Source organism: Pezoporus occidentalis, unplaced genomic scaffold (assembly GCF_034315485.1).
Source record: "Pezoporus occidentalis ecotype Australia unplaced genomic scaffold, CSIRO_AGI_Poc_V1 ctg54, whole genome shotgun sequence".
NCBI classification, from domain to species: Eukaryota; Metazoa; Chordata; class Aves; order Psittaciformes; family Psittacidae; genus Pezoporus; species Pezoporus occidentalis.
The window spans coordinates 2,195,846-2,267,934 of record NW_026915877.1 but is presented as its reverse complement, the minus strand read 5'-3'; the positions used below and the strand labels follow the sequence as shown (position 1 = coordinate 2,267,934).

General features: G+C 38.8%; 1 long non-coding RNA gene across 1 annotated transcript; it reads left to right on the top strand.

Moving 5' to 3' along the window:
- The first annotated feature begins 43,880 nt into the window (after nucleotides 1-43,880).
- LOC134173595 (uncharacterized) lies at nucleotides 43,881-61,369 on the top strand. The gene is made up of 3 exons (XR_009968311.1): nucleotides 43,881-44,044; nucleotides 60,808-60,916; nucleotides 61,002-61,369. It is a non-coding gene; the product is annotated as an uncharacterized LOC134173595 (long non-coding RNA).
- Nucleotides 61,370-72,089: the final 10,720 nt, after the last annotated feature.

Below are 72,089 nucleotides of genomic sequence, written 5' to 3'. Positions count from 1 at the left end.
TGCAGACAGACCTTAGGTGCTACATCTCACACTGCAGTATCATATTTGAGCTATTTTGGCTGTTTTGTACTATTTTTGAGTTACAGTACAACGCCCTCAGCTTTAAAACAGGAAGGAAAGAAAACAAGTCTTATTTTTTTCATCTAAATTGAAGAAGGGAATGGGTTCTGGAAGACATGGTTAGAGGTCACAAACAGATGGAAAATATTGTCCAAAGTCTCCCAATGGTAGGTTTTGGCTCAGTTGTAAAGATGTATATATTTAATGGGCTTCCCACTATCTTCTCAGAGAAGCTAAGAAGTCTGGAGCTCACATGTTGTGGCATTGACTGCAGAATGAGCAGGTCAGAGCCCTGTGTTTTCCACACTCGTGGTGACATATCTGGGCAAGGAGTGTGGTGCGGCAGTGGAAAACAAAGGAATTGAAAGAAAAAACCTATTAATGTTGGCTGCTCTAATGAAAAAACAGATTTCATTTTTTGACTTCTGTTTTCTACTTTAATTATATAGAATCAAAGATACTTTAAAGATTATAGAATCATAGAATAGTTGGGTTGGAAAGGACCTTAAGATCATCTAATTCCAGCCCCCCTGCCATGGGCAGGGACACCTCACACTAAACCATGCCACCCAAGGCTCTGTCCAGCCTGGCTTTGAACACTGCCAGGGATGGAGCATTCACAACTTGTTTGGGCAACCCATTCTAGTGCCTCACCACCCTTACAATAAAAAAACTTTTTCCTTATATCTAAACAAAACTTTCCCCATTTAAGTTTTAACTCATTGCCCCTTGTCCTGTCACTACAATCCCTAGTGAAGAGTCCCTCCCCAGCATCCCTATAGGCCCCCTTCAAATACTGGAAGGCTGCTATGAGGTCTCCATGCAGCCTTCTTTTCTCCAGGCTGAACAGCACCAACTTTCTGAGCCTGTCTTCATACGGGAGGTGCTCCAGCCCCCTGATCATCCTCGTGGCCCTCCTCTGGACTTGTTCCAACAGTTCTATGTCCTCTTTATGTTGAGGACACCAGAACTGCACACAATACTCCAGGTGAGGTCTCACGAGAGCAGAGTAGAGGGGCAAGGATCACCTCCTTCAACCTGCTGGTTACACTTCTTTTGATGCAGCCCAGGATGCGGTTGGCTTTCTAGGCTGTGAGTGCACACTGAAGCCAGCTCATGTTAAGTTTCTCATCAACCAACGCCCCCAAGTCCTTCTCTGCAGGGCTGCTCTGAATCTCTTCTCTGCCTAACCTGTAGCTGTGCCTGGGATTGCTCTAACCCAGGTGTAGGACCTTGCACTTGGCATGTTTAAACTTCATAAGGTTGGCATCGACCCACCTCACAAGCGTGTCGAGGTCCCTCTGGATGGCATTCCTTCCCTCCAGAGCATCAACCGAACCACACAGCTGGTGTCAATGGCAGACTTCCTGAGGGCGCACTCAATCCCTCTGTCCATGTCACTGACAAAGTTGTTGAACAAGACCGGTCCCAGCACCGATCCCTGAGGGACACCACTCATTACCGGTCTCCAGACAGACATTGAGCCTTTGACCACAACTCTTTGTGTGCAGCCATCCAGCCAGTTCTTTATCCACCGAGTGGTCCATCCATCAAATTGATGTCGCTCCAGTTTAGAGACAAGGATGTAGTGTGGGACTGTGTTGAATGCTTTGCACAAGTCCAGGTAGATGACATCAACTGCTCTACCCCTGTCCATCAGTTCCGTAGCCCCACCATAGAAGGCCACCAAATTGGTCAGGCAGGATTTCCCCTTAGTGAAGCCATGCTGGCTGTCATCAAGTACCTGGTTGTTTTTCATGTGCCTTAGCATGCCTTCCAGGAGAATCTGCTCCAAGATTTTGCCAATCACAGAGGTGGGACTGACTGGTCTGTAATTCCCTGGGTCATCCATTTTCCCCTTCTTGAAAATGGGGGTTATATTTCCTTTTTCCAGTCTTTGGGAACTTCACCTGACTGCCATGATTTTTCAAATATGAAATAAGAGCTGAGAAGCCAGTTATTTCTTGTTCATATTTTAAAGCAAATTTATCTTTGAATTGTCACCTGTTAAAATTCCTGAATATAAAACCACAAATGAGTACAATATGAACATGATTTTCCATGCCAGCCCAATTCAAATAAGAGATTGAAAGATTTATTTTAGGTTCCTTTGAACACTTCAGTTGAGCACAAAGTGAGACCAGTTCCATGTAAGTAAGCCATGGGTCATTCTCCAAGTTTACAGTGTGTATGTGCACATATGCATACGCACATACAAAACTAATACTAAGCTTAGTCATGCATTGGCAGCATATATTCATTAAGTCCTCAAGTAAACAGATTCTGAAACCTTGAAATATTCTGCAAAACGGAAAAGCTATGGAAACACAGGAAAGAGTTAAAAAATGCTTTCTTGGAACTAACACAGAGGAGGCTCCTGAATGCTTCTTTCCTTTATGGTAATGGTCTACCATTTAATGTCCTGGCAACAAAACTTGAAATTTTGTTTCATATTTTGGATTTCTAAAAAGAGCTATTGTTGTATTGTATTAAAATAAGGGGGGGATGAGAGATCTACTTTATGTGAAATTTTATAACCAAACCTTATTTTGCCTTCTTGTACACGGGGTAAGCAAATTTTTGCCCTTTATTGTAGTTTTTTAATGTTTATTTAGCACCTATCACTTTTTAATATAATATTTCCATTTGGTTTTATAGGTCCTCTCCCTAGAAATCATTAGACATTATTAGTTGGATTTCTGAACTTGGGCTTACTGGCAAGATACCTAGCATCTGTTTTGTTATTGCTGGTAGTTTTTCTGCATTTTGCTTTGTAGTTAGGGGATGCACTTCTCTGTCGAAGCTCTCCAAGCTCTTTTCTTGTCCTGGTCATCACATGTTAGAACCTATCAAGTCCAGGCTGTCGTATGTAGACAAGCCCTGTCTTCTGGAGATGCTTGTTTGGTCTTCTGAGCACTCTTTGGAAATTCCATCCTTACAGCTGGTTACTTAACTGGAAACTCAGCAGATACTTTAGTTAAGAGCAGGCATGTTTGCCTTCACGTGCTATTCACTTTGTTTTTCTGAAGTGGTTTGGAGCAGCAGTTGGTGGTATCTGTTTAACTTCAGGTTTATCATGACCAGGCTTTGACTATAAATACAATCAGAAGTCACTTCTGCTATACAAATAATAAATAATATCTGTATCAAATATCTATCTTTTAATAATACTTTTTGTGTTAATAAAGTAAACTTAGAAGTGCCTTAGCTGGCCAAAGATCCTCAAACATAGGCTCAGTATCCTGGAGCCTTGTTAGCCTCAGCCAGAAAGTTTTTCCACCTGCTTTAACCTAAGTCTGTGCAGTAACGCAATCATGTATATCTTCTCCAAGGATACTGTGCTTTTTTTTTTTCAGGCAACTAAAAAGACTTTTCCTCTGTGAGAACAGAATGACTGCAACTGTAAAGTAAATCCTAGTTCTTCCTTTGTAGATTATATATTTGGCATCTAAATTATGCAAAAAAAAATTTCCTTTTTGGAGGTCTGGTGAAAGATTATGACTGTGATATAAAGAGGAAGGAATATAATAAAAATAAGTATCTATCACTTTGCAATTTACATACCAAGTTTTGCTCAGCTGTGATTTAAAACAGCACATAAAGCCCCTAAATTGACCTTTGAACAACAAAGTTGAGCTTAACTGCAGCAATGCCATAAGCATTGTTAGGATATATTAGAACAAAAGAACTTAGCATTAATTCCTGAGCTCTCTTGAAACTTATTAACTTCTGGTACTAAGAAATGTAATTTGATGTCACTGACTGTTGCAGTCTATTTTTGCATGAACTCTGATGAACTGAGTCATCTGTATGTGTCTCCAGAGGGTTACAGTGACAACTTAGTGCTTTGATTAAGCGTTGTGTTTATTTAGTCACTTTTATTGTGCTTGGGAATTTCTCCTGCTAAATATATTTACTCGAAGCCAGAACCCACACTCGCAGGACTCTGCAGCTAAGCAACCTTCTGGGACAAAACTCAGTTCCTGAAAGCTTAAGCCCAATATACCACAGTGCAATTATGAATTGAGTAGGGAAAGGAAATTGGAAGGAGCAACCTAAGATATTTTACTCTTATGAATTAGTACACAAATACAGATTTATAGTCTTCATATGTGTTTTGTTTTTACTGATAGCTGTAACTAAGGACACCTGTAAGTCCAGGGGAAAGAATGAAAAATAAAGGGAAGAAAAATGTAATAATATGCAGTATTTCAGAACTGACTTGGAATCTGCTATGTGAGACTTAAAAACTCGTGCTTCTTTTCCTGGAAAACCTGTATCATTTAGCTGGTGTGCCTCAGTGTTAAGTATTAAATATAATGATTTTTAAAAAGATTCTTTCGGCATTTCCAACGGAAATGTTGAGCTAAGTGTAGAATTTGTGGGATCAGTTAGCTTATAAATAATGATCCTTTATGCTGGCATTGGGAAATCCATGTTCCCACAGCTAGTACAGTAAAGCAATTAATATCAATGAATGCTGAAGAAAGCAAATCTCTGTTCACTTTTTGTCTGGATTAGCTAACCTAAGAAAAACCCATCCCTCTACTGTAGTATTTAACCTTCTTCTAGGAAGATGTGCTAATGAAAGGTAAATAAAGTGTGCAGCTTGACATGTGTTTGCCATTCATCCCTGTTCCCCATATCACACACTTTCCCTCTTACAAAGTGATTAGCATTTTTCTCTGGAAATCTTTGCTGTGGATCTTTTGTTTCTTGCATCCCCCTGTGCCAAACCTGTCCTGTCATTAGCCCTCGGTGTTCCAGCTGGTGTTCCTAAGCTAGTTCCTGCTCAGCTGAATGTCATTATGGAGGGACTTCACCTCCAAAACTCACAGATAATGTGTCTTAAGCACACACAGTGCTGAAGTAAGCTGCATAAAAAATCCTGATTTGGCATTGCATTCAATCCAAGGGCAAGTGTTTCTCGTCTGAAAGGGCATATTTCTGTAGCCCACGTAAAGTTGTCTACTAAAGGAAGAGGAAGGTCTGTCCAGGGAATGGGTGTGGTTTCACTGACCTCATCCAACAGGGATAAATTTATGCATTCAGGTTTTGTAGATCAAAATTTTTGATAAAAGGGAGTCATAAAACAGCCCTGAACTTTCCCTGCATTTGGCTGTGTTATCTGAGATTTCACATACAAGCAGAGAAAAAGCTTAAAAGGTTTTTATTTCATAGCAGCCAAGAAGTGTAGTAATAAGGTAAAGGTTGAGAAGCATTGTTGGCATAAGAAATCCCCTGCTTACACTGGATTTATAACACACCCAGTTTAGTAAGAATTGGCACTGCTGAGCATTTTCTGACAGTATTGGGATAATATATTGCAAAGACAGAGCAGCCAAGTCTCACACCTGAGAAGTAAGACACACTTCATTCTGTCGATGGAGAAACCTAAATCAAACTTCAGCATTACTATGCAATTACTCCTCTCTTAGGAGCTCCAACTGTACAGAGTTGAGGTATAAAACTTGTGATTGTGGTATACTGTAAGAGTTTATTAACCCCTTAAGTATTTGTATGTACTCTGCATTTGGAAGGATAGCCTTTTAAAGTTTATTAGGCACGTTTCAAAGGAAAGTAATAGTTTCTGGTGTGTGATACCATGGGTGTAAGGCCAAAGCTGGTTTTCAATTAAGTTTAATTTTTTTTTAAGTAAATAAAACAATATGTGGAGCTTTGGATTGCATTTCCTATCAGTTTATGCTGTGAGACCTCCCCTATGCTTTAATAAGAAATGTTGTTTGATGAGAGAATGGACTTTTAGTGTTTGAGAGATTCTGTGGAAGTTTGATACAGCTTTTTTACATTCCTTTATTTCATTCGTGAAACTCCATATCTTGCCACATTCACTTCTTTCTTCTTGCAGTTAAATTAATAAAAAAATCATATTGTTATAATGGAGTTATGCTAAAGCTATACAAATAGAATGGGGGAAAACAAATGGAAGAAAATGTTCTGTAAATTTTGTCTATGCAGATGTGCCAGTTGCACTGAAAAGGAGAGTTCAATATGAACACATGCATGCCTATACTTTTGTATGCTATTTATTTTCTTCATATATATTCTTTCTTCTCTAAAAGATCAGATTTCACAGTTTTTCTCTCTAGTTCTTATAATGATTTTACTTAGCTCACTTTCTTCCATATCCAGTATTACTTTTCTCACGTAGGCTGTTTTTTACCTCCACTGTTTTCTAAGCAGAAAAAAAAAAAAACAAACCTCAGAGACATTGAGTATTATGACTGTGGGAAGTTTAACTTGAAAAAGCAAATTTATAGGTAGATAAGAAATAGAAACAGACAAAATAAGGCTTTTTTTTCTTTTTTTTTTTTTTTAAGCATTAATACTGCTGGATAGGGAACACAAGATTAAAAAAAATACACTATTTTGTTTCTGGTTTGGTTAAATTTCATAAAAATTTCAGTCTGACGTTAAGCATAGAAATACTTAATTCATATCAGCTTGACAGTCATGTGTGTTGGCTTATGTTGATACTCTTACAGTCTTGTAGCCAAAGTTCCCCAGCCTTTCCTTCTCTGGTAAATGCTAAAGTATGATGTTGGGTTATAACTTTTTATGATCGTCAGCCCAGCGGAGTTATTTTAATGTATAATGGAGATTCTGTTATTTTAGGGCAACTTAGAAGTTGCCAGCTGACATGTTGGTCTCCAGGAAAAAGCTGGGTCATGAAACTGACATCAGATTTGCAGCTTTGCCCTCCTGACACTTCCAGGGAGAGAAAACATGTGACTTCAACTTCCCTACTCTGAACAGGATTAAGTATAAAGCTTTCTAATATGGACAAGGAAGCATGGCATGTCCTCTTTGATATGTCCAGTTGACTAACGTCATCCATTCAAAATGGATGATGTTATATCTGTAACTACATGTTGTTGAAGAGCTGGGCAAAGTTACAGTTTATGAACTGCTGAATTATTTGCATCTTTTGAACCACATCCAAAGGTACTGAGGAATTAGAGGAACTGCGCTGAGCAAAAATGCCCCAGGTATTGGATAGGTCTTGAGATTCAACTTTTGTAAAGTGGTGGTAACCTCCTTAATATTTTGTAAGACAGTGAATCATATGAATATAGCACATAGTTTGCCAGTTCTCTACTAGGGCCATGTTACTGAAAAAGAGGTGTTCTTTTTTTGTGGTGCATTTCCAACACTGCTGAAAATCAGGGAACAGGTTTGGCTTAAGCACAGACAGAAACAATACAGCAATGTACCATTTCTCCTTGCCCTATAAAAGCACTGTTGAAAACTGCAGCTACTGCCTGATTCAATGATTTTGCTCTCAAACAGAAAAGAACTTTAAAAATTGCCTAATACTATAAGAAAGTATACTGCTGTACTAAATATATAGTTAAGTGTTTATTTATGCTGATTTTAGGTAAAATCTGACAGTAGAAGTAAACTAACCTCATTCAGATAATACAGGTAGCCGCAAACTTTGGCTGTCCTCTAATTCCCAAACACTTATCCCCACAAACACTTCCTGTTCCCTGACTCTTGTCAGCTGGAAAAGTCATTATGTGAACAGAGAGCTTTGCATCTGTCAGCTGGGGAAGTGATTACTTAAATTGATAGCAATAGCAGTTGTTTTAGTTCAAAACGGCTTGCTATGTAGGGTTTAAAAAAAAAATATGAGGGAAAGTTGTCATTATTTACTCAGTTTATGTTATTATTGTTGTGAATATCAAAGACCTGAACAATATAAACAGTTCAATGTCCTGGTGAAACTCAGACAGGCAAACTTGGGAAATAAACTGATCCTGATAAAATGTATGAGGATTAATTTTAGAGAGAATGTTCACTAAATTCTAACAATTACACTAAAACAGAGAAAGTGTTTATATATATATATATATCCTGTTCTTTTGTCCCTTCTCTTTAAGCTGTCTTTATCTTGACATAGTGGTGAGAGGTATACAGATGGGGCAAATACAATCCCAGTGACCCGATCCCAGCGACCCACTTCTTGTCCTCTAGATACCTCAGAGTCAAAGCTGACAAGAATTGGGGGCACCCTAAGTATGTTGAGTGGATTGCAAAATGATACCATGTTACAGGAAAAAATGGAAGTCTAGCCAACCACCCCCCTGCCCAAATTATCTTTTGCAGAATCTGTGAATTGTCTTTAATTGCTGTGAAGGACATGATAAAATTCTTGTTCTTCCAAAAGTTATTGCTCAGTGTCTCAACATTTTCTTTAAAAATATAGGCCAGCTCCAAAATGCTCGAAAGTGTGACTTCACTGAATGCTCTTAGAATCCATATTTAGTTCCCAAATAAGTATCCTAATTTTCCATAACACTGTGCAATCAGTAAGTCTCAATGACCTCACAAAGACTGTCTGCCTTCTCAGCAATTCCAAAAAAGAAAGCAATTTATTTAGAAGTCAAATATACTCTGAGAGTCTTCACTTGTTAATATTTTCCAAAGAATATACTTTTAAAAAAAGTATTGAACTTTCTCTGCTCATACGTTCTTCGAGAGGCATAGCCAGGATGAATAATTTTATGTGTTTAGCTTCAGATACTTTTATATCATTTTATTTTAAAAGGATATTAATCTTTTATTATATTTGGATAACATGAGAAGATTGAGATGTCTTGGGCCGTGTAGGAAATAAAGGAACAGTAAGCTTCACTCTCCTGGATTTTGCTTGGAAAATACTTTACATGGAAATTTCCACCTCTTTATTTCAAACGGTTTTTTAATTTAAATGATGCTTAGATTGGGTAACCTGGATTTATCTCAGGTGTTGTCCAACCTAGAACTTCTGATCCTTTGACTTTTATAATTTTGACTGTTATGTCACGCATTTTTATAACCTGAAACAACTTGTCAGTTGAATGAACCACTTGGTATTGAGACCTCCTATACAAATACAGTTAACAATACAATTATTTATCCTGTGAAATACCACTAACTGTTATCACACAAGAGGAATCTCAATAAATACTGTGATGTATCTAATTTGTAACAAAAAAACCCTGTGCAAAGTTCAGAATATAGTCCTGTAATACTTTTTCCAGACAGGAGACTTGAATTTTAACTCTTCCTGGCAATCTGATGGTGAGAAAGTTATTTGGTATTTAAACTTATATGCTGTGGTCTTCTGTTTCACTAATACTGGTCAAACTTCACATTTAATGTCTTCCCCCTTCCCCCTTCTGTATTTCTTGCTAAGGTTCTGTTGAACGTATTTTATTTTCATTATAACCATAGTGAGTTTTCATTAAAACAGTATAGAAAGGCTTTGCAAAACCAAGCACATTTCCCATGGCTTTGGAAATGTCTTGTGCATTTGCCTTGAACCTTGAAGACAGGGTATGTGAACCTGCAAGACGGTTCTGTACAAAGGAAAAGAGGTAATGTGCTAGGAAGTGAAACTTGATTGTAATATGCAGCCCCGAGGCTGAGAAACATTTTAAAATGCTAAAATAGTCCCTCTACACCTGCGCGGTGCTCTGCAACCTCCCAGAGTGTCTTTCTGGAGGCCTTGAAGTGTTCAGGGATGAAAAGCTGTTTAATGCCTGGAGCAGCTGTGTTTGCTTGCTGGTGTTTGCTCCTCATATAAATCCCGGTGCTCACACATCAAGAGGTGGTGGAGTTCCCTTTATAGCACTTGGCTGAGCATTTCCTGCATCCTTCTAGAGAGGAATGGGGTCTGTGATGCCCAGCACAAGCATGGCCATGGGGACTGGCAGCAGTGCAGATTAAGGAAGCAGCACTAGGGGAATGTATGGCTGTAATATATGGTGGTACAGACTGGAAGGTTATCATCTGCTCTGATGTCTTCTGATGCTCAGTTTATATTTCCACTTATTTGTAGGAAAAATATTAAATGCCATAATAGCTTCAACATACACTAAACCAATCAGTAATTCTTTTCCACTTTAGTTGCTTTCTTAAATTTTATTATCTCAAGAAGGTTGCATAGTTATCCACTAAATGACAGTACCACTCTTTCATTTTCCTCTGATTGCTTTTTTCTTATTGTAAGTACTTTTAAGAAAACAGAAATGGACAATTCTGAAGTGAAGCTGTACATTTTTCTAATGAATCCACTTTTCTACAGCCTTAAATCTTTCCCGTGTTTCACACCTATTGAGAACATTACAGAATGATACCATGCAAAGACACTTATGTTTGTGTCTGCTTTGAATGATGAAAATGATTGCATTGGGTGTTAGAGCTGGAAGGTCAGAGCAGTAGTTACAATATGGAACTGAGAACCCATAGCACTTGTGACATCATGAAGTACCTGATTATTTTATCTAAGATCCAGTTGCAGAAAACTGTTTGACGCTATCTATGAATATACCGCTTGTAAAATAACCTCCTTATGTGTTATTTTTGTTTAAACCCCTATTTCTGTGTCATGCAAGAGTCATCTTTCACTGGACAAGGACACATAAGTATTGAGTAGACCATGTTCATCTGATGTGACAGGTGTGCCCCATCCTGTTGTCTATTTAAACCCTGCAGTTGCAGGAAATAGGAGTGCCTGAAGCCAGTACTTGCTTATAGGGTGTTTTTAAATGTGCTGGGAGGTCCTTCAGTATGTCCAAATCAGGAAAAGTTTATGTCATCTACTTTAAACAATTTAAATATATCTACCAAATTCAAAAGTACACTGAAATGGAAATACTTTCAGGTGAATAAGTGGATAGGTACTGCATGTGAGATACAAACTCCTTGTATTACTTTTAGATGGTGTTTGGTTGTTTGCTTCTGTGTGATTGGGATTGGGGTTTTTGCAAGGTGTCAGATGATAGTAATGAGCATAATTATCATATGCTAACTTTTGTTCTCTTTCTTCCCATATTATCTGAATGTTGACCAAGTTCCACAATATCATGAAAATCCTTCATCCGTTGGACTGTTTGCTCTTCTTTTTGCCCCTCTATTCTGCTCTTGTGAGACCTCACCTGGAATATTGTGTGCAGTTCTGGTGTCCTCAACATAAAAAGGACATGGAACTGTTGGAACAAGTCCAGAGAAGGGCCATGAGGATGATCAGGGGACTGGAGCACCTCCCGTATGAAGATAGGCTGAGGAAGTTGGGGCTGTTCAGCCTGGAGAAGAGAAGGCTGCATGGAGACCTCATAGCAGCCTTCCAGTATCTGAAGGGGGCCTATAGGGATGCTGGAGAGAGACTCTTCATTAGAGACTGTAGTGATAGGACAAGGGGTAATGGGTTAAAACTTAAACAGGGGAAGTTTAGGTTGGATATAAGAACGAAATTCTTTCCTGTTAGGGTGGTGAGGCACTGGAATAGGTTGCCCAGGGAGGTTGTGAATGCTCCATCCCTGTTGGTGTTCAAGGCCAGGTTGGACGAGGCCTTGGGTGATATGATTTAGTGTAAGGTGTCCCTGCCCTGTCCAACCCTGCAGGGGGGGTTGGAACTAGATGATCTTAAGGTCCTTTCCAACCCTAACGATTCTATGATTCTTGAGGCATGAGTGTAAAAGTACCAATAAGCTACTTTTCATACATCATAGGGAAAACTCCTTTAATTCCCATCTCCCACAGTAGCTGTATATCCCACCTTTAGTACTCAAAATTTTCATATGACCACTGAACAGATTATCTGATGTACCTCTTCCAAGCTCAAACATATCCCAGTGTTATGTTTCAGTAATATGAACACTTAATTTGGTGAAGTATTACTTTTCATGCGACTGACTCCTGTGTCATTTTGTTCACAGGAAATAATTTTCAAAGAAAGACCTACTACTGAACACTGAAAATAGAATGATAATTTCAATAAGTGGAACTTATTTCTCTGTGATAATTGATTGCAACTGTAGGATCTTACCTTGTTTCAGTGAATAATGTTAATAACCAGTAAGACTGTAGAGCTTGGAAAATACTGAAAAGTCATTGCAGAGTGTAATTGCCTGAGTTCTAGTAATTAGCAAGGTCTCCCTGTACAGAACCTGAAGTCAAGTTGAACAAGTAGGAGAGAGAGGTTTCAAATGGAAATATAGATACAACATTTTACTTTATTTGCAAAGCAGTTACTGACATTTAAATGAGGGGAGTTTTGCAGTTTGTCAGTATGGACCCTCAGCTACAGGGAAAAGAAGTCTGAAAATGGTTGGATTCACATGGGGCAAACAAACATGAAATAACTGTTTGACAGTGTATCTGGGATGCTTAGGCTTGTATTGTGAGACAGGAATCATCAGAAGGCAGTAATTAGTGATCAGGGATGTGATTAAATAAACTCGCTTGTTTTGTGTACTCCAAAAGAGAAATACCTGCTAATAGTACTATGTTTAATAATGAAAAATTGATTTTTACTACTGCTGAGACATGCATGGTGCCCTCCAAAAGTCTTCATTTTCTTCCCCAGCCAGAGCAATGTGACTCTGGGTATTCACAGAAGTAGGGAGGAATTTTATCTTGGAATGATAATGAAAAGTTGAGTTGGTTTTTGTTTTTCTGTGTTATAAATGTATTTTCATGATATTTGAGGGCCACAAGGATGGTAAGGGGACTCGAGCACCTCCTGTATGAAGACAGGCTGAGAAAGTCTGCATGGAGACCTCATAGCAACCTTCCTGTATCTGAAGGGGGCCTACAAGGATGCTGGAGAGGGACCCTTCATTAAGGACTGTAGTGGTAGGACAAGGGGTAATGCATTCAAACTTAAACAGGGGAAGTTTTGTTTAGATATAAGGAAAAAGTTTTTTACTGTGAGGGTGGTGAGGCACTGGAATGGGTTGCCCAAACAAGTTGTGATTGCTCCATCCCTGGCAGTGTTCAAAGCCAGGTTGGACAGAGCCTTGAGTGGCATGGTTTAGTGTGAGGTGTCCCTGCCTATGGCAGGGGGGTTGGAACTAGATGATCTTAAGGTCCTTTCCAACCCTAACTATTCTATGATTCTATATTCTATATAAATTTTCTGTTGTAACTGCTTTTCTACCATTTTATACATACAGTGCATCTGAAATAATCTAACTTTTTGGAAACTCGTAAACTGAACAAGGATAGCAATATGAATTGTGGGTTAATTAGAAGGGTGGCAGTGTATGGCTACTTTATAATGAAAGGCAGAAGCAGACAGCGTTTCTTAGACAGTTTTACCTAGTAATAAAGCGCAGACTGGTTTAAGAGTGTTGCTTTTATAAATGTTTAGGTTTCAACACTTAAGAGTTTGTCTGCATAAGCAAGAAATATATTTAATGTTTGTTCACTGCAATTTGTGACCCTCTAGCGAAGCGAAGGACTGAAAGGCATGCTAAAGGAAGGCAGGGCCATGCATTTCAGTGGATGTGGTGTTGAAGGGTTGCCACATACTGTGTAGTGAAGTGATCACAGAATCTCCTACATCTTATTAATAAGAACAAAATTTAGTTGTCCAAACCAAAATCACTCCTGATCAGACAAGAAAACTAAATGACATTGTTCTTTATGCAAATTAAAATACAAATTGCCCTGTGATCATTTTGAGTTCGTAGAAGATAACTTCTGTTTCATGTGGCATCACTGTTCTTGGCATCTCTCACCATGGTATGCAGTCCGGGCCCCAAGCCAGATTAAACATCTGAGTAGCTCTGTCTTTAGATCCAAAGGCACAGGAGAGTGGAAAAATAATTTTCCAATGTCAAAATCTGTTTTCTTACTTTTTTGCACTAGCTTACATTTTGTGATATGTGTACACAAACCCATAATCATATAATGAAACAGTTTGTTTTATGAGGCTACAAGGACATATATGGGAAAGAAATACGATGCATTTTAAAAAATTGTAGCCATAAAGATTATTCATACTTTATGTGATGTTTGAAGTTAATATTTTGTAATCTTGCTACTGTTGTGCTGTGTAAAATGAGCATCAGTGTCACTTAAGTAACACATAACTGTGGGTCATAAACATCAACTGACTCCCCATATCTCTGATTTTTGTCTAGTTTTACCACAGAAAGACTGTGACAAGTTGAGAGTTTGTTCCGAGTTTGGGGGTGGTATTTTGAAATAGTTCTTGCTTCATTGTTTTGCAGTGTAATTGAGTGAGGGTCAAGAGATTAACGGATTTGATAAACCCACCAATGCAAATCACATCTATCCTGGGATTAGGTTTCAGAGATTATTAAGTCATTGTTTCCTTTTTAGATACAATGTATTATTCCTACGTATACAAACCATTTCAATTTTTAGAATCTTCTGCAATTCAGACTTTTTTTTTTTTTTTGCAGGAAAATTATTTCTAAGAGAAAAATAATATTAATTTGGTTTTGAAAGTTTTAATTGACTGTTATAAAAATTCCTGAAATCTGAATATCTACATATGCTTCTTGTAGTCTTGTAAGTTAATTGCTGGTGGTCACCATTTCAGGGATGGGAAACAGGCTGAACCCTTAATTGGTTAGAAAAACAATAGTTTTGAAGCAAGTCTGTATTTCTTCTAGAGACGAAACCAAAAGACAGGAAAGTCTAAAGAAATACTTTCTGAGGGTCAACTGGAATTGTGTTGGTGAGGATGATGTATAAATTACACTGTTTTTCATGCCAAAAAATGTCTTTAAAACCCTGCAATGAATGCTGTCCTTCTGGTAGCTAAGGATGAGTTTCCTGGTTAGGAGAGAGTGGGTATTACCTTATAGCTTTGTTCCTGCTATATTTGTTCTGGTTTGAGTTTGGATGAATAATTGCTGGAATTTTTGTGTCAGGTTCTAGCTTCAAAGCTGTTTTCAGTGTTGATATTAAAAGGACTTGAATTTTTAAAATCACTTTTATGCTTTTAATACATTCCACCTAAGGAAGTAGTTGTTTACAAAGATGACAACTTCACAGTTAAGCAGAATTGAAAAGGATGTCACCGATTTTCCACAGGTAATGCAAAAAGTTAATCTCAAATTATGCACCAGATACCTTTAGAGGTAATTTAGGGTATGCTCTGTGGGGATGGGGTCAAACTTGCAGAGTTTGTGATCATGAAATCCATGTAGATTCATTCAAGATAATTAAATCCATTTTTCTGTTCATAGAAAACTGTGCAGAATTGTTTTCAAAGATTGAAGCTTACTAAGGGGCTTCCCAGGAGTGTGAATTGTCCAGCTTTTGAGGAGGAAAACGCCAGAATCATCCCCTTCCAAAAAAGTTGTAATAGTAGTTGAACGGAAAAATTTTCATTAAAAATTCTGTAACTGTTTTCTTGTTTTCAGAGGGGTATGGGAGATCTAGATACTAAATCAAAGTTGTGATAAGATGGTAGAGCAATTGTTTTCAATGTTGGTGACCATTATATCAACATCAGTCCTTGAGTCACATGTCTGAAGGGAATGAGATGGTCCTTAACCACTCCCATGTAAGACCCAACACAACGTAATCAATGTTAAAGGCTAGGTGTTAACTAAGCTCAGTGGTTTGCCAACAAATTTTCCAAAACCTTCCTTTTAGCCATTGACACCACAGAGCAGCCACATTCTTTTGTCCAAATTATCTAAGGCGGCTTTTTTTATTGAAGTCAAGCTGCAACTTCCAAACTCTTTCATATGTCTCTTAACTTTAAAACAAAAACTGTGGCGCGTCAGATACTGCTCAGGTGCAAGACGGCTGTCATCCAAATGTACCAGTGGTTCACTATAAACTGCCACACACACACATGAAACAAATTTGAATGTTATTTCCTACCTCGTTTCCTGGAGTAAATTGAAGTTTTGTGCATGAGGTACAATTGAACATTCAGAAAGTATGAGTTTCCCCTAAATGGAAATACTGGCTACAGGAATAAAAGCCAGCTAAATTCTCAGTGACAGATCAAATGTAGAGAAATGTTGTCTGGCATGCTAAAATAATATAGGCGTATAGTAATGGATGATATGTCATGCAAAGCATTAAAAAAGAACAAAAAAGTTCAAGATATAAAATAATTGGGAGGTTCTCTTTTCTTCCTGTGAAGATCATCAATATACAGTAAGTGTCTTAAAGACCAGTGTTTAAATTATTTAGACTGCCAGTTTAATGAAAAAAATAACAGCTCTATTTCATAATTAATGACAAGTCAAAACAAAGCACACAAAATATTTTTAGCATGTCTCAAGAATAGTTATACACAGAAATCCACAACACCAAAATATGCAATGTTACACACAGTATGTTCTTATCTGCTATGTCTGGTAGAGGGAATAAACATTATTTCCTGATGAGAAAATCAAAGTTGTATGCCATTTCAGTGAAGTCAAGTTGACACCTGCAGAGAAGCAAGTCATGACATTTTAGCTGACTCTTTTTATTTTTTTCCCCTCTAGTTGTGGTTTGTTTCTTCATTTTATTTACCCTGACAGACAAAAGAAACCTAGATGAAAATGTTTAGATGAGGACTTGGCTTCCTTTCTCTTAATTCTTTCTCTTTTCTTCTTTTTTTTTCTTTCTTCCTTTTTTTTTTTTCCTTCCCCTGTGGTAAATATATAGTTCATACTTTCTGGGCTGTGATAGTTTTACAGAGGAGAAAAATGTTTGAACATATTTTTATTAAAATACAGTGTCCTTCCTTCTTCTTTGCACCCCTTGTCCTCTGATTTCTTAAACATAGCTACATTTATAAAGATAATAAGCTTCAAGTTTTCTAATAAGAGATCTATTTTCATGTCATCCTGGCATATTCCTGACTTGACTGAGCTAGTATGATCCCTAAGAAAAAAATATGAATTTAGGATCAATAATATTCATCATTCGCTTTCTAAAGCGGGAGTCAAAGGCATCTATAGTGATTAATTTATCCAGGGAACTTACACTAGGGATTTTGTTTACTATCCTCTAATCCTGCTTCTACTTTTTAACATCTCATTGTCTTAAAAACAAATATAAGTTGCAGGTGTTCATAAGTGTAAAAAAGCACATAAGTAACCTCACAAATTATATCTATTGTGACCTAATATTGTAGTATAGGGTACTCATCAACAGTGTTTTTCCTCGCTGTACCTTATTTTTGTTAACTGTGGGTACCATTAAAGAATATGATAAAGTTATTGTAATGCAATTGAAATACATTTTATTAGATCAATATAAGTTTCATTTACTGTGCAATATGACATTGCTTAATAATTTTCTATTGCAAGCATAATTATGATACCAAATTAGTAATTTTTACAAAGTACTTGCATTAGATATGATGCCGTATGTTTCAATTCTCTGTGGTGCCTGAAAATATGCTTTCCTTTTAATGGGGAGAAAACAGAGATGCAGTAAAAGGAAGCACCTCGTAACTCTGTTTAGCTATTTCATAAGGACACTTACCTTCCACTGGGGTACAGATATTACTTAGATTGTTTCATAACTAGATTCCACTACACTGTTATAGCTAGAAAATTGCTGAAGTCTAAAGACTGTGATAAGTTATAATATCTATGATCCCCAAAACTACTGCTTTGTTATTCTGAGCAGTCTCTTGAGTTTGACTAATTCCACTGGTGCCAGTGAGGCTGTTCCCGATGGAATATGTTGTGGGAAGGATTACAAATTCCAGTTCATAGTCTGAAAATGTGAGCTAGTGGAGTTGCAGAGCACCCTCATGAGGTGGAAAAGAGAATCCAATTTGTATCCCACCAAAACAATTCTTTCCAAGAAGCGGACTTGGCAGTGCTGAGCCACAATGGTTTTAAGGCAGGAACTGAAGACTTCTATCCAGGTGATGTAACTGGAATCTTCTTTCTTCTCTTCATGATTTTTGCATGGAATTTATTTTATATTCAGATGCTGAAAATTTTTGCAATGAAAATTTGTTCAAAGGTTTGACTTTTATCTTCTAAAACAAATGACAGAATGTTATGAAGATTCACTAGCATTTTAATAAATCTTTAAAAGTCTGCCTTAAATAAGAGTTTTCTATACTAGAAAGCTCATCAATATCTAGACAGCCATTCAAACAGCTAGGAGGCCAGTCCATTAATGAAATGTTAATGACTGAATTAAACCTGTAATAACAGAAGTAGAATGTACTGCTGTGAGTCCATTAACATCAGCAGACCCTGCTGGGAAACAAGTAAACACAACATACAAAGGGAAAACTTGTGGTAATAAACAGTTTTTGTGCAGTAAAGGTGCTCGGAAGCATAAGTTGTAAATCCCATTCACTGCTATGCTAGTGTCATTAATTTTTTTTTGCAAAGTTTACCAAGCAACTTAGCTCAATGTGATAATAAAATATGCACAACAGCATTCATAAGAAGTCTGTGCCCTGATAGTAAGCTATAACCTGCTAATACATGTCTATTATGATAGGTTGTAAGAATAAGCAGTGTTTGATGGCAATTGCAGCTTCATGCTGCAGCCAGTCCAGGTAGGTAGCAGGAAACAGTAGTTATTATCTGATAGATGGCTGACACAAGTGAAATGGAATTTATGGTCCCTAACTAAGGCTCACGTAGAAATCACAGAAACTACCACTGTTGGCACTAATTGCGAGTACTATAAAGTTTTATATTGTGCCTTAAAAGTTGATTGTGCTTTGCAGAAGGTGTTAACCCTAACAAAGGCAGTGGGAATAGCAATACTGCTAACAGCTTCATTGATGACCTTGTAACCCACAGTGTGAAAGTTCCTGGCTTGGGGTACAGAATTTAATGACTTGACTCCTTGGAATGAAAACTTCACCTTCCCAAATATATAAGTCACTTTTTTTTTTCCCCAACAAAAGTCAAATAAAAATACTTGCATTTTCTTCCATTCAGGTGCACGGCAGACAAAAGAGCGGCTGAAGTAGTGAAAAGCCAATGTGCTTCTTACTTTTTGGCAAGATTTAGAAAGTTAAATGGAGCTCATAATCTTGAGACCTCAGAGAATCTCTCATGGGGTCTTCCAAGGGGCTCCTTTTCTCTCACCTTGCCTTCTCCTGAATGGAGGGGTTTGACTCTGTAAGAATACAAGTATTTTCCCTGATTTTGCCTATGGTGTTAAAAAGGATCCCCTGCAATTTTTCCAGGAGAGCCTCATTTGCACAATAAGGACAGCTAGTCCCAGGGGCAGGATATTTGAGTAAGATGTGGGATATCTGTTGCTACATCCCAGGGTTGTCATAGGCTCCACATGTCACCTTGAGTAAATCAGCTGTACTCTGTGTTTCAGGTGTGTATCCCTAAATCTGGGGTAATATCATCACCTTCTCTTATAGAGGTGCCTCGAGTGTAAAACCATTACAGAAAACAACACTGTGGGACACATTCAGGACCTAAACCTGAAAATGCATACATTATTACTTTCTTTCAAATACCATCCTAATTTAAATTTTGGGCAGCTATTTAACTATCTGAGTCCATAGTGGGCTTTTAGTTTTATGGCACTCTTATTTGTTTCCTACAGTACTGTAACACCGAAGAACTGTATAATGGAAGCTAATTTAATTAGAAACAGCACAGTGAGCTGATGATGTGCATTGAACAAATAAATACAGTATCTGAATACTGAAAGAACTGGTAGAATTAACGGTAAATCCTATGAATTCCTTAAGTTACTCTTCCCTCTTGCACAAAAAAAAAACAACCTTGTCATATTTCTGAGCTAGGCTGGGCTTTAGAACCGCAGGCCTGTGCAAACTTTATTAAATAATTTTAACATTTTTTCTTTTCAGAAAAAGCAACTTTTTTCATAGGGTAAGTTGCACAGTCAATAATTTGTCAGTAGAACAGTCTTTTTCTGTCTTCTGCCCTTTTCACTTATATCCTGAAGCCCTGCCATCTTTCTTACTGCACTTTCACCGGAATCAGAATTTCAGGGAATAAATTTTGTAGTGTTCACAATTGTGAACCAGACCTAAAATTCAAACCTTACAATGAAATGGTCCATGAAAAGAAGTCAAAGGCAAGTAGTAACATTTGACAAGAGAGCATCTGTGGGGTAAGAGCTGATGGACTAATCCTCTCTGCAGTATTTCCTGAGACCTTGATCACGCAGTTTCCATTTTGTATACCTCAAAAATGAAAGAGAAACTCTTGACAAACAGGTTGTATGTTTGATGACTGCAGAGTGAAGTTAAAATAGTAATGTGACAAAAATTTTTCAACAGTAAACTCACTAGAAAGTAAGTTGATGTAAGTTGTTCAAGATATGATTTAATTGTGGCATCAGTTATGTAAAGGCCAGAGATTTCATTTTTCCCTTGTCTGGAACAAGCTTAGTACAGATGTAAATGAGGATCCAGTGGTAGGACCATGACTGAAGGTAGAATCTGGTTGTTTATAATGTAAATGGACTCAGCAACACAAAATAATTTGCTCTTTACTGATCTTTGAAAAGTGGTGCTTTAGGTATTTCATGAAAAGCCTAGGTTGTCTAAAGTCTTTCTAGAAGCAATGTGTAATTTACACAGAAAGTTTTGATGGACCGGTGATGTATTAGAAGATAAACCTTAGTTAGTAGCTGATTTTCAAAGCTCTTGGAATACATATGTTGAAAAGTTACTACTAATACAAGACGGTGCCTGTGATGCTTTGCCTGTAAGAGTGCTCTATGCAGAGAGAAACTTTTAATATAAACTGAAGTACTGTTTTGTTGTCTGTTTTCTCCTTGTTGCTAAATTGTTGTCCTAGGCAATCGATAATACTTTTATTTCATAGCATGTATCATTTAACTTGCAGTATTCAAATGTGTGTTCACAGTACATGTAAAAAGCCTGTAATCCTCAACTGAGTCACACTAATCTGAAATAAGATGTGATACAGTGGGAAACAAAATAGCAACATGGATATGTGATGATATAACAGGTTAGAATGAATAACTGAAGAAATGTTTGCAGCTAATAGAGATAAATTAAGGATCATTATATTCTTTATCTGAGCATAATGAATAACCCATTATCTAGAGAAGGACTTTGACCAAGGTGTTTGGTTGTTGGAAATGAAGAAAGAGGTTTAAAAACTTGGTGGAAGGAGTGAAGGGACATGACAGAAGCAGAAGTTTTGAAAATAGGGAAAGGTTTTTTGAGCAAGATTTGGAACAGAAGGAAGAACAAGAAGCTTGAATGTAGTGTGGGAAAGCCAGAAGGAGATTCAGCAAATAAGGGTATATGTGGTGAGTTTTCCTTGACTTTTCAAGGATGGTAATTTCAGTGACTGCATGTTTCATCAAGGAGTGATGTAGGCATCAGGGTGATGGCATGAGGGCAGTTGCAGCAGTCAGAACCGCAGATGAAAACATCTTGATTGAGAAGTTTTAGCTTTTGGGTACAGGCAGAAATGGTCTTAGAGATGCAGATGACAATTCAGGCTGGCCCCCTGAGCTGTGGGGCTACCTGGCTCTATCACAATGTCTCACTCTATTTCTCACCTCTAATGTTTTAATTTTCTAAACCTGCCTGAGGCTGAAGGAGGATGGATATTATTGAATGCATATAAGTATAAATAAATGATTACAGTCTGCTCAGAATAAAATTGTGTTAGGCCTTCCCGCTTTCCTGTGTGTAGGAGTCCCTGTGCCCTGATGCTGTGGAGAGCCCCGGGCAGCTGGGACCCTCCCCAGTAAACCAGCCTACCCTGGAATCCCTGCAGCTGGACCCCACTAAGCAAGAACAGCTGTTTTTTGTCCACCTTTTACAAACTTCAGAGGGTAGAAAGATTGTAGGAGATATATTTATTTGCCTGATTTTGCTGACTGGTGTCATAGAGTGGGGTTTGCTGAAATACTAGCTATCATTTTAAATTCTTCTCACTTTGAGTCATTCCATCCTGAACAGGTTTTTGTATAATTATTTCTCTCAATAATTACTATTATACAATAGCTATAGCTGCCAGTTTTGTTCTTCTTTCCTGACAGAGAATAACAAAAATGCATTACACATTTGTGTAACTTATGATCTTTGATGCGTATTTAAAATGCATGGAATATTTTTCATTTTCTCTTTGAGGCAATACCTCATCTGGGATCATTTCTCACCGTGTAAGCTTACAGTGTGTAAGTGGGTGCCTTGTTCTGCAATGGGGTATAATCCACAATGAAAAGGCAAAGTCTTAGAGGCCAGTGAATAATATTAATGGCTGGAGGTAGAGGCATAGTGCATCTGGACAGTAATGCAGAACGGTTTTGTATATGGTCTCTTTTTTCTTTTAAATAAATTGGATTTTGCTATCATTGTAGCCCTTTGTTGTTGTTTTTTGATGAGGGCTCTAGGAAACTGGTTTGCTGGCATGCATGATTTACTGTCCGGAAGAGCAACCTGGAATTTGCAGGCACAAGTGTTCCTACCAGGTATCTAACTCAGGAAGTTATATTCTCCAATAGAGAGCAGAAAAAACTTTCAGTGTTGTTTTCTCTGTGTGCTTGTTTTTTTTTTTTCCCCAGGGTAAGCAGGAATAGGTGTAGTAGGTCTGAGGAAAGGGGTGGCAAACTTGTAAAAATTGGTGTGGAGAAAAAAAAAAATAATGTTACCAAACTCAACCTATATAAAAGCTGATGCTTAGTTGGGTGTGCAGAGGACATGAGGGCAGCCTCTCCATGCCATAGAAATAATGAAATGATGGCTTGTTGTTCTAAATGAATCAGTGATGCTAGTTGAAAACTGATTTATTACTTTCTACAGACAACTGTAATTTGAAAAAAAAAATAAAAAAATCAACCAACATTTTAATCTCATGAGTCATGCTGAATTTTCCTTTGAGGGACACTAAAAATTGGAATGTAAAAAAGAGCACATCATAATACTTGGAGTATATAGGCATGAACATAAAACACTTTTTCCAAGAGAGTTTGGGATTAAAATTTGCACAATGGCACAACGCAATTGCAGCTAGGATGGAATGCTTGAATGCAGAGGACCTGTCTGCTCTCTTCCATATTGTATGTTCAGAACATGGGATCTTGGAAACCTGACTCTTTTTTGCCTTTTAATATCCTGACTTTAAGTGAGCAAACGGGCTGAATATACAGTTGAATTTGATTACTGATGGTCATTATAACACAAGCAGCACCATGACTTATTGCATAGTTGTTGACTGGTCCAAGAGAAGGTAATATATTCAGAATTGCCCCTACAGTTAATTTCATATGTGTGAAGCCTGGTAACTCCAACTACAGGCCATGGATATGTGTAAATGTTCACATGAAGACCTGAGTTTCAAGATGGGAAGGATGGGCTTCTGGCGACAGTGGGCAATTTCAGGGGAATCTGAGAGCAGGATGGTTGGAGTTTTTTCTGCTCTGTCATCGTCTTCCTCTATGATCTTAGTATTCATCAGTGGAATAAAATGTTGATGAAATGGAAACATCAGAGATCCTAAGGTGCTTGAACTATAGTAACAGTGGCTTTTGTAAGTAGTAGGACATATAAGTTTTAATACATTAGTCATCCATATGTTTTTATAATGCTCGTGGTATTGTCTGACAGTAGAAAAGGGATAAGACATCAGACTATTGTAAGAAATCCGTATGTATTAGCAGAACTACTCCTTGTACTATACCATGAAATGCTAACAAATAAGATGCACTGAACCCACAGTAGTATGTATCCTCATACAACAATATATATGTTATGACTCGTAATACAATGAATTTTGAACAGAATTAATCCTTACTCAACCATTAAGCAATGAGAAATATTGAGTTGTTTTTCTTAAGGATTAGGAAAATTCTTTTGGAGAGAGACAAACATTTGTCCCTGCAGGAAGCTCCTTCAGCTGTAATGCATCATTGTGCCTGACCAGCCCTAGAAACCTTGGAAAGACAAAATATGTACAAACTGGTTGTTAAGCATATGTGATATGTTTTGCTTTGTCACCTGGCAACAAAAAGGTTTTTCTAAACAAATTTTGTGCATTGCCAAAATTCCAACTTTTTGAAATGTGTAAGCTGCTTATTTTTATTTATTTATTTTTCCTTTGTCAAACGTAGCTGAAGGTACATCTTTCTCATGTAAACATTATCATTTCTACTGGTGGAAGAAATAACTTGTATAAATGTAATTCACTTTATCTTACATACTGCGTGTAACAGCTTTGAGACTGTAAGAAAATACAGAAAATATGCCATCCTCAAAACTAATTCATAATCTGTCCTGCCCATGTTTTAAAGTTAACAAACCAATAAATCCTTGATGATTGAACTAAATTTGTCTAATCAGAATAAAATTAAAAGACATAAGTCCTGCTCATGATGAAGTTTTAAAGAATAACTTTTGTCATCTATACATTGTTTAGGAGGAATATGTTTGTAATATCTGGTGAAAGAGAAGTGAAAGTTAATAATGTTTCTTTTTGAGTTGCAAAATATGTGGCATAGAAGTGATCAGATCATTGGCTGCCATGTATGTCTCTAAGTGTTTATGTTACGGGAAAGAAAAAAAGATCCCCTGAGATGCCATTTCTTAAGCTTGAATTAAAGGTTTTAAGAATACGTCAAAATACAGTGGAAAAGCTACATTGCTACCCTCTGGCAAACTGTAATAACCTCATACATTTGGTTACCTCCTTAATCTGCCAGTTAAATTTTCTATACATCTGCTGCTATCTGATTACCAATATATTTATCTTTTACCATCGGTCCTTTCCTCCCTTGTGTGCGACGTCATCAGAGCTGATCCAGGCTAGTGCTGATAGGATCACAGTTCATTACCGCACAGAAGGTGGTTAGGATTTGGGTGCACAATGGGGTGTGACACTGTTGAGCGAAGGGAGGCAACTCGTTATAAATGACAAAGCTCTGGTAATGACACATGGAGTTTGGGAGTCAGCAATGATGAGTAGACCTCTTAGCATTACCCTTGATAGGAAAAAAAAAAATGATGACACCCAGAAAATAAAGATGGATAATTTCCATGTGATTCATGCACGTTTTACTGGTTCAATATACTGGTGTGAACCCGTGATAAAAATGATGTTTTTTCACTGGATATGCACATCACAATATGGCCATAATCACCATGTATTGGCAATACGTATTTCCATGTATTGGCACTGTGGTGAAAGAGAAAGTTTTTAGATTTTTTAATTACCTTAATGGTGAACTAAAAAGTGCTTTTGTTTCTTGTGCTATGAAGAGAGCAAAAAGGGGCTTTTAAATGATAAAACAATGGTAGCCTCCTTGTTGAATGATGCAGTACTTTGAAATAATGCAGTACATTTTGAAAAGATCTGTATTTTTTTCAAGACAAACATCAAATAGAAGGAAAAAGGTTATGTCACCTTCACCCTCACAGTACTGTCATTTGTATGCTATCAGCTCATTAAATTCACATTAAGATACTCCATGGGACTTTAGGAGCTATTAGTGCACCTAAAATGGCATAACAAAATCTCAGTTCACTTTAAGAGAGATGGCATTGCGACATTTTGTATTTCATCACTGAATTATTATAGTCTCAGATGCATTCTGCTGTGATGGTAATGGAAGGAGGAATACTAGAGAGGAAAGCTGTCCATTTGTTTATCCCCAGGGAGAGAAAAAAGAAAGTTTGATAAAAAACTGGAGTGAAAGTAAAGCATTAACAATTTAACCCCTGTAGCAATGCTAAAAACACACAGAATTTTATATTCTGCTTTTCAAGATGTTTTGTTTTTTTTTTTTAAATAAAAATTTGTATATAGGGAGTTGCTCCAGGCAATGGAAGGTGCAGCAAATGTACTGCATGAATGCAGGCATCTCAGCCTTTTATAGGTGAAGTCTCTTATGACAGCCATAAAATACCTTACTTCCTAAAAATTCTCATGAAAAAAAAAAGTTATTATGATTAAATTTGATGTTTTTGTTAGTTTGTTTTTGTTCCTGGCTTTCAGCAGCAGCAAATAAGTGTACTGCTATAGGTAAAATCTACAACCCTGTGTTTATAAATCCCGCATGGGGTTATTGCTTAGGTACTATGCTCAGGAAAGAATAAGGAAAAATGGAAGCCATACTGAGTTAGCATTAATGAAATAATGTAAATACACATGAATACTAATATACTGAACAAACACTGTACTGCTTAATAGAAAAATGGTTGTAGCAATAAACCGTATATATTTATGTTTTAGGTCTGGAAACATAGATTGGTCTGAGGATGTTTTTTTCTACACAGTGCATCTGTGTAACTGCAATCATTTTTTTTTTAAAATGAGGCAAAGTTAAGCTAACTTTCTTATAAATGTACATGAATGATTAAAAAAAGTCAGAAGTGGTTGAAGTAGTTTCAGTCACTTTATGTAGAATATTTTTCTTAATATGTATTTAGAATTATTGAGAAAACAGTAATGCTTTAGAAGTTCTTCCTTCCCTCTCTAATCGACACAAAAATGCCATGACACAAGAGCTTAACCTCACATGGAATAAAAAGCCATCAGAACAAAAAGACAATTTAAGAGTCTTAAGAGTTGCAGGGCCTTCAAAAGTGCATGTATACAGGAAATGAAATTCATTCCCATGCGGAGAGCCACGAAAACCACAGTTTAAGCTTTCAAAATATCTCTTAACTGTAATAACCTGATATATGGGTCTTTGGTGGAGCAGCAGTGAATTTCTTCAGTGGAAAGGGAGCTTGAAGACATGAGAAAACTCATTGCAAAAAGAAGCTCAAGGTTTTGAAAGTAGAGAGGAGGGAAGTAGCAGCAACAGGGACTAATCACTTAATAAATGCACACCAAGCACCTGCTAAATTTAGCACAGCATTTTATTACATTCATTGCTTCAACGTGTAATCTCTTTAGCACAGGGATTCTGCTTGTCATTAGACAGTTCACCTGTGGAGGATGACGCTAGATGCCAGTATTATCATCAGTAGACCTTTCTTGAATGGTTACTCTGAAGGCTAAAACCTGACTGTACAGTGGGTGTACTTTTGTAACAGAGAAAAAAATAGGACGTGTTACACTTAAAACCTTGTTCTTTGCATGATGTTGGTTTGCCCTTTCCTGATGGTCTGGGATGCTAATGTGAGTCCTGAGTAGTTTGAGATTGAGGCAGTGTGGCTCAATCTCATTAATGACCACCAGAAAGCAAAAGAAAGTATAATATGGAATTTTGTCCAGTCTGCAGAAGGTTTTTTAAATGTCTAATGAAGATTTACAGTACTAGTGTTATCGCTAAAGGGCACTACATTTTAAATATCTTCAGGCAGTGGTACAGATGAAAACATGAGAAGTGGTTGCCCATAAACAGGGGAACTTAACATTTAGGATGATGTGAGACAAAAATCAACAGTATTTCTGCAATTATGTTCAGGAAGATACGGATGTAGGGGACGCTCGTATCTTAAGATGTCAAAACCAAAGGATGTTATATAGTCACTGATAGATTGATCTGATGAAAGTGGCCGTAATTGTATGCATTTTAAGTGTTCTGTTTAGACCTCAAGATGCAAACTAATTGAGTTAGTTGGGGAAAAAGACAATCATATTTAGATTTGCTTGTATATTTATTTCTAAAAGAAACCAGTCAACATGTGAACAACCAAGTTTATGCTTTTTTAGAACTCACCATATTACCAGTGACATAGTGACATGTTTTGGAGATGTTAATAAGTTACCATTCATAAGAACTCAATTCATACTTTTTCCAGGTGAAATCTCCATTGTCAGAAACAGAGATTCAAGCCTTGAGATTGTGGCCAATTTAATCTAAGCACTGCAAGAGCATACACGCACTGCAGTTGCACCAAGCTCACAAATTTCAAGCACTATGTCACGCTAACGTCTGTGACCACTGGATTTATGGGCATTCACCAGGGGAATCTACAAAGAGACGTAACCACCTACGTAGACATACAGTTTCATAACCCATTATAACATTGATTTAAAAATTTATTTAGATAGATTTAGATTATTTATTTAGATTTTTATTGTCTAGGTATAAGTAGCTCATATTGCGCCTTTAATGCCAACATGGTTGTGTAGGAGCTAATCATACTGTCAATGGATTAAAGCTTAGGTGGAGGATTGCTTCTGATCCACACAGCTTTAACTCCAGAGGATATTTCCCTCCTAAAAGTACATATCTTGGCAGGGGATATCCTACAGCAAAAGGAGGTCTAGCACAGTAGATTCAGAGCAGAAAAGCCTCCAGTGCTGTTGGGAAGACAGACTGGGAGAAATCTTTGTCATGTTTGTTTCCCATCTACAGCCCAGTGTAGCAGTCAGGTTACTGAGAATCACATTGTGTCCCGAATTTGTCAGGGTTGACTAATACTATCCCTTTCAAAGCAAATGTCAGGGGAAGATAGACGCACTCCTACTCCAGGCTAAGGGCACATGGCTGGGTACTGTGGGTGAGGACAATGTGTGTGTGTGGGGTACTTGCTTTCTACCCTGTCACCTTTCAAAAAGCAAATGTGAGATGGTTTATCTGCTTTATGTTATAGTCTGCATCTGCCAGAGAGAAATAAAGTAAGTTTTGACATCATTACCTTCCAACGAAGAAGCTGATTTTATATTCAAGGTACTGTGAAACCTTTTACTAAGTTTACAAAAAGGTACACAATTTAATAGCATTCAGAGACATGCATTCAGTTCCAAATAGTTCATGTTATTTATTTGCAATAAATCTGCTATAAAGTAGCTTTTATTTCATATCTGCCTGGCCACCAGGCCCTGTGTCTTGCAGCATGTCTTACTGATCCTTAATGTTTTATTAGGTGAAACAGAGTCTATGCCCTACCCTTGTATAGGCACCTAAACCAGAAATCTTCTTAAGCTAGTAAAAAGCTTAATTTTGTGCTTTAGCTCTTGTCATACCTCATACACGTAGTAGGTAATCATTGTTGCCACTAATGGCTTGTCTACAGTGCTAATCCCAGGTATTAACTGAAATGCCTTGCAGTAAATACTGGTTTGGTTATAGACCTATCTAGGGCTCAGTATCTTGGTATTAATCAGTGTGTCAAGAAAATAACTGTGGGACATTTGCTCTGTAAATTGTTCTTACACCTGCACTAGACCTGCCTAGCTCCATGACATTTCCAGGAGAGCTCAGCAGTACCCACTGCCCTCTCAAAAGCTCATCAGCCAAAGTTAAACCAAGACGTATCTAGGCTGGTTTGCAGAATCCACCCTGGCATCCCACTCCCAGAAGTGTTTAACTTCCTTACTACCAATTTGAGGAGGCTGGGAGGAGAATAAATTTGCATTCTTGTAAAGGAACCTATGGGCCTTTAAAACCAATGTTAGCGTGCAGGAATATTATTCTAAGTATCCATGATGCTACTTTTGGCACCAACACTCTGCTGCAGCACGTAGGAGAGATCCTGTTCTGCCTTCCTTTTGTGACTATACACAGGGTACTGTATAATAAGAATTATTTGTGCTATCTCAGTCAATTACGGAGTGTATTTTGAAATAATGACCTAAAAAGCGCTAAAAAGTGTGGTACATGCTTTGACCAAAAAAAAAAAACCAACCCAAAACAAAGCCCCCAGTTTATAAGGTTAGAATGCTTTTACTAGCCTGAATATAAAAGGCAACTTTAGTATTTAGCTTAATATGTAACTAGCAATATACGTGAAATGTAGAGTAAAATTAAAAAAGAATGCCCTGTCTAATGATGAGCCTCAAATATCAAAGAGGAAAAATATAAAAAGATTTGTGTTTGTTTTTTCCTGGGGGAAAAATGAATATAAAAGGTCATGACATGTTTCTAACTTATCTGGATATGGCTAGGGGGAAATGCTGCATAGCAGAGTTCTCCTGTAGACTCCAGGCTTCAGTTTGAAACCGTAATTGTAAGTGATCAGTCAGTGCCCTGTTTTAGTCTTGTGTGCTTGTCTGAGCAAGATGATCCTAGTTACTAGCATTCCTAGACGAATCACTGCCATTGGTGGTAAGATGTTACAGTGGGTTGTAGCCAAATTGCCGACTAGATCCACCATCACCAAGGCACAGGAAAAGAAAAAAGTTCTCTGGCACATTTTTGAGTGTTTCTCTATTAGCTGAACATGGCTTCTAAGATGCCACATTAATATCTATAAGCGTATTTTGATTGCTAGCATAAGGCATTTAGCATAATGGCAATGACTGTTGCTAGGGGTTCGGCTATGTCATGGAGTTACTGTGAGCTGACAAATTAACAGACATCAGCCAAGCCCCAGAAACCAATTTGGGGCACCCTCATAGCCTGTGGTAACTAGAAGGTGCAATATGTTACCTTCAACTTGGAAGAAGTCTTGTTTTGTCTTCCTCTGAGATGGGCCAAGAACATGTATATTGGGCAGAGCATTTCAGCAGATATGTAATGATTTTTCAGTCTGTGGTTATCTTGTGTCTTATCCCTGTGTCTGAGCTCCAGGCCTGTAAATTTGCCTGCACTGTGTTTAAGTTGCCTTGGAGTCCTAAATAACCGATGTCAAACTAGCGTGGATTTCTGCAGGCTGCCATCCGTGGGATGGACATGCCGAGGAAAGGGCCATCAGGAGTGGTGTAAGGAAATGAGTATAAATAAATCAGACAAAGTTAATGCCAACAGGAGTGTAGTGGCATGTTAATGCCTGCTGTGTAATACAATATCTCCAAGGAATTAAGATGTCTGTCAACTTTCACGAAGGTCCGTATTAAGTTGTTATTTCTTTTTTTTTTTACATTTTCTAAGGCACAGGGTCTTTTGTGAGAGGAAGTCTGGTACAGGCAGAAATTAGGAAAGATGTTTGTTAAAATTTGAAGTGACAATTTCTGAGTATGGATTTCTACTATATTTACTTGCTTCCAAAAGAAGGGTGGCTTGTGGTGTGACATGCATGTTGCAGTGCACTCAGACACACTGTTAATTTTTTTTAGGACAGATAAAGTAGAATTTGGGGATGACTAGCTTTTTTTTACTTACTTTGGTAAGAAGTATCATACATAACCCAGCTTCATTCAGACACCTTTCAGGAAATACTCATTCTAGCACTGGGATTGCCAAATACATGATATTTTGATACTACTTGTGGTAAACATTACTTTCGGATGTGTTGCACCATCATTATGTGGAAGAAACATGGTAATGCTTATATGCATTTTTGGGGGAGAAAAAAGTTAATTTGGAGGATGAATATGCCTTTTTAAAAAGTAAACAGGTAAAAATGTACCTTTCCTCTTAGGTTCCTTTGTATGGAACCACCCTTCATGCCTCCTTGAAGATGTGGAGTCTCAGCACCTCGTAGTACAAATGTCTTCTCTTGTAGGTCATCATACGGGTTTTCCTAATGACTATTGACAACTCATTTCTCATACAGCTATTTATTTTCTTGAGGCCTAAAATGTTTTCTTCTAACCTAAAGTTTTGGCTACAATATATGGGCACTAGGAGGAAATGTAATAATGTAATGGTCTATGATCTCTAGGAGATTAGAAAAGAGATGAAGTTTACTTCTGTCCTTAAACTCTGAAACTATAAACATGGACTTCAGGGGCATAAGCGGAAGACTGACCGCTTGGACTGAGATCTTATTTAAAAGCAAGTTACAGATAGCAGAAAAAAAGTCCAAGCTCAGAAGAGGTTAAAGTACAGTCAAAACCAAGACTATGACAAAATGCAACAGAATGCACACAAGGTAGACTAATGATCCATACACTGTAGTACCGAAAGAAAAATGGTTCAGGAAGTAGAAAGTTGCTGCTATATTGACCACAAAAGAGCTTTCAGAGTCAGTATGAAAAAGCTCATAAATTTTCATACTTATGTGTAGAAGCAATAAAAAAGAATGAAAGGGATTATAAATCCAGAAAATAAAATTGATAAATAGAAAAAAGTATTAAAAAAAAAAAAAGTTTGAGAAAACCATGTTATAAATTCATATAAATTAACAGTTGACCAGAATAGCCAGGGATCTAAAAGTGGTTTCAAGTATTGGTGGTTGAACTCTTTGGTCAGATCAGATTTCAAAACAGATATGTTTATATTTGACAAAACCAGGCCTGATCCATGGTTACTTAGCTGAACATTTAGTAAGCCGTAAATGGTGAAAGCCTTCTGCCCTTATTTAGGTATGATTGCCAATAGGAAATTACATGAAGTCACAATGGCGAGATATGGCCCTGAGTGGCTGTTATACTCTGATGGTTTTGAAATGTTCTTTTCTCAGTTTGGATGCTTGTAGGTGGAGTGTACAGAAAGGGTGGCTTAGGAAGATATTACCACTTTATTCTATTCTATTCTATTCTATACGTTTTAATATAATGGTTCATTTCAGTGCCTGGTGCAGGTGCATAAGATCTGTGTTAGCTCAAACCTTACCTAAGAATGAATGAGTGGTGCAGCCAAGATAAAGTGATACTCAAAGCTATTTAGCTAGACCAGAGTCCTATATACTGTATGATCTATTCTTATAAACATTGTGATAAGATAAACCTGGCAACTGGCTAAATGAGAGATGTGTGCAGTACTACCTACTGCCTAAACTGTTGGCTTGGTGTGAGGCAACCAGCTGTATCTAAACCCATGCTAGGTGGAATGATATCAGGCAAGTCAGGTCACCCTGGTTGTATTTCATTTTACCCATAAAGTAGGAAAAATTAGCTATGTTTTTCTCCTCTATAAAGTCCTCAGATTTGCTGGTGAGTTAGATATTCTTGTTTTACAGAAAGTGAGCCAGATCTATAACTCCAGTTTTTAGCAGAGGAAAACATCTAACAGAAAAAATAATCAGTGATGTAGACTAATAATTACTCTTATAAAGGCTTTCTTCTTGTTTGACTCACAAGAATATGCAGGAACATTTCACTGTTTTCTTAGAGCTGCCTGGTATTTTTGCACTAGTTATATTGCAGACTTCCTTTCATCTCATTAAGTCAAGATCCATATCAGACAAAACCTGCTGTCTGGTCTTACCATCCAGCAATATTTTCTTGATGAGAACTTTGACTCTCACTAGTAATGAGAGAAACTGTTCCTGAGCATATCCGTCAGTACAGGAACTGCCTCAAGAATATCCAGCAACAACTCATCCAGACTGTAAGGTCTGAAATGAATCTGCCAATGCACTGACCTTGACTTTGCCCTTATTCCAAGTATAAGTATTGCTAGATAAACAATCTAAACAGAACTAAAACCCTAAGCAACCAAACTATAAACAATCAAAACAACAAATGCATTTGTTTTATTAGCTGACAGCACCCATAATGTCACTGGACAAATATGTAAATACTGACCTAAATCCCTTTGCTAGAGACTTTTGTATACACTTTAAATGTTGGAACAGACAGCAGCTCCTGCATGACTAGCCCCCTGGTCTGACCAGAAACCTTGGTGCCCACGCAGCTCCGAGCGCAGATCTGTACCACAGTTACTCCTTGGAGCTGAGCCTTTTTGTGGTTCTATGGGATTCAAGAAAATGATGGAAAGAGGATTTTGCTCTTGTGAGTTTGGAAGTACTCATTATCATTCAATTAATTAAAACCAAACCTTTAGCATTTTTGGATGATTTTAAAAAATAGACATCCGAGTATGTAGAATACTGGAGTACTGATCCAACCCATCAATTAGTTGGACATTAATTGCATTTTTTTCCTACTGACTTCAGGAGCTGTGGATCAAACTCAAGTGTTGTAGACTGTGTGGGATCAGTTTTTCACTGCTCAGTGACTTTCATAGGTGTTTCCTGAAACAGGTAATTAACATTAGTGTTCCTTTCCATTTGAATGGCTAATGGAAACAAGATAATAATGCTTGAGTGGTGGTGTGATCACATTGGCCAAAATGGTATATTTCAGCCTCACAAATCTTGAAAGACAGTGCTCAGATTTTGTACCTCCATGGAAACTGGTACAAACTGGTTCTCATTCCTAGCCTTTTGGCTAAGCAGGAGGCGTTCAGTTTTCACAGCATTGCCTCTTCCCCAAAGAGCAGGAACGACCAGTGGCCTGGGTCAAGATGAAACCAAAAGGCTGGACAGATTTTCAAATGTGAATTTTTAAATATCCATAGAACCATTTTTGCAGTACTCATGAAAAGAACTGCAGTGTATGTTTAGTTGGTACACATGCTGGCACACAGACCTGTTAAGTGTCAGTAAGTGGCTAGGTTAGCATACAAAGTCCTGACCTGAAACTGTTTTATAACATTAGGTAGGTGTCCTGGGTTCGGCAGTAGCAGTCATTTTTCCCCTTCTTGGTAGCTGGTGCAGTGCAGTGTTTTGACTTTCAGCTGAAAGGACTTTGTGAGCCTCATGCTCTGCCAGGGAGGAGGGGAAGCTGACCCAAACTGACCAAAGAAGTATTCCATACCACAGCACGTCATGCCCAGGATGTAACTGGGAGTTAGCCGGAAGGGCTGGGAGACTGCAGGGTTGGAGGAGGTATCGGTCAGAGCTTGCGGGCTTGGGGGGCGAGTTATCGGTCAGATGATGTATTCTCTTCCCTTGTTATTTCCTTTATCATTATTATCATTGGTGGTAGCAGTAGTGATTTGTGTTATACCTTAGTTAAACATTCTTTTCACTTCTCCGTCCCTCCGATAACGAGTTACCTGACTGGGTTTAAACCACGACAGTAGGTAAATCATCTGTGTCCAGATAAATGAAAAAAACATCCACTTCATCACCTATGTTTACATTGCAATACCTTTATAAAACAGGCTTTAAAAGTTTCTTAGCCCCTTAATAACAGAAGATTTTTTGTGAGAATTAGACAATGGCTACAGTTAATAAAGTCTAATAATAATTCTTTCTGAGTTAATAATTCTAATTCTGGAGCATCTCTTCCTCACTGAGGTGGTGTTCACCTTGAGATAGGTAGCATTCCTCTACTACTAGGGACCTGTTATCTCATTTATACAGAGTATTATCCGTTTGCAGTATTTCCAGATGCTTAACTCAGACTGATTTCAGCAGAAGCTAGGAATCTCACTGCCTTCTGGGATGTACGATGTAATTTACTGTCTACAAAATGGCAATAATGCCATTTACCTGCCTCAGTGAAATTTTATGAGGATAAAAGTAAAGCTAGGATTGCCTTTAAGAATGTTTCTGACAGCACAATTTTCAACAGCTTTTTGGGAAAACATTTTCTGTTGCTGAACTTTTCTATTGAGGGATGTGTGAACAGACAGTTTATTATGTTTTCAAGGAAACTGAAAATCAGAATTTCATACTTCGGTTGTTTCAGTATTAATTTGTTTGCCCTAATGCCAGCAGTGCTTCACAGAGTCAGAGATCAGACAACCCTGAGTGGCCCTGACTGCTGTACACAAGTATAAAAAACTACCCGGCTGTCGTGGGGAGGCTGCAGCTGGAACCAGGAGGCACCTGAACCAATATGTTGGCCAGAACTGGCCTGAACATTATGCTGTGATAATTTCTGTTTGAAATTATTTTTAATGGTAACCTGGATGATTCTAAACATGATTGGAACTGAAGTGTTACAGTTTCCTCTAATATAAAAAGTCTCAAATGGTCTGTGACCATGAGGATATGATGAAATCCTACTTGATACAGGAAGACTCTCAATTCAAGGCAACCTCTGGCTGTTGTGCACAAGTAAAGGGCACTTTCCTATTGTAAATGCCATTGCACCAGAGCCATAGAAATAGGAAAAGCAAATTATCCAGGATGAGGGAATTACAGAGATTCAGGTCAGGAACTTTGCTGTTAGTTATGCAATATTGCCTTAGTCCTCTTAAATTTTGTATCACCACATGTTCTCATCCACTGAAATGGCATGTACTTACTAGATACAAACTACTGCACAATAAAAACCCCAAGAATAAAAATAATATTAGAACACTTTCAGTATTTGTCTTCTGATACAATTGTGGAAGTGCAGTTAAGTCACTGCTTTTCTATAATACTAAATATAAAATTCTTAACATAAAAGTCTGTTATCTGCTATTGTATAATTTCTCCTAAAATACCAAATAACCAAAGGAATTTTCCATTTGTAATGTAACTTAACTCCGAATTTTATTTTTTATTATGGTTGAGGTTGACGTCGATGTTTTAAAAATGAATTTCAAAGACCATTTATTCAGGTAATTTTGAAGGGAAAATACACTGAAACTTTTATTCCAGTTGGTAAGCAGCTATCCCCTAGTTTTATTGAATTTTTCACATAAAAATGCCAGTCGGGAATAAAACTGACAAATATATTCAATCAAAGATGGAATATTTTTTTCCTCTTAAGTTGCAAATGACTTCATTAAAATAAAAGCACCACCTTAGGGATTGCATAAAGCAGAATATTGGTACCTAAATGGTATTTATGACTCAACTAAATGTAAAGTGAATTAAAATTTAAAGGATTATAGTCAGGTAGGCCACAGACATTCGTAGAGGAATGTCCATTAAGAAGAAAAGAACCTGCTGTCCCCAGTGACAGGAATATGTCGTGTTAGTGGCTAGGCATACCTATGTGCTTAGTGGCACTGTTAATGAAAAACATTGTGGTTGAACTCTAAAGGTACTTTATTTACTTCAAGAGAAGAAAGCAAAATCTTCATGCAAACATCTAGGCATGTGAACATAGGTATATAACATTACAGCACTAGCAAGAAACAGTGGATGATAAAAAGGAGCGCAGTTACTGATGTAAAATACAACCCAAGCACTGCTCTTTTACCAGTAGCTTGCAGGATCCACTGCAAACTCTGCTGCTTAATAAGAAGTTCCTGTTGCATTTTAAGGAGCTCATAAGACAGAGAGGGACAAAGAGTTTGTCAAAGTACACGTTATTTTTTGTTATGAAGGAGATGGAGTGCTTTATGGTTTTGTAAATTATTTACACTCAGCTATGACATACATATGTGTTGCATTTCCTGAATTTTTATCCTTAAGAAGAATGAAATAATTTGCTCAGTTAATTTATTGAACTGAATTCTGGCCTCAGTAGTCAATATTTTACAACACAATCAGCAAATGATTGACAGGAGTTCTTGAAAGATTTGTTTTCTTCCCATCATCTTGGTTTCTTCATGGAACAGCCATTGTTCAAGTTATTACACAGTGGGGAGCTGGTCAGGAAATAGTTTCTCATTACTCAAAGTGTTTGTGACCAAACAATGAAATATTCTTAAAGATGTGTGCTTTTAATTTACAAATGCATTTCTATGAAAAACAAGATTTTCAGTTACAGCTTTTAAAAGTAATTGAAAAAATATTCAACCATCTTAAATTGAATGTCATTGTATGACACCTATCTGTGCACTTTTCTAGCCATATTACTATGATATTTCTCTCCAGGCATTAGCTTGTTTACCTGAAAAACCACTTACATTCTAGATTCAGTTGAAATAATCAGCCCTGATGTTGATTCACCCTGCACCAGCCCCCTGAATACAGCACACCCAAGAACTTGAGAATTATTTGTCTTGAGAAAAAGATATCACGCAATTCACTGCTGTTTAAAAAGACATGGCAAATTTGCATAGCATTTATTTACAGAATTTTATTTATACCCTGTTGCTTCTATCCAGCAGCTACCTATTGTAATGTGTTCCTGGCCCTGTACTTTCCTTTCTCTCCTGTGAATCATTGAATCTTTCACACGCTTGTCTTGCACACACATGCCAATGTGAAATTTGCACAACCTCTGTCACCTCTGCCTGTGGCCCTGTGTAACTTAGCATATTCTAATACTATAAAGCTTTAAATCCAAAGGAATGTGAGAGAAGATATATCTGCTTATTAGAATATTAGCATTTCTAACATGACATTTTATACAATATTTTGAACAACATGATGCTTATTCCTTTGTTTAAACAGTATCTCTGAGTTTTAATATCTTCTTTCCAATTTGGACTGATTAGCTAAGTGTTTAAGTGGTATCCTTTTATTATCCATCTACTTTCTGCCATACTAGTATCTTTGATAAGATAGGAGACTAGTGTGGGATGCTTTTTCAAAGTGCATTATAGCTGTGCACTGTTAGTTACCTTTTTATATGTTTAATTTCCCACCTTATATTTTTTAAAGTTTTAGAATAGACTTTAGAAAATAAAAGTAGTATTAATAATTAAAAAAGATGGCATTTTTAGAGTAAACTAGTAGGTATTTAATTTTAAGGTGAGTGTTCTTCTCTATCTTACTGTTTACCCTTTACTTAAGCATTCAAACACAGGATGAAAACTAAACTTTGAGGGTTTGAGGATCTCACAGCTAGGCTTAGCAGGTTGAAAGTCTAGTTTAGCAATACACTTGTAGCTGTTAGTGCTTGTGCTCATAAACTTCCTGCAATTAAGAAGGAAACAAAACATTTAAAATGGTCCAGGGCATTTTCAAAGTTGGTTTATCAACTGTATTGCACTAATTCTGGTGGCAATTACAGAGACTTGGTGGGACAGCTCACATGACTGGAATATAGTCATGGGGGGCTATGTCCTTTTTAGGAAAGACAGGCCAGCCAGGAGGGGTGGTGGGGTTGCTCTTTATGTGCGGGAGGAACTACAATGCACCGAGTTCTGTCTGGGGACAGATGATGAGCGAGTTGAGAGTCTGTGGGTGAGAATTCAGGCTGGCCGGGGCGATACTGTTGTGGGTGTCTGTTACAGACCACCAGATCAGGGTGAGGAAGTTGACAAGGCCTTCTACAGGCAGCTGAGAGAGGCCTCACAGTCACAGGCTGTGGTCGTCATGGGGGATTTTAACTTCCCTGATGTTTGCTGGAAGGACCACTCGGCAACCCAGCCGCAGTCCAGGAGGTTCCTCCAGTGTGTGGATGATAACTTCCTCCTGCAAATGGTGGATGAGCCGACCAGGAGAGGAGCGCTGCTGGATCTCATCCTCACTAACAAGGAGGGTCTGGTTGAAGCAGTAAGGGTAGAGGGCTGCCTTGGTTGCAGCGACCACGAGATGGTGAAGTTCAGGATCTTGTGTGGTAGGACTAGTAGAATACCAAGTAGAATTGCAACCCTGGACTTTAGCAGGGCAAACTTTGGCCTTTTCAAGCAATTGCTAGGGGAAATCCCATGGGCAAGGCTGCTTGAAGGAAAAGGGGCCCAAGATAGTTGGTTGACATTCAAGGACTGCTTTTTCCGTGCTCAAGATCGGAGTAGGAAGTCAAGGAAGAGGGCCAAGAGACCTGTGTGGCTAAATAGGGAATTGCTGGGTATGCTCAAGTGGAAGAGGAGAGTTTACAGGTCATGGAAGGAGGGGCTGGCCACTTGGGAGGAATATAAGGCTGCTGCTAGGGGATGTAGGAAGGCAGCTAGGAGGACTAAGGCTTCCTTAGAATTAAACCTGGCAAGAAGGGTCAAGGACAGCAAAAAGAGCTTTTTCAAGTACATGTCAGACAAAACTAACACCAGAGGCAATGTAGGCCCACTGATGAACGGGATGGGTGCCCTGGTGACAGAAGATGCAGAGATGGCAGAGTTACTGAATGCCTTCTTTGTCTCTGTCTACTCTGCTGCAGGCAGTCCTGAAGAGCCCTATACCCCTGAGACCTTAGATGAAGTTCGACGGAGCGACTTGCCTTAGTCGATGAGGAATGGGTTAGAGATCAGTTGAGCAATCTGGACGTCCATAAATCCATGGGTCCAGATGGGATGCACCCGCGGGTGCTGAGGGAACTGGCGGAAGTCATTGCTAGACCACTCGCCATCATCTTTACCAAGTCCTGGGAAACGGGAGAGGTGCCTGAGGACTGGAGGAAGGCAAATGTCACTCCAGTTTTCAAAAAGGGCAAGAAGGAGGACCCGGGTAACTATAGACCGGTCAGCCTCACCTCCATCCCTGGGAAAGTGATGGAACACCTTGTCCTTGGTGCCATCTTAAAGCATATCAAGGATAAGAGGGTTATGAGGGGCAGTCAACATGGCTTGGCCAGGGGGAAATCATGTTTGACCAATCTCTTAGCCTTTTATGAGGAAATAACACGGTGGATGGATGATGGCAGAGCGGTGGATGTGGTCTACCTTGACTTCAGCAAAGCCTTTGACACAGTCTCCCACAGCATCCTCACGGCTAAATTGAGGAAGTGTGGACTGGATGACCAGGTAGTGAGGTGGACTGCGAACTGGCTGAAGGAGAGAAGCCAGAGAGTTGTAGTCTATGGGGCTGAGTCTAGTTGGAGGCCTGTAACTAGTGGAGTGCCTCAAGGGTCAGTACTGGGACCGGTATTATTTAATATATTCATCAATGATTTAGATGAGGGAATTGAGTGTACTATCAGCAAGTTTGCTGATGACACTAAGCTGGGAGGAGTGGCTGACAAAAGGCTGTGCTGCCATCCAGTGAGACCTGGACAGGCCGGAGAGTTGGGCAGGGAATAACGGGATGAAATATAACAAGGGAAAGTGTAGAGTCCTGCATCTGGGCAGGAACAACCCCAGGTTCCAGTATAGGTTGGGGAACGACCTGCTAGAGAGCAGTGTAGGGGAGAGGGACCTGGGGGTCCTGTGGAACAGGATGACCATGAGCCAACACTGTGCCCTTGTGGCCAAGAAGGCCATCCTGGGGTGTATTAGAAGGGCGGTGGTTAGTACTCCTCCTTCCCCTCTACTCTGCCCTGGTGAGACCCCATCTGGAATATTGTGTCCAGTTCTGGGCCCCTCAGTTCAAGAAGGACAGGGAGCTGCTGGAGAGAGTCCAGCGCAGGGCAACCAAGATGATTAAGGGAGTGGAGCATTTATGAGGAAAGACTGAGGGAGCTGGGTCTTTATAGTTTAGAGAAGAGGAGACTGAGGGGTGACCTTATAAGTGTCTATAAATATATAAAGGGGGAGTGTCACGAGGATGGAGCCAGGCTCTACTCAGTGGCAAACAATGATAGGACAAGGGGTAATGGGTGCAAACTGGAACACAAGAGGTTCCACTTAAACTTGAGAAGGAACTTCTTCTCAGTGAGGGTGACGGAACACTGGAACAGGCTGCCCAGGGAGGTTGTGGAGTCTGGAGACATTCAAAGCCCGCCTGGACACATTCCTGTGTAACGTTATCTAGGTGTTCCTGCTCTGGCAGGGGGATTGGACTAGATGATCTTTTGAGGTCCCTTCCAATCTCCAGCATACTGTGATACTGTGATACTGTGAATTCTGAATAGAAGCAAAGCAGGAATCTAGTGACTACTGCAGCAATCACATTCCTGGAGGAGGGAGATGATCCAGGCACTTGGAGGTGGTGTGGTCCACAAGGAGGTTGGGTTCAGGTGAGATCTGGCTGTCCCACCATCAGTCTGATAGTTTATGTATGAAGTTTGTTGCTAAAACCCCATTTTTTTCCTGTAAAATACATCCAAGTGGCATTCGCGAGTTTGTAAAGCTGGAAGGTGGAGCTTACAACCCAGTTGCTGGTTTCCTGTATTAGTTTTATATCACCCTCTCCTAAAGGGAATCTGCTCCTCTTTCTACAGGGAAAAAATAAGCTTAATTTAGACTGCCTTTGTGGTTTTAGCAATTGCATTTTAAGTGCTTTTGCAGGAATTTTGTGGAAAAACCTGAAAAAAAAGAAAAGTTCTGGTGGGCAAAGGCAAATGGAAATGCATAGCTAAATAACGCACCTTTTTTCAAGGCAGGTGATTCAGAGTGGTAACTGAACACTCTATGTTAGGAGTAAATGAGTGTTGGGAAAACAAAGTGAACCAAAGCCACTTTCTTTCTGAAGAAGAGTTCCAAAACACTGTACTTTTTTGACTGTTTTCAGTTGCTTTGTGGAATGATACCCATAAAACAGTGCTGCAGAGATTTGAGTGTAACATGCCATGTAAAAATAGAGTATATGAGAAATATGCCTTTAATCAGAGGCACAAAAATAAAATGGAACTATGGGTGTTCTGAACTGTGCTAATTACATTTTGCAATTATGGGGATCTGACTCATAAAAGTACCAGACTGACACTGTGCAAAATCATACAAAAAAGAAAACAGAACATTTGGAATTAACTTTTTGAAAGGTTAAACTTTCCTAAGAAAGGGAAATCACACATATCCTGGGGCGGGGGGGGGAGGGCAAAATGCAGACTACTCTTAGAGCAGAGATCTCAAAACTCAGTTCAAAGGTGGAGCCAAGACAGACAAAGATATGGAGCTTGTACTTACTATGACAGCTGGTCAAACATCAGTATTCCTTGGTGTATGAAGAGGATGCCGGAAATGTGACGGATGGCATAGTAAGGGTACTGGCATACTATATGGAGACACTGAGAAAAGTCAGCATTATTAGTTCATAGTATGTTGTGGGAGCCTTGTTAGAAAAGTGACCAATTCTGTCAGTTTGAGGGAAGAAGACTTTATTAAGCTTAGCTTGAGTAAACTGTGTTAGAAGAGGTATTAGTATTATAAATGCTTTTAAACAACATTTTTTAGAAAGCCATTGATAGTAAAATCCAGGACTTGCGTAAAACACAGGGTTGATGTTATTGAAATTATCTCAGTTAAACAAAGTTTTGAATAGGTTAAATCACTTTTAAAGGAATATTGTCTGCCACGAAATACCAGGATTCATCCAATACATATGCTGTGAAAGAGCAGGAGCATGAAAAACTCAACAAAGACATAGAAGATGTCCTTCTGCAGAGGTCCTCTGGACTGAGCATTAAAAGAATCTGGAAAAGCTCAGCCTCCCCAAAATATATACTCTTAAAAAGATTATTCTGTAAGGTAGAAACTAAAAGGTAGATCATGACAGGTTCATTTCTCCAGGGAATAGTAGGGGAAACACAATAGGCAGATAGATCACTTACTGCAGGAAAATACCCAGCAGATCTGGGGACCTAACAGGTTATGTATAAAGGAGACAATCTGCCATTACTTAAAAAGGAAAAAAATATGGGAGATGACTGATAACCAAATGTTTTTCTGCTACTGGATACCCCAGCGGTGATCTCACAGGTCACTATGTACGTGTACACATTTAGTGGGCTCTTTAAGAAAAAGTTAGAAAAAGGAAAAAAAAGGTCATTTGGGTTGTGACTCAGCACTTAAAGTAGACGGCAAAGGAAAATACGCTAATTTTTTAACTCCTGTAGGTATTATAATGTTTCATGTTTTTAAAAGGCATTTTGATACTACTGATATATTTTGAAAAAATTCTTCATTACAAAGAACCATGTTAGGTTCTTTAGCCCTGTTGGGCTAAAGGAGGAAAATGAAAATAACTCAGGAGATAGTCTAGGGTAGAAGCGGCTAAAGGAAAGGTCTGCACAAGGGAGCAATGAGTGAGACCTCTGTCTGTGTGCTCCCCAGCTAATGAGGAGAAGAGAGTTTCTTCCTGGTGGGGAAATTTTCTGTTCTCCTTTCTTGCCTCAACTAGCAGCAGGAGCATTCCCAGAGAAGGTGTCCAGAGAAAATTCTGTAGCAGCTCAGCTTTACTGCATCACTGTCAGTTGCTGCATTTGTTAGGGAAACTGTACCCCTCTGTGCTATCAGACACATATTTAACGTATAGATCACCTGGACCTCTCTGGAATTAATGAAGAGGCTGAGGTCCTGAAGATTCAGCTGTGGGTCATTTTTGTAGCCCCACCTCAAATTCATTGCCATGTCCTTGCCTCTGTTTTGCAGCATGGCCCCCAGAGCTGGATGTGTATAGCACAAAAGTCTTTCCAGTGTTACTCAGGGAGATGGGTCACTTCAACAGTTGTACTTTGTACACAACTTTTTATATAACTAGGAATCAGGCTAGCACTGCATAGGAAAGCTTTTGGCCTTATTTATTTGTTCTAAAAGGGATTATTCTTGCTTTTAAGTAGGTCACTGCTAGTGGAAAACAATAAAAAACTAGGAGAATATGAAAATACTTTGTTACAGCTACGGTAATTAAAACCCTCTCAAGCTCTATAGACACCTGAAGGACATTTACTGTTTGCAGACCTGACTGCTAATGGAATTGAAAAAGCGGTTAATATACTCTGGAACTCAAAATTAAGTACATCAGAAGGGCTGGCTCAGGCTGGGGCTAGATCTAGGGTGATGCTGCTCGCCTGAGGGAGTGATGGTGTATGAGTAGCAGCTGGGTGCTGGGGTGACTGGTGGGCAGTTAGCTTTCACCTGCAGAGAAGCCAGACTGGGCACTGTGGAAGGAGGGAGTGTTGTATGTGTGGCTCTTGGATGGCTGAAAAAGCTCTCCTGTGTGTCAGCACATCCCCTCTAACACCTGAGTGTAAAGGGTCCTGGAGAGTTATTGCCACCATTTCATTGTCTGTTACTTGCAGCTTCATGGTTTGTCAGGGTAAGCTTAATGCAGCTTTCTTTTTTTTCTGATGGCTTTGGTGCATCATGTGAATTTCAGTGTGGTGGTTGGTCTTATTCTGGAGCATTTGGATTAAACTTTTACAGTGTTAATAATACAGAGAGGTGTGAAGCTGTGGTATGGCCTTGAGACAGAGCTTTGGAAAACTTGCCTAGGTATCTTCTTTAGTGTGTGGTCTCTGGGGACCAAAAGGCTTTAAATTTGGCAAAGTCAGGTTTTATTGTAATGATACCAGAGATATTCTTAAATAGCGAACTTACAGTAGCCATGGATGGCAGAAATGATTGCTTTCTGTGTACTTGTCAGCTGTTTCTTCCTTCTGGGCTTGGTTTTGGCTGAGTAAACGGCTCTCAGGAGTTGTTCTGTGCAGTGCTGAAAAGGCTTTTAGGAAGTTTTCTTGCTGTCACTAGTTTAGTCCCTGTCTCCTCCTGTGTGCCCTTTGTCCTTCTCTGTAACATCACCACTAATCTCTGAACTTCTCAGCTCAGTTGTCTGGCTGCTCCCAAGTGCTTTCTTGAGGTTTCTCTATTATACGTTGCTTTAAAGGTTAATTTAATGTGCTCATTGTGAGCTTGAGTTTCTCAGTTAAAAAACTGAAATATTTTGGCTGAATCCAATGTGAACAGGGATACAGTGATTATTCCTGCAACTCTTAATGGAAAAGGTATGGCCAAAAGTATAAATGACATGCAGAGAGCTTTGGGTATGAAGCTGAAGATCCAGGAAAAGGGGTCTCTAGAAAAATCAGGCTTGAGTTTCTTGCCCTGAAAAAAGGAGGGAAAATCAAACCTGCCCTTCTAGACTGCTCTTCTAATTTTCCTGCAGTAGACTGCTTCAGTGTAGAGGAGTATGGTAATGTACATCTAATCTGGTTTTACTAAATGGGATGCAAGTGATATGTAATGATGAATCAAATATCAGCATGAATTTGCAGTTTCTAGTGGCTTTGGAGTTTGTTTCAATGCATTAATGCTAGTTACTACTAATTGTTTAATGGAAAAAGGCATTAAATCCAATTGCAACTGGAAAAAGTTGCAAAATCCTAATTTCTCCTTAGTTTAGCCCAGGTGCTGTAGCAATGAGAGATATGCTCTGTCTACATATCATTTTGTCAGCTGTAAATAGAACAAGAGCTCTGCTGTTACAGAGGTGGGGAAGCTGCAGCACCATAGGAATGTACAGCTTGACAAGAGGAGAGATGACTCTTGGGTCAGGGGGTTACTGTTTTCTTGAATGTGATGCAGTGCCTGCTTCAGATGGAAGCTAATGGTGTTGTACTACTACCAGAATGAAGGGGCTATTTCAGAAGAGATCAGCTGGTCTAAGTGCTAGTTACAACCAGAGGAAAAACCTGTAGTATTTTAAACTGCATGCATTACACTAAATATTTCTGTTGTTGAATTTTGGCTGGGGCAGAGGGCATGGGACTGTGATGCTAGAAATTGTAAAGGTTTTGGCAGTCTAAACTTCTTGTAATAAGGTAGGCTAGCATGTGAGCTTGCAAAATTTTAGCTTTTTCTATGGTAGTTCCCTGAAAGTGGGGTCAGCTGGTATGGACTATTGCAAGAGGTGTACCTGGGCTGCTACTACATGATAAATAGTTTACATGTGGTATATTTGTCTCTAGTTGACCTACTTTGTATGGTACTCTGCTGGGGTGGTTGAACCCTGTGTCTTTTGCCTTTGATACAAGGGCGCTGAAGGCCTGCGGTAGAGTTGTTTTGCTGCACAGAGGCATATGCCTGCGGAGGGAAAGAGCTGCTATTCCCAGCTGGGAGAATTGCTATGCTGTACTGAATTCAACAGAAAACTTATGATTTGCAGCAGCTGTGGACATGGAAATAATTAAAACATACATTTTCCATAACTGCTTGAGTTCTTTTCTAGATACATGACAATCAGTGGAGCTCACTGAGGCTCTTGCTGCTGTTTGTCTGTGCTGTAGTCTGAGTGACCTAAGCTATTTATCAGTAGCAACAAATTGTTAGTCATTCTCATAAGTATCCTGAACAAAATGTGCCAGCTAAACTGCACTCAGCAAGAGTGGGGGAAGGAAAAAAAAAACCCAACAAAAAAAGCAAACAAAACCCCCTTGAAACCTGACCTGACTGTTATGGGAGACGATTATTATAGTTCTTCACTTGCAAATTTTCCATTTGTGTTAAGTTGCTTCCCACAGCCTCTCACTGTCACATTCATTCAAAAGCCAGAATGGCATTGATAGAGTTCAGTGTTTTGGCTTATTCACCCCAGTTCTGCCTGGAGACTGGATGTACAGGATGTAACAGAAATCTTCAACCAAAATTCTGCCTTCCCAGTTGTCCTTTTTTACTTGAGAGTGCTACTTAGACTTTCCTTGTTCTCCTTTTGTCCGAAGACAAATATATTCTGAAAACAAAACAAAACACTTGGAATGGCAATTTGGGAACTTCCCCCTTGCAGAGCTCTTCTTCCTTCAGATGCTCTTAAAAAAAAAAAAAAAAAAAAAAACACAACAACCAACCAAAAAACCCATGCTCTCATCAGTTGTCCAGAGGAGGGCCATGAAGATACTCTGAGGGCTGGTGCACCTCTCCTATGGAGACAGGCTGAGAGAGATACTTGGGATTGTTCAGCCAGGAGAAGAGAAGGCTTCAAGGAGACATTAGAGCAGCTTCCAGTGCCTAAACAGGCCAACAAGAAAGCTGGAGAGGTGGGGTTTACAGGGCAGGTAGTGATAGGACAATGAGGAATGGCTTTAAACTGACTGATCAGATAGTAGGTAGAAGTTACAAGTTGTGGGAGTGTGAGGCACAGAGAAGCTGTGGCTGCCCCATCCCTGACAGTCCTCAAGGCCAGGTTGAATGGGGCTTTGAGCAGCCTGGTCTAGTGGGAAGTGTCCCTACCTGTGGCAGGGGTTTGGAACTGGGTGATCTTTAAGGTTTCTTCCAACCCAAAGCATTCTGTGATTTTATGAACTTGAAAGCAATGCAGAATGAGGCTATATAATTTTTACAAATTAGTTTGATTTGTTTGCAGCTGGTTATCATCCTGCACTACAATATTAATATTACATTACAGAGCATTGTGCTATTTTCTAGGTGTTATCATTGGTGGTCTTTTAGTTAAGAATTAACAGTACTATTACAGCAGCTGCAAGGAAAGGCACTCCCACTCATTGCTGTGATAAGATGCCTCACATCCTCCTCCTCAAAATGGCTTCCTTAGTGTTCCACTTCTCCAATGGAGATGTATTTGCAGCAATGATAACAATTTTCAAAAAGAAACTAATAAAATGTGCTTTTTTTTGTTTTTAAGGCTTGTGATTTCCTCCCAACAAAGCTGTCACTGAAACTAGTAGCCACATTTAGTAGAAATAATTAGAGATGTGTGACAAGTTTGTAGCAAAATGCATAGCAAAACCAGAAATATTTTTCATCAGCTGTATGAAGAGCAAGGGGGGGAGCCCCAATGTATTTTTCTCTCCCTTTCTGCCCGACAGAATATTTCAAATTTTAAGATATAGGAATATAACTTCTGGATAATGTTTCTGTTAAAGTATAAGGGAATTTTTTCAATAGAGAAAACACATTCTTTATGTTAATCAGATGTTGGTGCCATTGGTTAGCATCATTAATCAATAAGGATGGGATATTTTGGCTTATAATAACAAAAAGGTGGGACAAAAATTACTGTTCATTTTACAGCAATTTGTAGGTCAGAAATTTTGGGAAGAAAAAGGGTTTGTCCCATAATAGACATGTTGAATTTAAAAATAACAGACAAACCTCCCAGCAGATCAGTCTAGAAAGATATAAAGGTTTAGCTAGAACAAATATTCAGTAATTAAGTGGCTTATCCAGATCCACTTGAAATATGTTAATAAAAGAAAGGAAAAAAGTTGTATGGGTTTAGATCTCATATGCAAGAGATTTGATCAGCAGTAAATGTACTGAAAATAAAGGCTACTTTTTCCTTATTCCTGGTCTTACTTCAAAAATGGACTCTATCCCAGTTGGGTAAATTGTTTCCCTAATAATCAGAAGGAATTGATGTTGTATCCTTGGTATTGTTTTCTGACATTGAGGGTTGTAGGTGATTTCTTCTGGGAAAATCTTCACAACATATGTACTTGGGATTTGGGATATTTTTTGTTTGTGTGTGCATTTTTTTCTTTTTTTCCTTTTTTCTAGTTCCATTAATTTATGAAAAAATAATTTTATTTTGGAACTAAATAGTGAGCAGTGTCCTTCAGGGATGTAGGTGTTTTAGTTAGTGACCTGGTCAAGTGCACTGTGCACATTGAACAAGGTAAAACAGCAAGATGCATGGTGTTCAAGAGCCTCTTCCCCGTACAGAAAAGTGTGACACCCAGTTGGTGTAAGTCTCATTATTGGGTTGGCAGATACTTTTATACTCCGCTTCCACTTGCAACTACCTGCATTTCAAATCTGGTGGGGAAAGCTAGACTGAAACTGTTGTAGCATTCACAGCATCTTCCACTTCTGGCAGAGGGTTTTAATTCATTATACTTTCTTCATTTAGTGTCCATGATGCTCTCTCCTCCTTTTGCCAAACTATGTGGAAGGCAAACACCTAGCTGAAATCTCCATTTACAACTGTATGACACAGATCTCTACATCTTGTGCCCACAAGAAATGCATACAATGCATACAGAGATGGAAGTCCTGTGCTCTCATGAGAGGGAATAAAGCTGCTTATGTCAGAGTGCCTCAACAAAGTAGGGCACCAAGTGGTTTTGGTGTCTCTTTAGTGTTTCTTTGTTGTTTAAATCACTATCTAGCAGTGTTTACTTTTCTCTAGTTTATAATGGAATACATAATTTCACTTTAGGTCAAGGAAAAAGACAATAACTGTTTGGTACCTAGTAATAGTGCTTCTTCAAGGCAAGCACTCTGAATAATGAACCATTATTTGGCTATTGAATTCAGTATCTGAAGGGCTTATAGGGATGCTGGGGAGGGACTATAGTGACAGGACAAGGGGTAACAGGTTAAAACTTAAACAGGGGAAGTTTAGATTGGATATAACGAGGAAATTCTTTCCTGTTAGAGTGGTGAGGCACTGGAATGGGTTGCCCAGGGAGGTTGTGAATGCTCCATCCCTGGAAGTGTTCAAGGCCAGGCTGAACGAAGCCTTGGGTGAGATGGTTTAGTGTGAGGTGTCCCTGCCCATGGCAGGGGGGTTGGAACTAGATGATCTAAAGGTCCTTTCTGACCCTAACTATTCTATGGTTCTATTGCTTACAGATTGCATGGTTTAGATAAATATTCTTTAAAATGGTTTTTGAACAACAGGTTTAAAGTTGAAAACAGGTAAACTTGTATCTTGCAGATCGAATAGAAAGACCTGAACAGAGTTCATCCATATATTGGGATGAGGTTATCAGCAGCAGAATGGAAAAAGATTAGGGGTAAAGTATGTAGAGGCCTCAATCTAAAGTGAGCTAATGTTAAAATTATGTCTGGAAGTCATTTAAATCCCACAGTAGTGGTTAAATAGAGGAAAAGCTATAGTATTTAAGTTTTAAGGAGGATGTTGGCCTATTGGTTGTTGGGTGGAGGGAATGTAAAGGTGTCAAACAACTTTGGGAAAATATAACACACACATACATGATATTAGATTCTTGTTAAATACCAGACCTTCCCTGGAGTTGCAGTGCTTTATTTGTGCTCCAGGAAAAGCTTATCAAGAGAAGTGTTTTGGGGTAGGGGTTCATTTGGAATAATGAATGTCTGTGTTGATATTCTAGGCTAGAAGTGGATTTCTCATTTTTATACTTCAGTTTTTATTGAAAAATATCTCAAGTGTTACAGTGGTGCAATAAGTTGAAAATCAGGTCTTGAACATGACACACCATAAAGAAGATCCATCTAAGTTATAACAGTAATAACATATAAGCTGTGTTTTATCCCCTGCTATTGTTTTTTACATCGGGGAGAGTGGGGGGCAGCAAACATTGAAGCATAATGACTGTGTTTTGGTTTAAGCCTGCTTTTAACAGAATTTTCAGGAAAGTAACTGTAACAACAAAAACTGTGCTTTTTTGTGTGAATTTGTAGTTTTCTATCATAGTGTGTCATCATAAGCTCTGTGATGATAAATATAAGTTTTGATTTGAACCGAGATCTGTTTAATCACAGAAACTATACAGTTTTACTCTTGTAGGTTTTTGCAAATAAGGAAAAGAAACCCATAAGGGGAGGTGAAAAAATGAAAGAAAAATAAACGAAGAGACTGTCTATGATAGTTCAGTGTCATTATTTCGACGGCCTAGGGAAAGGAAAGGTACTTTGATGCTCCTCCTTTGAGAGGAATTGAAGAGACACCCATCTCAAAGGCTATGCTAAAATGCCAGGTAAAGGTAGTACATCATGATAGTAGTGTGCTGTGATCAATAATCTTCCATTGATGAAGGGGTGTGGGATTATTTTTGGCTTTGCTTACAATCCTGAAAACCAGGATACTGTTCCTCATCTATTTTGCGAAGACGTTGTATTTACCAGGGAATGCATGCAGAATGATTTTTTGAAAGATGGTTTAGAGTGCAAAGAATTATTGCATTGTTTTTATTCATGACTTGAGCTGGGTTTTAGTTGCATGCCTTTGTATGCTGCGTATTGGGTTTTTATAGCAACGTCTGTGTTCTCTGGGTACCTAAGCAGAGATTTTCATTTTAATACTACATAATTCAAATGCTGGATTCATACCAAATTCACCTCCTCCACACATTTTAACTGCATTATTAATAATAATATGGTTGATTGCTGATGCTATATATTTGTTTTCCAAAGAGCTCATTGAGAAGCTGGGTGTGTTAATAAGGTATGGTGTGTTTCTCCTGTGTTCTCAGCAAGGTTCCTGCCTGTAGCATGCAACTGGCACTGCCCATATTCTCTTTTCACTGCTACTAGGCAGAGCATGCAGGCATTTTCAATTCACTAGATCATTCACAAGTTACCTCCAACCCAACCCTGTCATTGCAATTCATCACACTTACAGTGTATGCTTTTATGTTCTGTATCTTGCTGAAGTCTCATCACGCCAGGCCAGTGCCACAGGGTACTAGACAACAACAAAGATCTCAAGCGTAGTTTAAAAGGTAGCACTATAAAAGAGAAAAATAATGGCCACAATCACTGCTAGATACCCTGTTCCCACAGATCCTGCAGCCTTTTTTTAATTTCAAGCTAAAGCTAAGTTGTACAAACTACTAGCTTCCACACTGCCATGATATGCCCAGTATATCTAGCCCCCCATCCAGCAAGGCAGGGAGAGAGAGAAGCTCTGATGCAGTATATCTGAAGGGAGTATACTGGGTACTGTTTCAATGTGAAAAATGTTTGAGGAGATCCTCTCTAATTGCCTTTTAACTAACAGTGGGGGTTAGAATGGACTTCTGGCTGTGCATAGTTCCCAGGTTTGCTGTGGCTTTCTGGGGCATCCTTGGACAAACCATCAAAGATTGCTTTCTCTCCTGATGAAAGCAGTGGAATATTCCTATAACAAAAAAAAAAATGGTAAGAACAAAATAGGTCTCCTTTTCCTCAGCTCGTCATCTGGGTAGTAAGTCATAATTTTCTCAATCGTTTCCAATCTGTTTGTTTAGGTCCTCAAATTTGTGCCTTAGCATGTTTTCATGCGGTCCCTAACACAATGGTTTCTTGGTCTTGGGTATAACCTTAGAGTTATAGAAACTTTATGGTAACTTATGTCAAGAGAAGCTGTTGCCTTGTCAAGTGTCTTCTGTGAAGACTTAAGGATAGATTGTGTACTGCTTCCTCTCCTGGTGTCTCCAGTTGCTAGTCCCTCTTGTGAATTTGGTTAAATTTTTGTTTTCTATCAGCATGGGTTAGGTCTGGTAATGATTTGGTTACACATACACCCATCTAAGTTTTGACACAAAATACAGAAAGTTGCAATTCTAGGCTGAGGAATAGCTGCCTTGGGGTTCCCTCTTAAATTTCTCTTTCCATTCACAAGTATGTTGAAGCTGCTTTCTTCAGATTGCAATAAATTCCTGTCTCAGGAGAAAGAGTTGAAGCTTAAACAAATGCTGCACCACATGAGTGGTGAGGGTTTTCTGGGAGCAAGAACTTTTGTGGAGGTTGGAGGAGGGTGGCTTTCCTCAGGGACAGTATTTTCAGCTCTGTCCCCAGGGATGTAATGTTATATTGGGCCAGATAGTGCTGAAGAAAGTACAGGAGGAATCAGTTCATCAGAGATGTGGCTTGTTAGTGGGTCTGTCCTGTTGCTAAATTCTGCAGTAATTAAAGCCAATTGGCCATGCATCCTGTGCAGTAAGTTTATCTGTGTGGGTTTTCTTCGGTTAATATAACTGTAACGAGGCTTACACTGTGACACTGGAGTGCAGGAGAAGGCAAGAGGTTTACAGACTCTGTCCTATCCAAGATGTGTTGCTCAGCACGGGGAGGGAGAAAAGTCCCTGTATTGTGAAGGACTCTGTGTCTCCTTGCTACCCCTTTACCTCCCCTCCTTTTCATGCACATTTTGGTGCAGTCAGCATATCTTTTGATAGAGGTTCTTGTGCTGTCGTACTCATAGAGCACCAAATCCAGGTGTGCGTGCAGTGATATTACCCAGCCTCAGCCCTGCTGTGACACTGTAAATTAAGCCCTCGATTATCCAGCATAGGCAAAGACTGTCAGGGAGGTGATGGATTCTGGGAATCCAGTCGGGTCCTGTTGAAGGTAGTAAGAGCTTAGGTTTTTGTTTGCTTTTTTTTTTATTTTTCTTTTTGTTTTTTTTTTTATTTTTTTTTTGTGTGTGTGTGTGTGTGTGCGGCTGCACTGAAGTAGGAGACGTGAATGTTGCAATGTTAACTTTTATGCTGCATGAGAGGTATGTTTTGTCTCCTAAAAGAGAGGAGGGGGGTTCTGAGACACCCTGCATTGGGTGTGTTTGTGTTCTGCCTTGAATTGTGGTGAGGGGTTCCTTTGCTTTGTTTCCTCCGCCCTACTGGCATTTTGTGTGTATTTCCCTCATATAACAGACAGTGTTTCTGTAATAAGATTAAGCCTGGACTTTTCATTGCTGCCTCTCAAGTTTCTGTTAACATGTTCTCGGATTGTAGGCATCTGCTCAAATGAGCTTCCTGCAAACAGGCTCTGCTGCCCTCTCCCCTCCTGAAAAATTAGAGGATTGAAAAATGACAATGCCGTTAAAGTCCTTGGGATCAGTTTCCCTAAGAGATGTAGGATCTCATTCCGGATAATATTCCAAAGATGCATTTTTTTATGATTTGGTCAACAATTGACAGGAAGAAAAGGTTAAATAGTAATGAGAAACTACTGTAATTGCACTTTTGAGGACTAGTGCTGCAAGTGATTACACGCATGATTGAAAACCATACGTTGGCTCCACAAATACAGCTTGACCTACCTGTATATTTTCAGTAAGAAGTAATGTCTCCTATTTCTAGCAGAAGAAAAAAGAACCAACAAAAAACCCTGCTGTTTTTAGCTATATACAAATGATAAAAGCAAAAACATCAAAGTGTGCAGTCTTTCAACTCATGCTCAATTAGAATAAAAGTTTGGTTGCTGTTTTAAACATTTATGGCTAACTAACTGTGACAGCATCTCAGCTCTTCAAATGGGATGATTCTGGATTGACTTTTGATCTGACTGACAGTTTCTTATACACTTCAGTGCTGGTTTATGGCATACAAGTCTGCATTTGAATCCACATGTGACTAATTAGAAACTGTTTATGGTTCATATTGTATACATTCACACAAGAATAAAAGCCTTTTTCTAACTGGAGTCATGTTATTAATGAAAGAGATAATTTAACAAGGTGCTTCATATGCTGTTTTAAAAAAGTTTACAACAAAAATTAAAAATAAAAATATAAAAATAATATTTAGCAGGAATATATATGTTAATGTTATGATATATGTGAGTCATAACAACGTAGAGTGCTTTTAGAAGAGATCTTCATTATTTTTTAATCCATCCCCCCCCACCGCCCGCCCCTCCGACAGGAAAACAACAGGTTGAATGACACTTTTGCAGACTAAATTTACAGTTTATGGGAAGTTTCATTCTAGTTTCATTTCTAGCCTTTCCGCATAAAAACGTGACAGAAGAACATACTTTTATGCTCATCTCTTCATCTACCTTTATCTTAAGGGCTCCCAATGGCACAAGTGGTACTGTAAAATTTGTGCTACCAAATACATCTTGGGGTTTGGAGAGTCCGCAAAGAGAAGTGCTAAAATGAGTATGAATATAATAACATTTTCTTGATAAAATAATGCTTCCGTGTCACAGAAAATGAAACTGTCAGCATTCTTTTGTAGGCCTCTCTCAGGCTTAAGAAAGGGTCCTTGACAGTTTCAGCATTGCCTTTAAATATCTTATTGAAATGTAGATTAAGACTGTACATCTTATAATAGTTGGAAAGCCTTTTCATATTAAGTCTTGTAGAAAAGCAAGTATTAAGTAAGCATTAACTTTAGCAGTTACATTTTAGCATTTTTCTCAGGTTGATCCCTCCTAGACCTAATATTTAGATTTATTTAAAAAGGCAGTAGATTACCTGACAGTATGGTAGTACAGCACTGTGCATTTCTCCGAGTCTCCATAAAGTAAGATTAGCTGTATCTTTTATTAGTGCCATCTCATGTATTTTACAAAGGTATCCTATGTACAAGGATACTGCTATAATCAGTGATCCCTCAATGCTCTTGGTTTAGCATTTTTAAATGCCGATACTATAGTTTTGATATTAACTTATTTGTAATAAAAATAATACTGAAATTTGTTCTCTAAGCAAGGCTTTTTGGAGCCTTCTGTAACTCAGAAATAGTCATTATCTGGTTCTTTTAGTTTAATTATATGAAATATAGTTTAATGTAGGTAGGATTTATCAGTCAGAATTTTTTCTCTGCTTTCATTTTGGTATGTAAACAGCTCATTCACTTCATGTATAAAACGATATTTTAAATCACTTTATGAGTCTCAATTTCTGGGTGCTAATTTTGGACTTTTGGAGAGGAGCTTATTTTTCATCATCTTCAGAAAGTCAGTTTCTTGCAGGTGTTGGTGTCACGCTGTGACAGCAGAAAATTGAAAGTACCTGGAATTGTTTGTGCATCTCCAGTTTGTAGATGCACTAAATCTCCACTAGAACCCCAATATAAGGAATAAGCTCACAGCAACCTTTAGTTAAAGGTAATGACCTAGATATGACAAGGTAGTCTTGTGGGTTATGTAAGAAATAATGATAATAACATGATGTATATAATGAGCTTGATTTTTGCAAAGCTTAGCTATCAGAAGGATAACTTTCATCTGCACAAATGTGATATAGAGCTAATTGGAAGACAGTAAACACACTGTTAATACACTCTGACCTTTCAGAATGGGTCCCTGATTATAAACAAATGCAAGAAATATAGTGCTTTAATGACAGTTGGGCAGATTCATACTTGCTGAATGTATATAAATAAATATTTGAATATAGATAAACAAATATTAGCTTTGCCTCACATGAGATGGGAAATAGACAGCAGAAGAAAATAATTCATGAATGAAAAAAAGATACAGTCTGAGCAGTGCAGTAACTCAATTCAAAAGAATATTAAAACGCCACATAGGAATTTCTTGAAGTCCTGTGGTAGCTGTTAAGACCCCAGATAGCCAGCATATAAAATGCAGGAATTTGTATGAAAGGTACTGCTAGCATTTTCATGGTCTTTGGCAATGCTAAGGTATTCAAATATTCCAGAAGATTCTTTTTTCCCTTTTTCCTTTCTTTTGAATGCTTGGTTGGACTTTCCTGTGAGGCCTTGCCTTGAGTGTGTATATTTGAGCTCTGATTTTGGAATAGTCCATCAGGAGCACGAGGAAGAAATGTTTTGCTGGCATACTCTGTGGCCAGATGAAAATCTTTTGAAGATGGAAGGACTGGAAGGGATCACTGTTTTTTAAATGGTGAAATGCGTATCTCTGGACATGGGATGTGAGCTGTGTTAGTATATAAGGAAATAATCAATTGGCTTTGTAGGGCAGCTCTCCAGAACTTTAATGAGTACTAGACTTTATGTACAAAGTTGAGACTTTTTGTTTGTTTTTTTTTTTTTGTGGTTTTTCATATTCTTTTATTTTCTTGTTTCTGTATTCCTATTATTCTTCAAAACCATAGTACTCCATATTTAATGTGTGAAAATGTAAGAAGCAAAAGATTAGTATCTTCTGTTTTACAGAGAATTGGTTGATTTGGATAGGAAGTAAAAATAAAACAGCAAGGTATTTTGGTGGATCTTATACTCTGGGTAAATGAATCTAGAGTGGGGTTTGAAAGCTGTTCCAAATGAGTAAAACTGGGTCTTCAAACAACTTCCAGTCATGACTAATGAACACAATTTCATGTAAGTTAATGTGAGGTGACATGGAAGAGCATAGTCTTGCATATGCTTAGCTATGTAACTGTGCTCAGTCCTCTGGTAGAATTTTGTACCCCAAAATGTAATACAGACTTATACACAATAACGGGAAGAATGTTCAGTTTGGCGGTTTGCAAGGATTCATGGAAAGAGTTGGTGGTTTGGTTTTGGTGGGTGTTTTGTTTTTTTTTTTGACCCTCAGCCTTGAAATGCATGTGAAAGTTTTCATTTGAAACAGTGCAGCACTGGAATAGCACCAATAAAATCTGCGTGATTACTCTGGATTTACATTCAACAAAATAGGAAAAGACTTTGTCCTTTTGATCTTACTTACTTTTCAAATAAAACTGAAAAGTTGAAATGAGGCACACTTAGAAATGCAGTGTTGTATTTGATAGCAATCCAAAACCATGAAAAATAATTGAATTTCCCATAGTTTTGATAAAAAAAAACATAAATAGCTGCAAGTTCTCTCAAGCTGAGTCCAGAGATTTCCAGCAGCCAGATGCGAGGGATTCTTGAAAAACTTGGGAATTCAGCAAATTTTGGAGGCACCTGAACTGAGATTTGTGAACCCAAGAAAGTTGTCTTGTTTTCAGTTATGTAACAAATAAAATTTTAGCCAAGGTCTCAACAGAACTGTAGCTTTTGGTGAATCCTGATGAATTATGCTGTGATCATTATATTTTATTACAAGCTATGTACTGAATATGGTCAGAAATAATTTGTGGCAGTTACTAAAATAGGAAGTTATTCAGCATTATGATTAAGATGCCTATTTTAAGAAAGTTGTTTTTCTGCTTGGTGAGAGAGTGCTTTGCAGCTTTTAGTTCTATACTGCTAAATGTTTGGGTTTGGCTTGGTTTTTTTTTCTCAGAACAATATGATTGTTGTGCAGAATTTTTAAGCATTTTTTACCTGGTGAGATAGGCATATTCAAGAAAATACCTCTCCCCACCCCCAGTACAAATAATGATGGCTGAATATTCAGTAAGGATTTTTTGGTACCTCTTTTTCTGTGGGCTCTTGTGCTCCCTCTACTGACTCTGCGCCTGGAATGACAAACAGAACTGCTAGAGCAATTAATGTTCCTGTTGACACTGGTGGGGGAACAAATCTAACTATTGAGAAAAGAACAACATAGTTGCCCAGTTCCGCTTAAGCTCTTGCAGTCTTGAAAACACAGGAGGAAAAGCAAGTCAATGTTTGCAGGTGAAGCATAAAAACATCTACTTTTTTTCAATACTAGGAAGAAGATACAAACACTGAGGGAACAGGTAAAGAAGCAGGAGACTTTTCTAAGTTAAAGAAATATATAGAGGCTGTTGGAAGAAGTACACAACGTATGTGAAGAATAGCTGTCATTTGTTGCATCAGGTGCATCAAACTTCAGTAAATCCTTCAGAGCAGTTATTGAAATCCATAGTTAAATTTGGATGTTGGAGTCAATATGACATTTTTGTCACTCCAGTTGCTGAAAAGCTTTGAGCTCATAAGCATGTAAGATTAAAATAAGGGTTTCCTGACTGTTTTGGCTTAACCATTTTATTGACTGAAAGCAGCTTATGTAAAACATGACTTATTCAACAAAGGCTTCTTATCTGAGTACAGTTTTGTTGTTTTCCTCAATGTGGTCAAAAGCATTGAAGGGTTTTAGATTTTTTTTTTTTTTTTTTTAACTCCAACAGAATTGGAGACAAAAGAACATTGGAGACATTGGAAGGTGATTTCAGTCCAAATTGTTAATTTCACTTGTGACTTTAAAAATTTCAGTGTCAGCATATTGAGAAATAAAGCATGTGGCTTTTGTTTCCTTGTCTCAGCCATTGTTTGTAGTGTTTTTCTGTTTTTCCTCTGATCAGTGACTGCTGATAGGATGGATTCTAGAAATCAGAGTACTTTGCAAGTGGGGATAGTAAATCTCTCCTTGGATTATTGGTGGTATATTTGAACTACCATTTTTAATCTGTAGAAAGATTTAATTCTTGTATATTTTTCTTTGCTTATTAATCATCTGAGTTTATTACCTGTAAGGTCATGTGAAACTCCCATTTCCTTTGCAGTTCAGTTTGTTGTGACATGTTGTGTGTTTTGCATGGGAGGTGCATGGGTTAGGTTTCATCTCCCTGCCTTCACTTCCCTGTACTGTGAATGCCTATAGGTAAGCTAGTTATCTGGGCTACCTTACTGGTCAGCAGAGAGAATATTGGCTTCTAAGGTGTAGCTAATATAATGCATTTTGGGGGTGGATTGGCCACAAGTACCTAATAAGAAGCTCCTGTCTAGGCTCCTGCTTCAAGTTCTGGTGGTTGTGTGCTCCATATGTATGCCCTGCGTCATGTAATTTGAAGGACGCACAGATAATTTGGTTTTGGTAGCTGAATTGAGCTCTACCTTTCTTCTTTGCAATTAAATAAATTACTTTCTAGAGGCACCTTTTCCTGTCCATTGACTATGGAGGGTGTTCAGAATGACCAGCTGAGATGCTCATACATTGTTAGGTAAAGAAAACATCACTTGTTTCTGAGACTAGCCAATGTGCTACGTTGCTGTGTTTGGGACTTTTTTTTGTGTGTGTTTAGGTTCTTTAAATTTTAGCTCTTTCTGATAATTAATTTCTCCAGTTGCTTTGGGGGAATTCTGGCAGCCTAGTATCAGGTCAGGATATTTTTATTTCTAAATGAACTCCAAAACTCGAGACATGAAAACACATGTATGTAAGGCTGACAGCAGCCGCATTATCTATAGATACTGGATTCCTGTCATACTGTCTTAATACAAATAGTAAAATGCCCCTAATGTGTTTTGGAATAAAATTTTAATATATATATATATATACATATATATATATAAAACCAATAGAGGCATATGAGTGTTAGGTTCCTAAATGACTTTGACATTAAAACGTGGTTTTACTAGAGGATTTCGAAACATTCAGCATGTACCTAGCAACTTCAAAATATTTTCTGTTTAAAGACTGAAGCTAGGTAATGCAAGTGTTAGATTTATCTGGGACATGGTAGTAAAATGTGAGAGATTAAATTCAATCTGTACTCTAAATTTTCCACATTGATTTTTCTAATTTGATTTTTCATAACAAGCATCAGTCATCTTTATTCCTGCCATGCTGGGACTGGAAAAGGGGCCACCCTGGATGTTTCTTCTCCTTCAGCCAGAGGTGAAAATTCACTGCAGATGCTGTACTTTCGTCATGTGCAGTGACCAGCTTGAAGTGTGAATCTGTCATTTGCTTAACAAATTCCCATAGAAAAGTCATCCCAGATTGCTTTTCTTTTTTTCCACTTCTCCTAAAAGTCCTAATGGTAAACTGTAGCTGATGCCAGGGTCACAGGACTTATGAATATATACATTTCAATATATTTTTTTCCTTACATTAACTAAGAAAAATTTCTTAATTAAATCCTAAATACTTAAATTCTCATAGGATTAATGTTTTATTGAAGTATTTAATCTTTAGGTAAAGATTACATGACAATTTATGATTCTACTCTGTAGTTTTGACCTGACCTAGTGTGACTTATTAACACAAAGGGCTTTTTTTCTAAATTTTCTTAGTTTTGATGTGAAACACCAGTAGTAAACAAACTTTAGATAAGGCGAAAAAAAAAAAGGCAGGGGGAGGTGGAGGATGAGAGGGAAAGGAGAAAAGAATTGTTCTTGGAATTCAGAACTGAAATGTTTGTGTTTCAAATCACTTATGTGGCAACCTAATGATTATGTGACCCTAAATTATGTAATATATGCATCAAAATGTTCTTGAAATGGTAAATAAATTTGGGAGGAGTTATTTTTCAGGTGGGTCACGAGTTCTTTGTTTTCATCCTTGACCCTCTTTTTGTTAATTAATGTAATCCTCACATTTCTCTTTATTTGAAACCTGTAAATGTCACTCATTTACTTGATGGGCTCCTAGTTACATGCAATGGTTTAGAACTACTTCAGGTACAGTTTATTTGTCTCTGCCCAAGGATGACTCATCCATCTTAAAGAAGAGTTGGGAGCACTCCTAAGTTTGACTTACTTGTACTATGGATCAACACTGTAAATTTGATTTGATTTCAGATTTCATTTCAGATCGTGTGTTAGTATACTGAGCATGGGCTTGGGTATTAGATTTGACTTTTAAGCATCTAAAAGTTTATTTTTGCAAACATTTGTTTTGTTTTTCAATAACAACTCCTTGTTTGTTCTTGAAAGTATAATGTCAGATGAAGTTCTGGGAAAGAAAAGTAATTATGAAATGGACATTGAGGGGAAAAAATGTACAAACAAGAAGTTTGTCTCAATCTGTGTTTAATCATATTTACAGCCAACTGTGTCGAGTAAATACACATTCCAAATAAAATACTGTTCAAGTTGGTAGCAGAATTTCCATCTTGCTTCACAGAGACCAGTCTATGGTCATCCCTGCAGACAAGGTAAGCCAGAAGTTACAGTAACTTCTGCCCAGGGCCCAAAATTCTGCAACATCTTTTGTCTTTGTTGTTTTCCTCCTTCTCCCAGTGAAAAGCAGGATGTGGAGTGGCATCAAAAGGGAAAGGAAAGAAAAATATCTTGATTAATATTTTAGGTTTAAATAAATTTCTCCTCTCCATTTTAGCTACAGAGGATGAGATTTTCTTCCTTATTGCACTTGGCTTTATACAAATGCAACTGAGAAAGCTGTCAATTTTTATTTCTTTTGGAAGAACATATTATAATTGTCAAAATAGTCTGTGGTGATCCCATTTGTTCAGGTAGACATATGTTTGCTTTGACTCCTGTATATTTAGTTTTGCAAGTATTAAAACAGCAATAGTGTGATTCTTTATTATTACTCCCTCTGATAATAACCTTTCTGTCTCATAAATAATAATAAAAAGTGAGTCATTGATAGTTTGCAGCTTCTTAGCTATAAGGTGTCTGTAAGAGAACTCAGCATATTGCCTCAAGGGAGTAGATTAAAGGGAAAATGAGTGTGTTTCTGCTTACTTTCTTGGCTCATTGCTTTATGGATATGTGGGATCTAAAAAAATAAATGGTGGTCAGAAAAGAACAAACACATTTATTAGAGCAGTTAGAGAAAGACACTGTTTTGCTATTTGCCAAGGTCCTTCTGAATAGCATGTTTGGCAGCTACCAAATGACATGGCCTGTACAGAGCTGATTTTGATGAAGCCTCTGGGATGTGTTAAAAAGTAAACCAGAGCAAATCACGTACTGGAAAGCATAACTCAATCAAGGAAAAATGTATGATTAAGGGCGACATGGGCAAGGAAAGCTTTGCCAGAGCTCAGGGTAAATATTTGTATCAGTGTGAAGTGAAAGCTTCACATTGCTGATGTCAAGCAGCTGGAATTTTCATTGTTTATAAACTTTTGTTGTTACAGTTGGATTTTGGCAAAAAAGGTACCAAAGAGAGAACAGTTTCCCAGCAAGAAAGTTTGGGGTTTGATAAAACAGCTTGAGCAGATAGGAATGTAAAGATGCAGAATTTCTATGCTTTTAGCAAAAATAGCATTGCATGTGACCACCAGTTGCCTTGTGATATGCAGTTGACTTGCCCTGCTGGAATTTTCTATGTGTGTTTGTGTGTTGTGTGGGCAAAAAAGAGACATACTGAGGATGACCACCAACCTCTTCTTGTGAAGGCAACTAGCAACCATCAAATTATGAGACTTAAATAGTTTCTTTAACAGCTACAGCTGTTTATCTTTTTCAAAGTCTAGAGTTAAATCTTCTTCAGGGAACACTGCCAGTATAAGTCAAATATTTTAATGAGAGGAAAAGAAATAAGACCTAGTTGAGGATTGAGCCCAATTCTTTGGATTCTGTCCAGGAGTCTTGAAAAGGTAAACTAATATGCCTCCTTTCCCTGCCCCTTACCCCAGTGCACTGAAAATATAGCTATTGGCTCTTGCTCTATATCTTAGTAAGGTGTTTTTTTTATTAGACTATTTCAAGGATTTTAGCACTATATATTTAATCTGTAGTGATTTTTCCTGGCTAATGTTGTTGGTTTTGTTGTTTGGTGGTGGTGGTGTTTTTTTTTGTTTGTTTGGTTTTTTTTAAGTTCTCTGTAAAGTGCGAGGCTGGTTTTGGTTGGGTACAAGAGGGAAGTGATTTTTTTCAGAAGCTCAGTTACTATGAGTGTGTGTTTTTAATATTGGGGGTTCTTGTGATACAGCTTGTCATCTGGGTCATGATCCCAAAAGCTTCTTATGGGGCTAGCCTGTAGCCTTTTCTTTGGATGAATTTGTACCTGAGCAGCTGGTTCCTCCTGGAAGAAGGGGGAAACTGAGGTATTGCAAAAGTCCATGGGGGAGCAGGGGGAAAGAGAAATTAAAAAAATTAGGTCAGTTCAAATTCTTAGACTGGTGATTAGGTTCCCAAGTGAGGAGCTATTGAACTTTAAAGGAACCTGGGCTCTACTGAAGAAGTGGTTGGGTGTGTGGCTGAAGTGTACATGCTCTGGCATGAAGATGCTTCAGTTTAAAAGAGCTCCATAATTTTTGTCAAAGTAAAGTAGGGGCTATCCCTGTCAATGAAAAACAGTGTTCTGTAAGAACCTAACAGCATTACCCAGCTGCACTAAGAATAGAAATCAAGCCCCTGCTGGTATAATTAAGAAATCTTCACTTCCAGTCCTTGGGCTTTAGAGACCTGGATCACTAACTAATTCCAATTTAGAGAGCTTTTTTGATAAGAGCTTTTGTAAACCAGGAAATAAGCTGAGAATGAAAACTTTTCATTGCAAGTATTTTAGCTGCGCACTCAGCCTGTTCAGTGTTATTTAGTGTTTGGTCTGTCCTGGAGGGAAATCAGATATATCAGTATTGAAGTGAAGAAATGCAGCACACACATTCTCCTCAGGGTTTCCTGTAAAAAAAAAAAAAAAAAAAAAAAATTAATTCATAAATGTGGGGCCTGGCACTTTGGAAGGTAGAAACTCAACCCGAGCGCAGATGGATGTTTCGATAAAATGAATATCTATTTTTCTACAACATGAACTCCATAGTTGACTCTGATCCTTTTTGGTACCAGTTTGGGAGGTGGGATAGGGGAGTTTCTCTGGTTTACAGTGATGGGAAGGATCAGTGCCACAACTGTTCTGTTTTGGGATTTTTTTGTGAGTTTTTTTCTTTTTTTTTTACCCCCTTCAAATAGGATTAAATATACATTTATTAATATATCTTCTCTCTAAATGGAAAGCAGTTTGTCAAGGCTGAAAGTTCTCAAAAGCTTGACTGAACATATACTTCTCTCCATAAAAGTGGATATTCTTCCCTTACGTTTTCATTATAGCTTTTATTTGACTCACATCTTTCTTGTTTCAGGGGTTTTTGTGTTGTGGGTTGCTTTTTTTTTTTTTTTTTGTGGTGTGTGGTTTTTTTTTGTTTGTTTTGTTTTTTCCACTCTGCATCAGTTAGATGCTCCTTCTCCCACATGCTCCTTTGAAACAGCATACAAATTTGGCATTACTTTTGTGTGATTCAGACCTGGTAACCCACGTGTTACAGGGGGTTTCAAGACTGGTGAGATCAGCCACCCGCTCATTACTTACAATTTTACACATCATAGTGTAACAGGTTAAATATCTGCCTCATAAAAGTGTGTGTTGAAAATGAGCAGCTTCCTCTCCTGGCTGGTGTGGGGAGACTGGTCTGGTAGCTGGGGACTTGTCCAGATAATCTGTTGAAGGCCAATTGTTTTGAAGGTCACTGTTCCCCCTCAGGAAGGGATTATAATTTCTGCAGAAGAGCTGTACCCCAGGTACTGAGACAGCAGGAGCCACCTGGGTGAAAACCCACCATGAAGCTGCAACAGGGCTGGAAGTGTTGTATGGTGCTCACCTCATCCCTGCTGCTCCCTCAAGCTCTACAAAAATGCGGTGAGGCCAGGAGGGTGACCAGGCTTCATCTGCCTGCAGCCCCCTCCCCATGTAAATCCAGTACTCTGCCTCAAATATGTATCTTCTGGAGGAGATACTGTTGTGTGCCACCAATGTCAAAATTTGAATTAATATCTGAAGATTTTTGTTTTGTAAGCAGAAAATAGGGATGATTCTACTTGATTCTTTCAGAGGCTGGCTACTGCTTATAAAAGTTACAACCTCCATCATGTTCGAAGCTTGAATTTTTTTAGGAAGGGCAAGAGTACAATTTAGGCAAACATTTTTATTTTCTTTTTTTCTGGAATGATGAAACTACTGTACTGCAATCAAGCTGCAATAAAAATGTGAAATACTGTCAGACGATACGAAGCTGGTGCAAATGAAAGCCAGTGATAGATTCCTAAAATAAATTCTAGGCAAAAGCAGGCTATTTACTTTCAAAGTACAGAAAGCAAACTAACCTTAATGGTACTTGGACAGTGCTTTTTTCACATTTAGCTGCAATGCAAATGCGGATGTCTTTGCCATGAAAACAATGATTAAAACAAAGTAAATTAAAGTCACCGACACAAAAAGAGTCCTGGAGCAGGCAAAAGAGGAAAGCCCAGGCTGAGCGCAGCTGCTGGAGCCAGCTTTGCGAAGGAGACTGTAGGTGGAGCTCGGCTCTTCAGTTCTTCGCGGCTGGCTTCACAATGAAGCAATTGTTTCCCCGTCTCCGCTCGGCAATTCCTCCTTCGCTCTCTGTGTGCTTTTTGGTCGCATGTTCTGTTTATTTTAATGTATACCTTTGTGCAAGGCCTGTCTCTGAGTGGTTAGATACCCCGTTGATAGGTGGCCTTCAAGGCGGGGGGAGGAGTGCAGCCTATTCCCATGACATCCGTGGGCTTTGTAGAGCCAAAAAAACCTCAGGAACACCTAATCCTTGGGCTCCCTCCAAGTACCACAATCTCTCTGCATAGCTGACATGGGCCACTTGGGACACTTGAGGGCTTTAGGTGTGTCTCTCTGAAGTCAGCCACAGCCAAGCATGAGGCAAATGTGCCCAGACCAAAGAAAATAAATTATGTGGGCTCCAATTTTCAGCAGTTATGAAGTATTAAATTACACATCTGAAGAATTCACTCTGGGATTAACCCTTTGGAACCTGCATGGAGTGTTGTGGTGGCTGCTCCTGGAGTGAGCCTTGCTGCCTGTGTTTCAAAGGCACAAGGGTCATTGATCACAGGGCTGGAATGCTAATTGAAATATGTCATAACTGAAACTTCAACACTGAGAAGGAGGAAGAGCTGGGAACAAGGGAAGAGCCTGCTACTTGCGCAAAAACAGGGCGGGAGGGATGCAAGAAGCAGCTTTGGCTTTTGGAGCTCTCAGGGTACATGCCAAGAGGGTCCTGCCTGCCACCAGTTGCAAATAAAATTAAAACTTTATACTCCCTTTTGGAACCACAAGTGCAACTTCCAGCACAACGTTAGCATGCATTTAGCAAATTTAGTGCAGCTCCTCTAGCTGACTCTTCATTCGGGTTTGGGGAAGTTGTTCTGATCCAATGCAATTTTGCTGAATTTCTTGCTAAAAAGCTACTGACAAGGCATTAGCTCTGAGTAAGAGATGCAAAAAGTACATCCTTCCCTGCCTCCCTCAAGTATTTCTGATTACCCACAACCATCTGTAACACCAAATATCTGGTACGTTATGTTGCTGAAACTTAGTGTAAACCCCCACACTGGAAAAACAAACGGCTGATTTTATATTTTTTTTGTGTGTGTGCACTTTTAAGAGTATTTTCTCAGCCAAATAGCCTGTGGATGCCGTAATAATAAACAAATAGACAATTATTAAGAAGGAGGCTTTGGACTTGTTTGCCTATTCCCCTCTTATTGCATTAATTAAAGGTTGATATTCCTGCAAACCAATCTGAAACTAAGTTTTGTAACAAATCTAGAAACCTGTTCCGTTGGTGAGTTTACTGAAGCTGATGGACCCGTGCTGCTGTCTGCTGGCACGGACAGTTTTCCTATAGATAAAAATTGCAATGTTTGCAGTCATTATGTAGTGGGGTGGTATGGGATTTTTTTTGTTGTTTGTTTGGGTTTTTTTTGTTTGTTTTTGGGTTTTTATTTTTTTGGTGGGGGGCGTGGAAGGGGTTTGGAATCTTGGAAGGACCTGATCCTGAAAGCAGGGCAATACATAGTCTTTCTTTATGCATAAAAAGCAAATCTGGGAGATAGCATTTAATCTTTAAAGGCATTCAAGTTTTGGTAAACCCCCCTGCTAGTTCTTGCCCTACCTTGCGAGGATCATGGGTGAGTGTGTCGTGACCCACTCTGAGAAAGGACATGTGGGCTTTGTGGATCATGAGGATGCTGGGCTGGTCCAGCTGCACAGGAGCTAGAAGCAGAGTGGGAGACACACATGCCAGTTTTGGAGGTAATCTCTGCGGTTTCAGGAATTGCCTTGGCCCTGTTGTCTGTAAACTGTGGTAGGGTAGAAACTACAATGACCACATAAAATTTTGGGCTTACGAAATGTTTTAATATCATTGAATTGCTTTTATGCGTTATACACCTCTTTGACATGATGTGTTTGCATCGTTTGTATTACAGATAAGTATCTCTTTGGCTTGGGAGTGCCTTTACAAACTCCTTTATTTCTCTTTTCCCTGCCCCAGTGACATAAAGTAGAAGCTAATTTTCCACCTCTGTATTTTTAGGAAGGTTTTCACCAAAGAATAGGCTTAATGTTTGAGGGGGAGGCAGTTGTAAGCATGAGTAAAAGATAAGGCATGAAGGAGGCATAAATAGTATTTTTGTATGTTTTGAAAATGGCTTTACAAATGAAGTTTCTTTTACAGTAGTATCTTCTTTTTAAAGACTGCTGTAGTAAGGATTGAATTGGGAAGTCTGTGAAGGGGCAGTCCTCTCTTTTTTTTTTTTTGTAATTTCTTTTTTTTTTATGTTCCTTTTAGTAGCAGGACAATTTTCCAGGAGTTTCCCAAACAATTGAATGGATTCAGTGTTCTGACTGCATCTCTTTACTAATGTGTGGTATTAAAATTCATGTAAACTGAGATTCTGGGAGTCTGTAGAGGAAAAGAATGAAAACTACAGTACTGGAATAACACCATGAAAAGTGCTAGTCTCTTCTAGCTCAAGCAAGCGGACAGCAAGAGTAAATGACTGGTTTCGTGGCTTTATAAGTAGCCTGGGTTTGTGGTTATTTTTGGTTTGGTTTTTGGTGGTTTTTCTTTCCTTTTTTTTTGTATGTGTGTTTTTTTTGATAAAGCTTGGTAGACAAATTATCCTGTAGCTGGTTTTATGGAACACATGGATTTTTATTAGTAACTCTCCATTTTTGTCTGACTACTTTGGACCTGGTTGTAGGAGGTTGCTCTGCACCAGTACTAACTTTTTTCTGGGGTATCAGAGAGCTTTTGGGTGCATGCAGGAGCTCTACCAGTCAGATCTCAATGGCCAACCAGTGGTCAACTCATGGCCATGCAGGTATGTGCTGTCACAGAGTGCTCCGTTTGTAAGCAGAGCTTGGTGGGGGAAACATCTCTCCTGTTGCCTCCAAACAACATTACTGTGAATTTCCTTAAGCAAGAGTCCTTTAGCAATTTCAGGATTAAGGTTAAAAGGTCTTGACTGGAGTACCATGCTGAAGTTACATTAATTCACCCTCCTCTTCTCCCTCCAGCCCACAAGAGCATGAGTTAGGCCCATGTCAGCCTAGATTTTCAGGTTTACCTCTGTTTCCTTTTATAGGTTTAAGTCAGGCCCTAAATGCTTCTTACACGTCACTTTTGTTCTTTGAATTCTTTCTTTTTTTGCGCTTGTAAAGTTCATATAGGATGATGTACCTCTTGAAGTCAGGTCTTTGTTTATGCTCCCAAAACCCATCAAATTGGAATTCATCCTTGAAGACGCAGGAAGTGCATGAATTTTTACTTGTTAGCTTTCTGCCTTTTTGCAATAAAGTATATGTTTGCTGGAAGCAATTTGTGTAGCACTGTTGTAGCTTGTTTGCTTTCTACATAGCATTTAGGTGGAAAGTCTTGTTGTGGTTTGGTTTTGGTTTTGTGGTTTTTTTTTTTGTTTTTGTTTGTTTGTTTTTCACCTGACTCTTCATTGATATTTGACACTCTCTTGCCATAGAAGAAATGAGAGTGGAGTAATTGTTGGATTTGGGAATCAAATAAAAAGCATGTCTGGAATGTCTGAAAATCAGGGTGGCTTTTTTACCTGCTGAAAACAGGATTTGAGAAGTGTGATATAGAGCTGTGTGTAAGGGCTTTAATGCAGATTAGAGCACCAGAAGCACTTTGGCACATTTGTGTCTGGGCCAGAATATCACCTAAATTAGGCTAAATGAAAAAAAAAACTGGATAGTCTCTTCCCAGCATCCCCAGTTTGATACTTAGGTTGCTGGTTTGGTTCCAACTGTAGGGCAAACTGATATTCGCATATTCTGGTTGTGAAGACCTTGAACACATGCGTTTCCTAGAGTACATTTTTAAAAAACTTGGATGATTTTTCTGAAGATTCCCTGAGCTCCACTTTTGTAGAATTTAGATCAAGTGATAAATGCAGAATTTGGATTTTAATCAGAGAAATGCAACAAATGCATAAGCTGGGAGGTAAGGGGTAAGGTGTCTCCTGCGACTTATGTCCAAAACAGCACTGGGGATATTCTCTCTCCTGTTCTAGGAAAAACAGATCCAAGTGGTTTCTTTGCTCTGTTCACTCTGTAAAGTAGCTATGAGGAAAATTACAGACAAGTCTCAGCCAGAAAACCCATCTGGTATGAGAAGAAGGGGCCAAATTACAGCTCTTTGAACACTCAAGACTGCCTTCTGTCTTGACTAAACTGTAGCCTGCCCTTCCTGTTTCTGGGGTCTCCTATTCCCTTTACTCTTCACATCAACTTTACTATAGCACCTTCAGCATCCACATGCAAAATAAACCTGGCTTCAGATCTTGAAGGATTTAGCATAGTGTTTACTGCCCTTGCATAGGTGTCCTGATCAATTCCCTCCCCAGGTTTCTCTCGCATTGGGTTGTATGTGGCCCTGTTTGATGGGAGGGTGGTGATGGGTCACCGGGATCAAAGTCTGGGGGCCAAAGGAGAATCCTTGGCAAGCCTATTCTTAGAGCTGGTGCTTAGATTTATGAATACTTCCAAATCTTTTTCCAAAAAAAAGATTTAGTACTTACTTTGGTTCTCAGTTTTCAAAGTTAGAAGAGACAAAGTTCATGTGTTGAATTTTGTGTTCAAACTGAAAGAAAACATTCAATATGAGAAGTTACTTAAAGTGGAGAGGTTGTTTTGAAACTCTAAAACCAGAGGGTTTCTTGCTTCATAGAACATAATTTTTGCTTCATGTGCATTTACTTGAAGACAAGTTTACACTTCCAAAGTCTACATGGTTTGAGTGTTTTGGTTTTGTTCGTTTGTTCCCCAAGCAAAGCGGGGTATGGTTGAAATACTGCCTACATCTAACCTATGGTTTCAGTTGAAGTATTTGCAGGGAGTAGAGCAGAGCAAATGCAGTGGGACCTCATCCCTTCTGGGTGCTTTCTGCTTGCTGCAGAGCCTGGTATGCGCTGGGCATTTCCTGCAGCCTCGATAGCCCTTCACCTGCCAGCAGGGCTCTGTTGGATGGAGCTCCACACTTGGGGTGGTGGCAGTGTAGTGTGCCAGGTGGGGAAATTAAAGATGACTGTTGCCCCCACATGCTGCAGTGGCAGTGGCCTCTAATTAAATATTTATAAGAAGTTGCTTTCAGGCAGTTTCAGGGCAGCAAGAAAAACAATGCTCAAAGGTAGGATCAGGCACAGCTGCAACAGTATATCCCTGAGGGCATCTAATGTGCGTGGAGTAGAAGTTAAGGGGTGTGTCTACAGAGGTTTAAGCTTCACTTTCAGCTTTTCTGCAATCCAGCTGGGAAGGAGATTATTCTAATTTGTACATGCCCACAAATATATCCACAATTTGTGGTAGGATCATCTCTGTGTCTTTTCTTCTATTATCTTCTTGCTTTGGCTTTGTAAAGAAAAGGTCTTACACTGGTGTCACCAAGCAGTTGGTGATACTTATTCTGCAGTGGTCCTTTTGCTGTGTGCCCTATAGAGTTGGGTGTGCTGGGGGAGTTGTGAAGACCCCACACCTTAGCCTTGGGAGACAGATGACACCAACAATGGGAAATGCAGCTGGGGCTCTGCATTGCTGACCTCAGTCTGAGCACATCTATGAGTAGAGGAGGAACCAGTGCTCCTGATAGCAAGACACCCAAAGTTACCCTTATAAGGTACTGCAGCTGAGAATCTGCATGGGTGCTGTATGCTCAGACAGCATGAAAACAATGCCTTGCTTTGTACATCCCCTCTGCTGTGCTCCAGTATCTCCTTCTACACAGACCTAACTCAGGGCACAGACCCGGCATTGCTGTGCAGCTGCAGCACTTGGCCAATTGTAGCGAGGTGTGAAGACATCTTGGGCTGCTATCGGTGCCAAGTACTATATGCTGCAGTCCCTCCTGTGACAGCTTCTCTAACCCCCTGCAGCAACAGCAGGTCTTGCTTGAAACCATTTCAGAGCCGCAGATGACATGGAGAATCAGGCATCTGACATTTGCAAGGAGATTGAAATGATTCACTGTTCTCAAAGTTACACTACTAGGGGAGACCCCCACTGCTGTTACTGCTCGTGCTGCAAACATTCGTTTTTTTTTTTGTCCAGAATACTATGGAATATTGTATTGCTTTGGCAGATTGATTATAGCTTGAAAAATATCTCCTTGGCCTTTTTTGTGAGGCTGCAGTGGTGCCCTTGATCTGAAAATGTGTATGTGATTTGGGTAATGGCTATTTTACTTACTCTGTGCTCACAGAGAAGTACTTTCAAGGCAGTTGCTCTTGCCAAAGGAGGCAGCAGATGTAGCAGCCAGACTTGCGAGTCAGTGAAGGGACACAGGATAAAATAAGTTCCCTTGCATAGTGCCTGTGGCTGTCCCTGTCCTGTGGCATGTGCCTGTCCCCAGGGCTGCCTCTCTTGCCCTATTCTCCAAGGCTTCATGCTAGAGGCACAAGAAATGCTGCCTCATGCTTATGCCCCGGGCAAGACATCAGATGAGGAGGCTGACCAAATGAAAGAGCCACTAAGACTGTTACAGTATTGCAGAATGGTTTGGGTTGGAAAGGACCTTAAAGATCACCTAGTTACAACCCCCCTGCTGTCTGCAGGGAGACCTACTAGGCCAGGTTGCTCGAAGCCCTGTCTACCCTGGCCTTTGAACACTGCCAGGGATGGTGCAGCCACTTGTTCTTTGGGCAACCTGTTCCAGTTCCTCACCACCCTTGCAGTGAAGAACTTCTTCATTAATTATTTATCTATTTCCACATTTATTTATTATGTTTTATAAATGGTAGGTGGATATGGTGTTTTAGAGGATTAGACTGTGGAGAGGTGGTTGGACTCCTGTAAAGGATGGAGAACTGGGTGAAAAGGTTTCCAGTGTGCAAGCAAAACCTGTGTCGTTGCTCTTTCTAGGAAATATAAATAGCAGTTCTCTTTCTTCTGGGTTATATTAAATAAGATTAAGCTAATGAGTAATTAATGGATGCTGTGCATCCCATTTGCATACCTATGGATCTCACAAGGCCCAAAGCACATACTAAAGGTGGTGAAAGTGAGGTTACTGCAAGGCTCTGGACTATTGT